This window comes from Schistocerca nitens, chromosome 7 (assembly GCF_023898315.1).
Source record: "Schistocerca nitens isolate TAMUIC-IGC-003100 chromosome 7, iqSchNite1.1, whole genome shotgun sequence".
In the NCBI taxonomy this organism is placed as follows: Eukaryota; Metazoa; Arthropoda; class Insecta; order Orthoptera; family Acrididae; genus Schistocerca; species Schistocerca nitens.
This window is the reverse complement of record NC_064620.1, coordinates 61,232,634-61,304,722: the sequence shown is the minus strand read 5'-3', so window position 1 is coordinate 61,304,722 and position 72,089 is coordinate 61,232,634. Positions and strand designations below refer to the sequence as shown.

Below are 72,089 nucleotides of genomic sequence, written 5' to 3'. Positions count from 1 at the left end.
AGTACCCTCCGCCACACACCGTCAGGTGGCTTGCGGAGTATGGATGTAGATGGTGATGTCGACACGTCATAAGCTCGAACGACCAACACTTACGTGCCGGCAGAGTCTGCTTTATCGCTGAAGACCACGGCGGGCTACTCCAACTTACAAGTTGACAGCACCAGTCGAGACGTGCACGTTGGAGGTGTGCGTGCCAGTATTCCCACCACCACTAACCGGATCACAAGAGATTCTGTTGACACATCTTGGCTCACAAGCTTTGGTACCGTGCTGTGGTAGTTGCACAACCTGCAACTGCTGCCCTTACACTCTGACGATCCTGGCAGGTCTTTTTCCTGGAGGTCCGGAACCTCGTCTATGGGTGTGAGCATGTTCACGTGACCACGGACACCAGCATTTTCGTACAAATGATGCAGCACATCCAAACTTTACAGGTACTGGCAGAAGTGAAGCTGTGAGGACGGGGCGTGAGTCGTGCTTGGTAGAGCACTTGCCCGCGAAAGGCAAAGGTCCCGAGTTCGAGTTTCGGTACGGCACACAGTTTTAATCTGTCAGGAAGTTTCATATCAGCGCACACTCCGCTGCAGAGTGAAAATCTCATTATGTGTCAGTTCTCCGAAAGGTCTATCCCACCACTCGGAAGGCCACAATTTACACAGTTTGACCTTTTTCAAACTCGATCAGTTAGCTTTAACGAACACCAGTGCGTCTCCGTGGCATGGCCCCCTGCTTGCTTCACACGTTTGCACCACGCTGAGCCTTCTGGCTGTGAGCATTCGCCATTAAAGGTAGACACAGTTGGCACTCTGGTAGCTATGTCACTATACTATCTGTTGGCGGCGACGTTGGTTCAAAACTCAAATGGCTCTGAGCACTATGGGACTTTACATCTGAGGTCATCAGTCCCCTAGAACTTAGAAGTACTTAAACCTAACTAACCTAACGACATCACACACATCCATGCCCGAGGCAGGATTCGAACCTGCGACCGTGACAGTCGCGCGGTTCCGGACTGAAGCGCCTAGAACCTCTCGGCCACCGCGGCCGACACGGACGACGTTGAAACCATTGTCAGCATATCTACTATCCCCTATGTGGCCTATGCCGTAACTGGAACAAAATAGACATCGTCTTTCCAAGTATACTAATTTTTTTTATAGGCGTGTATGATTTGGAGATTGAATGTGTCTACCTGATAAGGATTCGAACAGGAAATCTTGCCTTTCGTAATCTGCGTCTTACCATCTGAGCATCCATCCGTGACTTGCCTTTGCACCTTCACTTCTGCCAGTAGTTCTGTTCTATTTTCCAACCCTCACGGTACCTCTCTGGCGTAGTTTACGGGAGTCGCGCTTGTCTTGGTACGGTTTCAGAATACTGCTGCTATCTCTTGTCGAAGCGGGAAAAGATACCTCGATCCACTTCGAATAAATGATCTGAATGCTGTGAGGAACAGGGGGTGGGTCAGGGGTTGGGGGGATGAGGGGACGCGAGTGTAGTTTATTCTTGTGAATCAACACAGAGGTTGATACATGGGTACCCTAGACTGCGTATTTATTTAGTAGGAGACGATGCTGTTGCCACCGAGTAAATTATTTGCTTCGGCAAAACTGACAATATGTATGGAAACAATAAAGGCAAACGACGCCAGTCTAATGACTTTCTAGGAAACTGTCTCTAGTTTGGGCATCATATTGTATTTATGAATCAATAGGAATATTCAATAATTATACATACATTACTAATTCGCGCTATGATTTAGTGCAATATGTGCTTACTTTCACCAACTGGAAAGGCTAACCACAAGGAGGAGGAAATCAGCACACGCTACAGACTGCGCATACAGAGTTACAAGGGAAGGGGGGCTGGTAACCGAAGGCGATATTACCTCATGAAGATTGCGTCGGTAGGGCTTCGGTGGCCAAAGCATGGCGTGCACTTCCCGGAGCAGCGCCTGTCGGAGTACATCTGTCTTAAATCGGAAGCAATTCCTTCGTAATACAGGCGACCTTTTCTAGCTACATCTGCTAATTTGCAGTACCATTGGCTACTGACTAATATTTAACTTTTATCATTTAACAGAACCTTCTCTGTCTACCGTAATCTTCAGGAATGAAATCACGAACTACATCTTCCTTCGCATCTATACATCGCTAGTTGCATTGTGGAGTGTGGCGGAGGGTACTTTGTGTACCACTACTAATTCCTTCGTTTCCTGTTCCAGTCGCGAGTGGGAGAACAAGTGTTGTTAGTCCTTGGTGTGGCATCGAATCCCAATAACTTTACCTTCATCGTCTTTTCGCGACATATACGGAGGAAGTAGCAATGTATTGGTAAACCATACTTCGATACGCAATGGTTCTCTTTTAGTGTCTCCCAGTGGAGTTGAATGAGCACCTCCATGACGCTTACGCCTTTACTACGAGGGTCATTTCAAAAGTTCTGCACATGTAAGGTACAGTTGAAGAAATAATTTATTTTACAAAATACCTTTAGAAGTGTCCAATGTAAACTCCATTCTTTCTTATGACAGCTTCATAATGTTTGGCAACTTCTATATTCCGGATAGCGCAACTTCATTGTTGAGCTCTCACTAGAACCTTCACCAACTGTGTAAAAACTTTTCAATTGTGACGGCTGTGACTTTAGTTCTGGCTCAAAATATCGTATGAAGGCTTCATCAAGTGCAACGGTCCTTCTTAGAAACTACTTTCCTTCTATTCGATAACGTTGAAGTAATTACACTACTGGCCATTGAAATTGCTACACGAAGAAGAAATGCGGATGATAAACGGGTATTCATTGGACAAATATATTATACTAGAACTGACATGTGATTACATTTTCACCCAATTTGGGTGCATAGATCTGAGAAATCAGTATCCAGAACAACCACCTCTGGCCGTAATAACGACCTTGATACGCCTAGGGCAATGACTCAAACAGAGCCTGGATGGCGTGTACAGGTACAGCTGCCCATGCAGCTTCAACACGATACCACAGTACATCAAGAGTAGTGACAGGCGTATTGTGACGAGCCAGTTGCTCGGCCACCATTGACCAGACGTTTTGAATTAGTGAGAGATCTGGAGAATGTGCTGGCCAGGCCATCAGTCGAACATTGTCTGTATCCAGAAGGGCCCGTACAGGACCTGCAACATGCGGTCGTGCATTATCCTGCTGAAATGTAGGGTTTCGCAGGGACCGAATGAAGGGTAGAGCAACGGGTCGTAACAAATCTGAAATGTAACGTCCACTGTTCAAAGTGCCGTCAATGCGAACAAGAGGTGACCGAGACGTGTAAAAAATGGCAGCCCATACCATCACGACGGGTGATACGCCAGTATGGCGATGACGAATACACGCTTCCAATGTGCCTTCACTGCGATGTCGCCAAATACGGATGCGACCATCATGATGCTGTAAACAGAACCTGGATTCATCCGAAAAAATGACGTCTTGCCATTCGTGCACCCAGGTTCGTCGTTGAGTACACCATGGCAGGCGCTCCTGTCTTTGATGCAGCGTATAGGGTAACTGCAGCTATGGTCTCCGAGCTGATAGTCCATGCTGTTGCAAACGTCGTCGAACTGTTCGTGCAGATGGTTGTTGTCTTGCAAACGTCCCCATCTGTTGTCTCAGGGATCGAGACGTGGCTGCACGATCCGTTACAGCCATGCGGATAAGATGCCTGTCATCTCGACTGCTAGTGATACGCGGCCGTTGGGAACCAGCACGGCGTTCCGTATTACGTTCCTGAACCCACCGATTCCATATTCTGCTAACAGTCATTGCATCTAGACAAACGCTAGCAGCAATGTCGTGATACGATAAACCGCAATCGCTATAGGCTACAATCCGACCTTTATCAAAGTCGGAAACGTGATGGTACGCATTTCTCCTCCTTACACGAGGCATCACAACAACGTTTCACCAAGCAACGCCGATCAGCTGCTGTTTGTGTATGAGAAATCGGTTGGAAACTTTCCTAATGTCAGCACTTTGTAGGTGTCGCCACCGGCGCCAACCTTGTGTGAATGATCTGAAAAGCTAATCATTTAGATATCACGGCATCTTCTTCCTGTCGGTTAAATTTCACGTCTGTAGCACGTCATCTTCGTGGTGTAGCAATTTTAATGGCCAGTAGTGTATTCTGCGACCTGGTTTCTGTTTTTCACTCAGATCATGTGAAACCCATATGGCATCATTTTCTCATCTTTGACTTTGCAGATATGATTCTGTAAGCTGAAGTGGCAGACATTCTGGCCTCGTATGAATTTCCTCACGTTTGCCGTCGATCATCTCTCAAAATTTCATTAACAAAAACTTGAGAGGCGTAGTGTGTTGCATTTGTTGGCCTTCCACTTCTTGGGCTGCCCTCCGTGCTTACCCGACCTTCACGGAAACGAACAGACCACCGTCATACTGGGTTAGGATCGACCACACTATTCCCACTCACCCCTCTTGAAAGCGTTGCAAGTGTCTGTAGGGTTCTTTCCACATAGGGATTAGATTTTGATGTGGGAACGCTGGTCAGTACGTGTAATCCGACTTGACTCAGTTCCAGTTTCCATTTTAAAACTGAACTGCTCGTGACACGGCCACATGAAGTGGCAAACACATATACGACCATCACGTCTAAAGTCTCGCTCACAGCTGACATGAAAATTTCAACTTTATCACTCCACAGTAACGGTCGCGCATGTGCAGTGTGCAGGACTTTATAAGTGACCCTCGTAAACGAATCAGCGACGAGATGCGCTACTCATCTGTGGTTCAAATGGGTCCAAGCACTATGGGACTTAACATCTGAGGTCATCAGTCCCCTAGAACTTAGAACTACTTAAACCTAAGTAACCTCAGGACATCACACACATCCATGCCCAAGGCAGGATTCGAACCTCTGACCGTAGCGGTTGCGCAGTTCCAGACTGAAGCGCCTAGAACCGCTCGGCTTCTCACCTGTGGAGCTTCTCTGTGTACTGTGGCAGTTCTATCTGCTATGGATCCCAGACTGACAAGTAGTAGTAACATAGGGAAAACCGTCGTGTTGGGCGTACGGCTGTGGCGCATCACAACTGCGTCTGCAGCAAGAATTCGATCTGCATTTGGCACCACAGTGATACAACGAACTGTTACAGCTCCGAGTCAGATGCTTTTAGCGTTCAGTACACCACCTCCGCTAGGACCTTGCTTAGCGGCGGTGCGGGTCTCCCGCAGCGTCCCATACGCTCCTTGGAGCATGGGACCTCATCATCATCACACTGGTCGCAAACTACTGCTGTTTTCGACTTCAGTTGTGTCAAGTGAGAGCCCATTGGAGGGCAGGGTGGATCTGCTGTGTTTTCTGATGAAAGCCGGTCAGCCTTGGTGCCAGTGCTGACTGTGCGTTGATTAGGAAGCCAGTTGAACACCGGCAACCAACCAGTCTGCGGCCTAAACACGCTGAACCTATACTTGCAGTTGTAGCCTGGGGTGCGATTTCGTATGACAGCAGGAGCACTCTCGTGGCTATCCCAGGCACTATGACAACAAATTTGTACGTCAGTCTGGTGATTACACATGTTGTGAAGTTCATGAAAAGCATTCTTGGGGGTATTAATAATTTTTACTTATGGACCGTCTGACAGCAACTGAATAAAACACAATTTTAGTGCCATACGCGTTTCGCCTTTATTTTCTGCAAGGCATCATCAGTGGCCTGGAATATGTACATATGTTAGCTATTTTATTTACATTTTTGTCATTGTGCCTATAGGTTATAAACAGTTCTGGTGGTTGGTATTTCCTATTAAGTAGTAATGTTTTGAACTGTACTTACAGCTTGCGTGGACAGTTTCCTACATATTACGCTCCTGTTGCATTTTTGGTGTTGTTCTTCTTCTTTTGAACGCCAATATGCGGTTTTTTCCCCATTCCACAACACTATGCACTGAACGCTTGTTTTAAAGCAATGTTTTGGTTTCTGTTACCGACTGTCAATTGTTTTTGCCAAAGATCGAATGTTATTGCCAAACTTATGAGTGTAACTATTGACGTATCTGTGGTCTGTTCGTGTATGCATTTGTGTGTGCGTTTGTGTATGTGTGTGAGTGTTTTTTGGTGTGATATATATACGTTTCTAGCATTTGTAGACTTAGAGAAAGCTTTTGACAACGTTAACTGGAATACTCTCTTTCAAATTCTGAAGGTGGCAGGGGTAAAATACAGGGAGCGAAAGGCTATTTACAATTTGTACAGAAGCCAGATGGCAGTTATAAAAGTCGAGGGGCATGAAAGGGAAGCAGTGGTTGGGAAAGGAGTGAGACAGGGTTGTAGCCTCTCCCCAATGTTGTTCAATCTGTATATTGAGCAAGCAGTAAAGGAAACAAAAGAAAAATTCGGAGTAGGTATTAAAATTCATGAAGAAGACGTAAAAACTTTGAGGTTCGCCGATGACATTGTAATTCTGTCAGAGACAGCAAAGGACTTGGAAGAGCAGTTGAACGGAATGGACAGTGTCTTGAAAGGAGGATATAAGATCAACATCAACAAAAGCAAAACGAGGATAATGGAATGTAGTCAAATTAAAACGGGTGAGGCTGAGGGAATTAGATTAGGAAATGAGACACTTAAAGTAGTAAAGGAGTTTTGCTATTTAGGGAGTAAAATAACTGATGATGGTCGAAGTAGAGAGGATATAAAATGTAGACTGGCAATGGCAAGGAAATCGTTTCTCAAGAAGAGAAATTTGTTAACATCGAGTATAGATTTAAGTGTCAGGAAGTCGTTCCTGAAAGTATTTGTATGGAGTGTAGCCATGTATGGAAGTGAAACATGGACGATAAATAGTTTGGACAAGAAGAGAATAGAAGCTTTCGAAATGTGGTGCTACAGAAGAATGCTGAAGATAAGGTGGGTAGATCACGTAACTAATGAGGAGGTATTGAATAGGATTGGGGAGAAGAGAAGTTTGTGGCACAACTTGACTACAAGAAGGGATCGGTTGGTAGGACATGTTTTGAGGCATCACAAATTTAGCATTGGAGGGCAGCGTGGAGGGTAAAAATCGTAGAGGGAGACCAAGAGATGAATACACTAAGCAGATTCAGAAGGATGTAGGTTGCAGTAGGTACTGGGAGATGAAGAAGCTTGCACAGGATAGAGTAGCATGGAGAGCTGCATCAAACCAGTCTCAGGACTGAAGACCACAACAACAACAACATATATATGCTGTGTGAGTGTGTGTGTGTGTGTGTGTCTCCAGATGATGTGGGGAAGAGTTTTCTTTTTTTTTTTGTTTTATGTTATCATTTCCTTTACTAAGTGTAGTGGGGAGCCTGTGCTGATGTGTGTTTGTTCATTTATCACATGTTTTTTTCTGCTATGGCTTTCTGGATGTGGAAGTTTTCTTGCATTTGTATAAGATGTTTGTCATGGTTGCTTATTCTCATTATTTTCATTTCTTGTTCCATGTTTGTAGGATGATGGTTGTAGTGTTTTAAATGCTCTGCAAATGTGGAATGGTTTGTTTCATACTTCCAACATCTGATATGTTCTTTGTATCTTGTTTGAAAATTCCTGAATGTCATGCCTATGTATACTGCATCACAACTTTGACATTCAAGTTTATATATTCCTGATTGTTGGAATTTGTCTCTCTTGGTAGCTGGCTGGCTTAGGTGTGATTGAAGGGTTTGCCCAGGCTTATATGCTATTTTGAAGCCCTGTCTCTTTAGGATGTTTGCAACTATGTGTGTTAGTTTATGCGTGTAGGTCATGGTGTACCATCTGGTTCTTTTCTGTGTGGTGTTGTCATTGTGTGTGTTTGTTGAGTGTGTTTGTAAGTTTTCAGCTTGTGAGTTCTTTTGTATTGTGGAACTGTTGTGTTTGTTTTTTATTTGTGTTTTTATTTTTTGATTGAGCTTGTGTACCACATGTGTGTCATACCCGTTTTTCCTAGCTATTTGTATGATTGTACTCATTTCTTGTTCATAGTTTCTCTTGCTGAGTGGGATTCTGTTTAATCTACGTAACATGTGTCTTAGTGCTGCAAGTTTCTGGCTGTGGGGGTGGTTGGATGTGGAATGTATTATTGTGTCTGTGGCTGTTGGTTTTCTAAAGATGTTAAATGTATGTTTACCATTTTCTTTTTTAATTGTAATGTCAAGAAAATTTATTTGATTTTCTTTTTCTTTTTCAAGTGTGAATTTTATGTTCTGATGAGCTTTGTTTATTTCTGAATGGAGTTTGTCTATTTTTTCACTTGGCTCATCTACCAGACAAATAATGTCATCCACGTATCTGTACCAATATATGATTTTGAAACTTTCATTTGTGGTTATCTTATCAAATATCTGATTTTCTAGGTGACTGATGAAAATGTTTGCTAGTGTTCCTGATATTGGGGATCCCATGGGCGGTCCATCAGTTTGTAGATAATATTCTTTCTCAAACTGAAAGTAGTTTTGTTCAGTTGTCAGTCTGAGCATATCTGTTATTTCTTTTATTGCGTCTGTGGTGAGGTTGCTGTGGGATGTGAGATTTTGTTCTATGATTTCTATTGTTTCTGTGATAGGGATGCAGGTATACATATTTTCTATATCGAATGAAATCAGTGATGCTGTGTGTGGTACCTGTATGTTCTGTATGTTTTCTATTAGGCTTCCTGTGTTTATCACTGTTCTGTTGTTTTCTACTTCATAGTGTTTTGTAACTAACTTTTGGAGGTGTTTGGCAATGCGGTATGTTGGGGCTTTCTTGAAGTTGATAACAGCTCTCATTGGCATTCCGTCTTTATGTACTTTCGGTTGACTGCGGAGTGCTGGTGCTTGTGGGTTTTTCTGTGTTAAGTAGTATTTCTGTTTGTCTGTGAGTGTGTGTTCGATGTTTTTCAGTGTTCGTTTCACATTTGCCTGGAACCGTGTAGTTGGATCTGACTTCAGTTTTTGTATGGCGTTGGTGTTTATGTATTCCTTGGTTTTTGTGATGTATTGCTCTTTATCCATGAGTACTGTTACATTTCCCTTGTCTGCTCTTGTTATTAATACGTTATTGTCTGTTAACTTTTGTTTTAACCTTTTCATAGTAGCTGCTTCTGTTTGGTTGTTCTTATTGTGTGTCTGCTGTGTTTGTTTTATTATGCCTTTTGTTTCTTCTTTTACTAGTTCTCTTGTCAGTCCTATGTTTATTTCACAATTATTTTGTTGTTCTTCACGTGTAAGGATGTGTTCGGTTTCTATTATGAGATTTTCTATGTACTGATTGTTCACTTTGCTATTGGTGCAGTGTTTCAAACCTTTTTCCAAGAGCATTTTTTCGTTTTCGTGTAATTCTGTCTCTGTTAGGTTAACTAAGCGTGGATGGAATGTGTGTTGGTGTTCATGTGGTTTCACATTTAAAATGTAAATGTGTTTTTGCGTCTTTTTTACTGTTAGTTTCATTATCTACTGTTTATGTTTGGTTTGTAAATGTTTCGTTGCTGTATATGTGTTGTGTTCAGTTTTTTCTACTAGTGCCATGAAAACTGCGGCGTTTCCTACGTTTCTTGCCAATTCTTGGGGGTGTTTTCCAACAGGATAACGCTCAACCACATACTACAGTTGAAACCCAACGTGCTCTACAGTGTGCCCACATGTTGCCTCCACCAATAGAGCGCATAAGTGACATCATGGTACGACAAATCTAGGGTCATCCACAGTCAGCATTAACTGTCTCTGTGGTGATCGACTAGTTGCTACGGTGATGTAGCACCATCCCAGAAACACATTCGGCCCCTTTAAAACACAATGCAGGCACGTTTGCATGCTTGCATTCAACATTCTGGCGGTTACAGCGGTTATTAGCGTACCAGCAATACACATTTGCAATGGCTTTTCTCGCGCTTACATTAACCTATGAACTTGCAACTTTACTCACTTAAATATGTTACCTAGACAAATGTATTCCCGAGGTTACGTTACTCTACATTACTTATTTATTTGTGTTGGCATCTTTTTCTGTCAGTGTAATTCAATATGAGATGATAACTGTGCACAAAATGGGAAGTAGTTCGCCTGTTTTCAGGAATACAATGATTTGGCTAGCTGAATTGTAATTTTTTTACCAATTTAGTACGGTATTTTTCTTTCTCTTTATACAAGTTCTTAACTAAACAAATAATCATAATTTTGATATGAGTGACCTGTACTCCTTTCACTCCTCTGTCACTCCTTACGACTATTGTTATTCATTCATAAGAGTCTCCTCGATTCTCAAAGGAATGAAGCCTCAAATACACTGGAAGAAATGCACGCAGTTTTAATCTGTGAGGAAGTTTAAAAAATAGTTCAAATGGCTCTGAGCACTATGGGAATTAACATCTGAGGTCATCAGTCCCCTGGAACTTAAAACCACTTAAACCTAACTAACTTAAGTACATCACATACATCCATGCCCGATGCAGGATTCGAACCTGCGACCGTAGCGGTCACGCGGTTGGGGACTGAAGTGCCCAGGACCGCTCGGCCACAACGGCCGGCTGAGGAAGTTTGAAAACAGGGCACTTTTTCAGTGATATTCCTTCTCTCTGCAGTACTAGTCCCGCAAGGTATGCAGGAGAACTGGTGTGAACTTTCTCTAATTTTATACTAGTGATCATTGTGCGAGATGAAGCTAGACTGAGTAATATGTTACCTAACTGATATCTGAGTGTGCGTTCTCGTAATTCTGAGACGAGATAAATTATGTAGCTACTCATTGAGTGTTTCATCTCTTCCTCGGTTGATCTACGGTGTCAGAGTGACGAACAGTGTACAAGAAATGGTCGAAAGAGGTTTTTATCAGGAACCTTTTTCGTTGGTGAGTACATTTTTCTCAGTATTCGATAACAATTTTCGAATGATTTATATTTCCCTCTTTTCTATAGGTTATCTAGTAGTAGGAGGCTGCTCGTTTCATAATTTGGGAAATTTATCATTTTTAATTTTATGCATTTCTGTCACCTCAGTCGTGAGTTAACCATGGGGAGGGGAGTCATGAGTGCCGTCTGGCTGTGAATCCTGTAAACTTCGTTCTGTGTGTCAGCGTATTGTAGCTACTATATATCGTATTTTCTGAGGCACAGATTGGGGATTAGCCCAGCATTTACCTGAACGAGCGTGAGAAGAGAAAGGTCAGAGAAGAGACTCAAATCTTACAAGACTATGGCTGTGTCAGCATTGATGTATGGAAGCGAGACGTGCGTGAATGAGACAAATTATCGAAAGAAAAGAATGCGGTTCCTCAGAGCAGTAAAGAAAGACAAAAAACCTAGTGATGTGGTAAGGCAACAATTGAATAAATTAAATACACTAAAAAAAAACAAGAAAAAAAGGCACCATGAATGAATTATCCGGAAGGGACGGAAATCTGTACATGTATTGTTCATCTATTGACATACAAAAGGTTACAGTTTCAGAAAAATTGAGTGGTTTATGCAAGAGGACGAACTCCATAAACCAAGTAACTCAATAACGCGTTGGTCCACCTTTACCCTCTGGCAAGCAGTTTATTAGTCTTGGCATTGATTGATACAGTTGTTGGAAGTCCTCCTGAGGAATATCGTGACCGATTCTGTCCAATTGGAGTGTTGGATCGTCAGAATCCCGAGGTGGTTGGTGGGCCCTATCCGTAGTACTCCAAATGTTCTCTTCTGGGGACAGATCCGGCTATCTGACTGGCCAAGGTAGGGTTTTGCATTTAGTAGGTGGGCATTATCTTGCTTAAATGTAAGCCCAGGATGGCTTCCCAATACGGGTAACAAAAAGGGGCGTAGAATATCGCCGACATACCGATGTATTGTCAGGGTACTGCGGATGACAACCAAAGGTGTCCTGCTATGAAATGAAATGGCACCACAGACCATCACCCCTGGTTGTCGGATCGCATGGCAGGCGAATATCAGGTTGGTATCCAACCACTGTCTGAAGCGTTTCCAAATACGACTTCAATGGTTCAAAATGGTTCAAATGGCTCTGAGCACTATGGGACTTAACATCTGAGGTCATCAGTCCCCTAGAACTTAGAACTATTTAAACCTAACTAACCTAAGGACATCACACGCATCCATGCCCGAGGCAGGATTCGTACCTGCGACCGTAGCGGTTGCGCGGTTCCGGACTGAAGCGCCTAGAACAGCTCTCCCACAATGGCCGGCACTTCATTGGACATCAGGGCTCAGTAGGAAACGTGATTCATCACTGAAGACAAATCTACTCCAGTCAATGAGATTCCAGGCCGATGACGTGTCTGGAGATGCCCTGGACAGTGGTGGGATACCAACCTGACCGTAGTCCGCCATACAGCCCGGCAGTCAGCAATGATGATTTGCGGTGCCATTCCTTTTCATAGTAGAATCTACTTGGGTGTTATACGTGGAACCCCTACAGCACAGCTGAACGTCGACCCCGTTTCGTTGTCCTCCATGACAAGCCATCCTTGGCTTACATTTCAGCAAAATAATGTTCGTCCGCACGCGGCGAAAGTTTCTAGTGCTTGTCTTCGAGCTTTCCAAACTCTATCTTGGCTAGCAGTGTCGCCGGATGTCTCCTCAATTCAGAACGTTTGGAGCATTGTGGGCAGGGCCCTCCAGTCATCTCGGGATTTTGAAGATCTAACGCGCCAATTGGACAGAATTTGGGGTGACATGCCTCAGAAGGACATCAAGCAACTCTTTCAATCAGTGTCAAGCCGAATAACCGCTTGTATAAGGGCCAGACGTGACCCAACGTGTTATTGACTTCCTCAGTTTGTGAACCTCTTTCTCTTTGATAAATCATACAGTTTTCCTAAAATTGTAATCATTTGTTTATCTGTACATGTACGAGGTGTGGCTAGAAAAAAACCGGACTAGTACTGGTGAAACAATTAAACGAATGCAATAAGGCTGAAAGTCGCGTGGCCTGTCACGTGACTCTCGCTCCGCCTACTGCTCGAGTTTCATCTGCCTCCTGCACTCAGTCTGCCCGTGGCGTCTGTTTTAAGTAGTTGACGTTTTGTCTGTGCGTCGGAAAATGTTGAGTGTACAGAAAGAACAGCGTGTTAACATCAAATTCTGTTTCAAACTAGGAAAATCTGCAAGTGAAACGTTTGTAATGTTACAAGTGTACGGCGATGATTGTTTATCGCGAACACAAGTGTTTGAGTGGTTTAAACGATTTAAAGATGGCCGCGAAGACACCAGTGATGACACTCGCACTGGCAGACCATTGTCAGCAAAAACTGATGCAAACATTGAAAAAATCGGTAAACTTGTTCGACACTTTCCTTGTCAACTCCTGTTAACTCAGACACTGCTCTGATTGTTAAACGGCGATCTTGTGGAACAAGTTTACCGATTTTTTCAATGTTTGCATCAGTTTTTGCTGACAATGGTCTGCCAGTGCGAGTGTCATCACTGATGTCTTCGCGGCCATCTTTAAATCGTTTAAACCACTCAAACACTTGTGTTCGCGATAAACAATCATCGCCGTACACTTGTTGTAACATTACAAACGTTTCACTTGCAGATTTTCCTAGTTTGAAACAAAATTTGATGTTAACACGCTGTTCTTTCTGTGCACTCAACATTTTCCGACGCACAGACAAAACGTCAAGTACTTAAAACAGACGCCACGGGCAGACTGAGTGCAGGAGGCAGATGAAACTCGAGCAGTAGGCGGAGCGAGAGTCACGTGACAGGCCACGCGACTTTCAGCCTTATTGCATTCGTTTTATTGTTTCACCAGTACTAGTCCGGTTTTTTTCTAGCCACACCTCGTACATCACATCTACCGATTTCCGTTCCATTCTGATAATTCCCTCGTGGCGCGTCGACTTTTTTTCGCCTTAGGCTGAATATTCTAGTTGCACAACAAATTTCCCAAAACAAGAGAATTGAAAAAAATACATTTTTGGAATGGAGAACAATAGAATTGCAAAAGCCTGCTCTTACATATCAACCTGTCAGAAAGGAAAATCTTGGTCGTACCATGAAATGACGCCAGAAAAACTGAGGTCGGAACAGTCTAACAGCCTAATCCTGGAAGATGAAGTAGCTAAACAAGTAAGGGGGTTGAAAGCCTAAAAACCATATTATGGATAGACGGTGTGCCAGACCAACGGTCGTTAACCAGGCGCGCGTATCAGATCTGGGTTTGGTTCTCATGGTAGCTCTCCGGGTAGAAGTAGTAGCGGTTCCATTTTTCTGTAGGTACATTATACAAGGATATTGGACACTTCTGTGTATTATTATTTAAGAACAACAAAAGAAACAAAGTTATTGGCATATACAGAAATTTACAGAATTGCTGGTCTAGAATGACAAGAATGCGACAGGTAGTTGGCCGTGGCCTTTTGGTAGTAACCATCCCGACATTTGCCCGAAATAATTTAGGAAACCCACGGAAAATCCAGATGAGGATGGCTGGATGAAGACTGGAGCTCCACCCTCCAGAATACAAGGCCACTCTCTTTATAACAAGGCTGTCTCATTGTTTACCTCTAAGTACAATACTGTTTTATAAATAAGTTGTTTAATAATAATAATAAAAGGCTAATGTTACACTCTTCTTTCATTTCTCGCTCCCAGCCACTGCACATGCCAGTCGCTGCACACACTACCCACACCATAGACGTGTTGTTTCATACCACTATACACAGTATCAGCTGATGTCAGGACCTTTTTGTGCACCACAACTTCCCGTTTAATAGCCTGTAAAACTGCGTCAGCATAACGACTGAAATGGCGAGCTCAGAAAGAAGGTAAGGCATTAGTATTATGCACTGCATCGCTTTGCGGGTAAGTTTTTCCAGAAAAAGAAAAAAAAGAAGGAAAAAAACATTGTCTGAAAGTGTTATGTCAAATGACGGAGATTTTATAATGGTTATTATTATTTGCGTTATTTTCTTATCACATACCCACTGCAGCTTTACTGTATGATTAAATGATGATGGCATCCTCTTGGGTAAAATATTCCGGAGGTAAAATAGTCCCCCATTCGGATCTCCGGGCGGGGACTACGCAAGAGGATGTCGTTATCAGGAGAAAGAAAACTGGCGTTCTACGGATCGGAGCGTGGAATGTCAGATCCCTTAATCGGGCAGGTAGGTTAGAAAATTTAAAAAGGGAAATGGATAGGTTGAAGTTAGATATAGTGGGAATTAGTGAAGTTCGGTGGCAGGAGGAACAAGACTTCTGGTCAGGTGACTACAGGGTTATAAACACAAAATCAAATAGGGGTAATGCAGGAGTAGGTTTAATAATGATTAGGAAAATAGGAATGCGGGTAAGCTACTACAAACAGCATACTGAACGCATTATTGTGGCCAAGATAGATACGAAGCCCACACCTACTACAGTAGTACAAGTTTATATGCCGACTAGCTCTGCAGATGACGAAGAAATTGAAGAAATGTATGATGAAATAAAAGAAATTATTCAGATAGTGAAGGGAGACGAAAATTTAATAGTCATGGGTGACTGGAATTCGAGTGTAGAAAAAGGGAGAGAAGGAAACATAGTAGGTGAATATGGATTGGGGCAAAGAAATGAAAGAGGAAGCCGCCTGGTAGAATTTTGCACAGAGCACAACATAATATTAGCTAACACTTGCTTTAAGAATCATGAAAGAAGGTTGCATACATGGAAGAACCCTGGAGATACTAAAAGGTATCAGATAGATTATATAATGGTAAGACAGAGATTTAGGAACCAGGTTTTAAATTGTAAGACATTTCCAGGGGCACATGTGGACTCTGACCACAATCTATTGGTTATGACCTGTAGATTGAAACTGAAGAAACTGCCAAAAGGTGAGAACTTAAGGAGATGGGACCTGGATAAACTGAAAGAACCGGAGGTTGTACAGAGTTTCAGGGAGAGCATAAGGGAACAACTGACAGGAATGGGGGAAAGAAATACAGTAGAAGAAGAATGGGTAGCTTTGTGGGATGAAGTAGTGAAGGCAGCAGAGGATAAAGTAGGTAAAAAGACGAGGGCTAGTAGAAATCCTTCGGTAACAGAAGAAATATTGAATTTAATTGATGAAAGGAGAAAATATAAAAATGCAGTAAATGAAGCAGGCAAAAAGGAATACAAACGTCTCAAAAATGAGATCGACGGAAAGTGCAAAATGGCTAAGCAGGGATGGCTAGAGGACAAATGTAAGGATGTAGAGGCTTATCTCACTAGGGGTAAGATAGATAAAGCCTACAGGAAAATTAAAGAGACCTTTGGAGAGAAGAGAACCACTTGTATGAATATCAAGAGCTCAGATGGAAACCCAATTCTAAGCAAAGAAGGGAAAGCAGAAAGGTGGAAGGAATATATAGAGGGTCTATACAAGGGCGATGTACTTGAGAACAATATTATGGAAATGGAAAAGATGTAGATGAAGATGAAATGGGAGATACGATACTGCGTGAAGAGTTTGACAGAGCACTGAAAGACCTGAGTCGAAACAAGGCCCCCGGAGTAGACAACATTCCATTGGAACTACTGACGGCCTTGGGAGAGCCAGTCCTGACAAAACTCTACCATCTGGTGAGCAAGATGTATGAAATAGGCGAAATACCCTCAGACTTCAAGAAGAATATAATAATTCCAATACCCAAGAAAGCAGGTGTTGACAGATGTGAAAATTACCGAACTGTCAGTTTAATAAGTCACAGCTGCAAAATACTAACACGAATTCTTTACAGACGAATGGAAAAACTAGTAGAAGCCAACCTCGGGGAAGATCAGTTTGGATTCCGTAGAAATAATGGAAAACGTGAGGCAATACTGACCTTACGACTTATCTTAGAAGAAAGATTAAGGAAAGGCAAACCTACGTTTCTAGCATTTGTAGACTTAGAGAAAGCTTTTGACAATGTTGACTGGAATACTCTCTTTCAAATTCTAAAGGTGGCAGGGGTAAAATACAGGGAGCGAAAGGCTATTTACAATTTGTACAGAAACCAGATGGCAGTTATAAGAGTCGAGGGACATGAAAGGGAAGCAGTGGTTGGGAAGGGAGTAAGACAGGGTTGTAGCCTCTACCCGATGTTGTTCAATCTGTATATTGAGCAAGCAGTAAAGGAAACAAAAGAAAAATTCGGAGTAGGTATTAAAATCCATGGAGAAGAAATAAAAACTTTGAGGTTCGCCGATGACATTGTAATTCTGTCAGAGACAGCAAAGGACTTGGAAGAGCAGTTGAATGGAATGGACAGTGTGTTGAAAGGAGGATATAAGATGAACACCAACAAAAACAAAACGAGGATAATGGAATGTAGTCGAACTAAGTGGGGTGATGCTGAGGGAATCAGATTAGGAAATGAGACACTTAAAGTAGTAAAGGAGTTTTGCTATTTGGGGAGAAAAATAACTGATGATGGTCGAAGTAGAGAGGATATAAAATGTAGACTGGCAATGGCAAGGAAAGCGTTTCTGAAGAAGAGAAATTTGTTAACATCGAGTATAGATCTAAGTGTCAGGAAGTCATTTCTGAAAGTATTTGTATGGAGTGTAGCCATGTATGGAAGTGAAACATGGACGATAACCAGTTTAGACAAGAAGAGAATAGAAGCTTTCGAAATGTGGTGCTACAGAAGAATGCTGAAGATTAGATGGGTAGATCACATAACTAATGAGGAAGTACTGAATAGGATTGGGGAGAAAGAAGTTTGTTGCACAACTTGACAAGAAGACGGGATCGGTTGGTAGGACAAGTTCTGAGGCATCAAGGGATCACCAATTTAGTATTGGAGGGCAGCGTGGAGGGTAAAAATCGTAGAGGGAGACCAAGAGATGAATACACTAAGCAGATTCAGAAGGATGTAGGTTGCAGTAGGTACTGGGAGATGAAGAAGCTTGCACAGGATAGAGTAGCATGGAGAGCTGCATCAAACCAGTCTCAGGACTGAAGACCACAACAACAACAACCCACTGTGTGTTATCTAAGTAATCCTTCGACGTATAGAATATATATACTTTTTATCTGCCTTTTTAAAGAAGTTTGTTTTATCAGTTTCTTTAAGCTCCTTTGGTAACGTATTATACAGTCTTATTGTCTGGTAGAAAATGCTGTTTTGAGTCTTATGTTTATTCTTTGCTGGTACATATAAGTTCAGTCTATATCTTGTTTCATGGTTATGGACAGAGCTGTTTGTGTAGTAATTACCAACGTTGTTTTTGATGTGTATAAATATTCGGTAAATGTACTCACACAGTGCAGTTAAAATCCCCAGCGTTTTGAACATATAGTTACAATGAGCTCGACTACTATTTTCGATTATTATACTGATGGCCCTTTACTGCAGTTTGGAAACTGTGTTCAAAACCCCAGGAAAGAATTCCATAACAACTAACTGAGTGTATATATGAATACTATGTAACTAAAATACACTGGCTATGACACGCCGTGTAAGAGATTAATATTGCACCATTCGCTTCACAGACAATAATTGACGTACCTTTAGTGGGTTTCGAGCAGTCCTTTTTCTTGTAAGACAAATGAACATACAATCGAGTCCTTCAAACTCGTCTTTCTCTCTTCATATGTGTAGCATGTAAGATGTCTATTGTAGTAATCTTAAACTGAATGAAATACAGTATTAACATATTGTGAGTTTATCTTACTTAGGCATACCTGTCTTGTATCCTTGATTACTTCTATGAATGGATTTTATGTTTCAGCAGCTTATTATCGCTGTGATGGGTTGACGACGCGTCATCCGCGTATAATTACACGGGTCTTCATTTTGCTTATTTTAGAACAAGAAGTTTTATTTCCTCTTAAAAAGTGCGAAGATTTATTGCTGTAGATTAAGATGCACTTCGTCATATTGTACGGTAATATTGCACGCCCGCACATGACCCGACTTATAGCCGTCCAGCAGCGTACTCTATGACTGCATGTAATTCCTTGAACACAAAGAGTAACAAGAGAAAGCGCAGAGCCGTCTGTAGAGGGAGTCTGGTACAGACAAATAACTCAATTTTCTTTAGAAATTCCTTCATCGCTCATTTTTGCTCACTAACCAATTTCTGCAATATGCTCTGTAGTGAGCAAAGTACCGATTAATCTTAACATTCTAACTTATACAGACTATGTACTATATTACAACTGATGACAAGACTCTAAGGGCATAACATGCTGATGACATTCTGTTTGCAAGTATGTTTGTGTGTCAACATCACTTCAACTGAGAATCAATATTCATTCCTTGAAATTTTCCATTTGGCAACTGTCTATTGAGTTGCCATCTACATTTAATTTAGTATTGTCATTTTCTCTTTTCGGACTGAAATTCTTCGTATTTCTTTCTTTATGTTCAATGTCATTTTATTGCTTATTGACCAATTTTAAACTTCCTTGACGTTTTCATTTGTTTTCTCTAAAAATACTTCTCTTGTTTTCTCAGTGACTACTATATTGCTGAGACCTGAGTTTCTCCTGGCGTATACAACTTTCAAATAACTTCCGGGAATTGAGCCAGGTAACACTTTCAGCGACCGCCGATATTTCGACGGGAGAACACCCCGCCATTTTCAAGGCAAACTGTCTATTGGGCCTTGAAAATGGCGGGGTGTTCTCCCGCCGAAATATCGGCGGTCGCTGACAGTGTTACCTGGCTGAATTCTCGGAAGTTATTTGAAATATTATATTGCTGTCATCATCAAAGGAAATTTTTCCCCGATAGTCATGGGGTAAGTCGTTGATGTACGAGGGCAGTTCAATAAGTAATGCAACACATTTTTTTTTCTCGGCCAATTTTGGTTGAAAAAACCGGAAATTTCTTGTGGAATATTTTCAAACATTCCCGCATCGTCTCGTATAGTTTCATTGACTTCCGACGGGTGGCAGCGCTGTACGGAGCTGTTAAAATGGCGTCTGTAACGGATGTGCGTTGCAAACAACAGGCAGTGATCGAGTTTCTTTTGGCGGAAAACCAGGGCATCTCAGATATTCATAGGCGCTTGCAGAATGTCTACGGTGATCTGGCAGTGGACAAAAGCACGGTGAGTCGTTGGGCAAAGCGTGTGTCATCATCGCCGCAAGGTCAAGCAAGACTGTCCGATCTCCCGCGTGCGGGCCGGCCGTGCACAGCTGTGACTCCTGCAATGGCGGAGCGTGCGAACACACTCGTTCGAGATGATCGACGGATCACCATCAAACAACTCAGTGCTCAACTTGACATCTCTGTTGGTACTGCTGTCACAATTGTTCACCAGTTGGGATATTCAAAGGTTTGTTCCCGCTGGGTCCCTCGTTGTCTAACCGAACACCATAAAGATCAAAGGAGAACCATCTGTGCGGAATTGCTTGCTCGTCATGTGGCTGAGGGTGACAATTTCTTGTCAAATATTGTTACAGGCGATGAAACATGGGTTCATCACTTCGAACCGGAAACAAAACAGCAATCAATGGAGTGGCGCCACACCCACTCCCCTACCAAGAAAAAGTTTAAAGCCATACCCTCTGCCGGTAAAGTCATGGTTACAGTCTTCTGGGACGCTGAAGGGGTTATTCTGTTCGATGTCCTTCCCCATGGTCAAACGATCAACTCTGAAGTGTATTGTGCTACTCTTCAGAAATTGAAGAAACGACTTCAGCGTGTTCGTAGGCACAAAAATCTGAAGGAACTTCTCCTTCTTCATGACAACGCAAGACCACAAACAAGTCTTCGCACCCGAGAGGAGCTCACAAAACTTCAGTGGACTGTTCTTCCTCATGCACCCTACAGCCCCGATCTCGCGCCGTCGGATTTCCATATGTTTGGCCCAATGAAGGACGCAATCCGTGGGAGGCACTACGCGGATGATGAAGAAGTTATTGATGCAGTACGATGTTGGCTCCGACATCGACCAGTGGAATGGTACCATGCGGGCATATGGGCCCTCATTTCAAGGTGGCGTAAGGCCGTAGCATTGAATGGAGATTACGTTGAAAAATAGTGTTGTGTAGCTAAAAGATTGGGGAATAACCTGGTGTATTTCAATGCTGAATAAAACAACCCCTGTTTCAGAAGAAAAAAATGTGTTGCATTACTTACTGAACTGCCCTCGTATATCAGGAACGATACTTGTCTTAAAATGCTGCCGTGACGAATTCCCACACTGAAGAGCCAAAGAAACTGGTGCACCTGCCTAATATCGCGTACGGCCCCCGCGAGCACGCGGAATTGCCACAATGCGGCGTGGCATGGACTCGACAAATGTCTGAAGTAGTGCCGGAGGGAACTGACTCCATTAATCCTGCAGTACCGTCTGTTAATCGGTAAGAGTACAAGGAAGTGAAGATTTTTTATGGACAGCACGTTGCAAGATATCCCAGATATGCTCAATAATGTTCATGTCTGAGGAGTTTGGTGGCCAGTGGAAGTGTTTAATCTCAGGAGAGTGTTCCTGGAGCCACTCTGTAGCAATCCCGGACGTGTGGGGTGTCGCATTGTCCTGCTGGAATCGCCCAAGTCCGTCGGAAGGCATAATGGACATAAATGGATGCAAGTAATCAGACAGGATGCTTACGTACGTGTCACCTTTTACAGTCGTATCTAGACGTATCAGGTGTCCCAGATCCAAACTGCACACACCCCACACCATTACAGAGCTTCCATCAGCCTGAACAGGAACCGTCTCCTGCTGACATGCAGGGTCCATGGATTCCGAAGTAAGAGTGATTTCAGGTGTGCCGCAGGGAAGTGTCGTAGGACCGTTGCTATTCACAATGTACATAAATGACCTTGTGAATAAAATCGGAAGTTCACTGAGGCTTTCAGCGAATGATGCTGTGGTATATCGAGAGGTTGTAACAATGAAAAATTGTACTGAAATGCAGGAGGATCTGCAACGAATTGACGTATGGTGCAGGGAATGACAATTGAATCTCCATGTAGACAAGTGTGATGTGCTGCAAATACATAGAAAGAAAGATCCTTTATCATTTAGCTACAATATAGCAGGTCAACAACTGGAAGCAGTTAATTCCATAAATTATCTGGGAGTAGGCATTAGGAGTGATTTAAAATGGAATGATCATATAAAGTTGATCGTCGGTAAAGCAGATGCCAGAGTGAGATTCATTGGAAGAATCCTAAGGAAATGCAATCCGAAAACAAAGGAAGTAGGTTACGGTACACTTGTTCGCCCACTGCTTGAATATTGCTCACCAGTGTGGGATCCGTACAAGATAGGGTTGATAGAAGAGATAGAGAAGATCCAACGGAGAGCAGCGCGCTTCGTTACAGGATCATTTAGTAATGGCGAAAGAGTTACGGAGATGACAGATAAACTCCAGTGGAAGACTCTGCAGGAGAGACGCTCAGTAGCTCGGTACGTGCTTTTGTTGAAGTTTCGAGAACATACCTTCACCGAGAAGTCAAGCAGTATATTGCTCCCTCATACGTATAATTAGCGAAGGGACCGTGGAGATAAAATCAGAGAGATTAGAACCCACACAGAGGCATACCGACAAGCTTTCTTTCCACGAACAATACGAGACTGGAATAGAAGGTTCAAATGGTTCACATGGCTCTGAGCACTATGGGACTTAACATCTGAGGTCATCAGTCCCCTAGAACTTAGAACTACTTAAACCTAACTAACCTAAGGACATCACACACATCCATGCCCGAGGCAGGATTCGAACCTGCGACCGTAGCGGTCACGCGGTTCCAGACTGAAGCGCCTAGTACCGCTCGGTCACTTCGGCCGGCGGAATAGAAGGGACAACCGATAGAGGTACTCAAAAGTATCTTCCGCCACACAACGGCAGGTGGCTTGCGGAGTATGGATGTAGATGTAGATGTAGATTCATGAGGTTGTCTCCATACCCGTACACGTCCATCCGCTCGATACAATTTGAAACGAGACTCGTTCGTATGGGCAACGTGTTTCAAGTCATCAACAGTCCAATGTCGATGTTCACAGGCCCAGGCGAAGCTTAAAGTTTTGCGTCGTGCAGTCGTCAAGGGTACACGAGTGGGTCTTCGGCTTCGAAAGCCCATATGGAAGTGTTTCGTTGAATGGTTCGCTTACTGACACTTGTTGATGGCCCAGTAAAGAAATCTGCAGCAGTTTGCGGAAGGGTGGCACTTGCAGTACGTTGAACGATTCTCTTCAGTTGTCGTCGGTCCCGTTCTTGCAGGATCTTTTCAGGCCTCAGCGATGTCGGAGATTTTATGTTTTACCAGATTCCTAATATTCTCGGTACACTCGTAAAATGGTCGTACGGGAAAATCCCCACTTTATCGCCTTGGAGATGCTGTGTGCCATCGCTCGTGCACCGACTATAACACCACGTTCAAACTCACTTAAATCTTGGTAGCCTGCCATGTTGTTGTTGTTGTGGTCTTCAGTCTGGTTTGATGCAGCTCTCCATGCTACTCTACCCTGTGCAAGCTTCTTCATCTCCCAGTACCCACTGCAACGTACATCCTTCTGAATCTGCTTAGTGTATTCATCTCTTGGTCTCCCTCTACGATTTTTGCCCTCCACGCTGCCCTCCAATACTAAATTGGTGACCCCTTGATGCCTCAACACATGTCCTACCAACCGATCCCTTCTTCTAGTCAAGTTGTGCCACAAACTCCTCTTCTCCCCAATTCTATTCAATACCTCCTCATTAGTTATGTGATCTACCCATCTTATCTTCAGCATTCTTCTGTAGCACCACATTTCGAAAGCTTCTATTCTCTTCTTGTCCAAACTATTTATCGTCCATGTTTCACTTCCATACATGGCTACACTCCATACAAATACTTTCAGAAATGACTTCCTGACACTTAAATCTATACTCGATGTTAACAAATTTCTCTTCTTCAGAAACGCTTTCCTTGCCATTGCCAGTCTACATTTTATATCCTCTCTACTTCGACCATCATCAGTTATTTTTCTCCCCAAATAGCAAAATTCCTTTACTACTTTAAGTGTCTCTTTTCCTAATCTAATTCCCTCAGCATCACCCGACTTAATTAGACTACATTCCATTATCCTCGTTTTGCTTTTGTTGATGTTCATCTTATACCCTCCTTTCAAGACACTGTCCATTCCATTCAACTGCTCTTCCCAGCCCTTTACTGTCTCTGACAGAATTACAATGTCATCGGCGAACCTCAAAGTTTTTATTTCTTCTCCATGGATTTTAATGCCTACTCCGAACTTTTCTTTTGATTCCTTTACTGCTTGCTCAATATACAGATTGAATAACATCGGGGACAGGCTACAACCCTGTCTCACTCCCTTCCCAACCACTGCTTCCCTTTCATACCCATCGACTCTTATAACTGCCTTCGGGTTTCTGTACAAATTGTAAATAGCCTTTCGCTCCCTGTATTTTACCCATGCCACCATCAGAATTTGAAAGAGGGTATTCCAGTCAACATTGTCAAAAGCTTTCTCTAAGTCTACAAATGCTAGAAATGTAGGTTAGCCTTTCCTTAATTTAGCTTCTAAGATAAGTCGTAGGGTCAGTATTGCCTCACGTGTCCCAACATTTCTACGGAATCCAAACTGATCTTCCCCGAGGTCGGCTTCCATTCGTCTGTAAAGAATCCGCGTTAGTATTTTGCAGCTGTGACTTATTAAACTGACAGTTCGGTAATTTTCACATCTGTCAACACCTGCTTTCTTGGGTATTGGAATTATTATATTCTTCTTGAAGTCTGAGGGTATTTCGCCTGTTTCATACATCTTTTCTCACCAGATGGTAGAGTTTCGTCAGGACTGGCTCTCCCAAGGCTGTCAGTAGTTGTAATGGAATGTTGTCTACTCCCGGGGCCTTGTTTCGACTCAGGTCTGCTCTGTCAAACTCTTCACGCAGTATCGTATCTCCCATTTCATCTTCATCTACATCCTCTTCCATTTCCATAATATTGTCCTCAAGTACATCGCCCTTGTATAGACCCTCTATATACTCCTTCCACCTTTCTGCTTTCCCTTTTTTGCTTAGAACTGGGTTTCCATTTGAGCTTTTGATATTCATACAAGTGGTTCTCTTTCCTCTGAAGGTCTCTTTAATTTTCCTGTAGGCAGTATCTATCTTACCCCTGGTGAGACAAGCCTTTACATCCTTACATTTGATCTCTAGCCATCCCTGCTTAGCCATTTTGCACTTCCTGTAGATCTCATTTTTGAGACGTTTGTATTCCTTTTTGCCTGCTTCATTTACTGCATTTTTATATTTTCTCCTTTCATCAATTAAATTCAATATTTCTTCTGTTACCCAAGGATTTGTAGCAGCCCTCGTCTTTTTACCTACTTTATCCCCACTACTTCATCCCTCAAAGCTACCCATTCTTCTTCTACTGTATTTCTTTCCCCCATTCCTGTCAATTGTTGCCTTATGCTCTCCCTGAAACTCCGTACAACCTCTGGTTCTTTCAGTTTATCCAGGTTCCATCTCCTTAAATTCCCACCTTTTTGCAGTTTCTTCAGTTTCAATCTGCAGTTCATAACCAATAGATCGTGGTCAGAATCCACATCTGCCCCTGGAAATGTCTTACAATTTAAAACCTGGTTCCTAAATCTCTGTCTTACCATTATATAATCTATCTGATATCTTTTAGTATCTGCAGGGTTCTTCCATGTATACAACCTTCTTTTATGCCATATAGCAGCAGTAAACGAGCTAACAACTGTGTCAGACACTCGTTCTCTTATATAGTCGTTGCCAACAGCAACGCCGTATTCTATCCGTTTACATATCTCTGTGTTTGAATACTCATACATCTACATCTACATTTATACTCCGCAATCCACCCAATGGTGTGTGGCGGAGGGCACTTTACGTGCCACTGTCATTACCTCCCTTTCCTGTTCCAGTCGCGTACGGTTCGCGGGAAGAACGACTGCCGGAAAGCCTCCGTGCGCGCTCGAATCTCTCTAATTTTACATTCGTGATCTCCTCGGGAGGTATAAGTAGGGGGAAGCAATATATTCGATACCTCATCCAGAAACGCACCCTCTCGAAACCTGGCGAGCAAGCTACACCGCGATGCAGAGTGCCTCTCTCGCAGAGTCTGCCGCTTGAGTTTGCTAAACATCTCCGTAACGCCATGACGCTTACCAAATAACCTTGTGACGAAACGCGCCGCTCTTCTTTGAATCTTCTCTATCTCCTCTGTCAACCCAACCTGGTACGGATCCCACACTGATGAGCACTACTCAAGTATAGGTCGAACGAGTGTTTTGTAAGCCACCTCCTTTGTTGATGGACTACATTTTCTAAGGACTCTCCCAATGAATCTCAACTTGGCACCCGCCTTACCAACAATTAATTTTATATGATCATTCCAATTCAAATGGTTCCGCACGCATACTCCCAGATATTTTACACAAGTAACTGCTAGCAGAGTTTGTTCCGCTATCATATAATCATACAATAAAGGATCCTTCTTTCTATGTATTCGCAATACATTACATTTGTCTATGTTAGGGGTCAGTTACCACTCCCTGCACCAAGTGCCTATCCGCTGCAGATCTTCCTACATTTCGCTGCAATTTTCTAATGCTGCAACATCTCTGTATACTACAGCATCATCCGCGGAAAGCCACATGGAACTTCCGATACTATCTACTAGGTCATTTATATATGTTGTGAAAAGCAATGGTCCCATAACACTCCTCTGTGGCACGCCAGAGGTCACTTTAACGTCTGTAGACGTCTCTCCATTGAGAACAACATGCTGTGTTCTGTTTGCTAAAAACTTCTTCAATCCAGTCACACAGCTGGTCTGATATTCCGTAGGCTCTTATTTTGTTTATCAGGCGACAGTGCGGAAGTGTATCGAACGCCTTCCGGAAGTCAAGGAAAATGGCATCTACCTGTACCAGTTTCTTTGGTGCTTCAGTGTAAATTAATGTACGCGTTAAGGTATACGAGCAAGTCAAGTCATTGCCCATTTCCGTAATTAGGGAATGGAGTAACTAAGTGAATGCACACACTGGCAGCTTCAGAATCTCGCACCGTCCAGCATGTTTGGCGGGGAGCCGTCACGAGAGAGCGCTGTGGTTTGGCGGGAGGCGCCCCAGTCTGCCTGCCGCTTCCGCGGCCGTGACGCCAGGGGGGACCAGCCAGCTCTGCGGGTGAGCGACTGGGAATTCCGCGCCGCCGCGGGTTATTCATGGGCGCAGAGCGCGGCCCGCTGTAGGAGGACCTTCCTTCCGACTGACGCAAGCTTCCCTCCTCTCCGGCGATGATAAGCACCCACTGTCTCAAGACGACCGCTGTGTTACCAGGTTAACAGGCCAGTCTCGTGAGAAGGGGACGCAAAAGCAATGGAGATCCACAAGTACTCTCTTGCTTTCATCAGCTGTCATCTGACTTGTTCGTCGCTACGCGTCAACATTTCCCTTCCTGCGCCAACTTTACGAAGAAGAACCAGTGTTTTAAAATAACAGCTGATAAATACGAGGTATTTCTAAAGGATTCACCGGATTTCATCACACTTTATCTTCTATGTGAGTGAAGAATTTTAACGTACTAAAACTAAAAAGTTTTTTTATTTTCAAAAGAATCAAACGACTTCACGTGGATGTAGCTTTTACATCCATTCACATGCAACCTTTGGGTACTTTATACACCTACCTTTAGGAACAGAGTTTTCTTTTACCTTCTCATATTTTCAATATGTCCTCCACCGGGTGCACGACTTACATCATGACGATATATCCATAGTTCGAAGACCACGTCTGTGTAAAAATTAAAATTTTCCCGGCGAATAAACTGTTCAAAAAGATTTCGGGCTTGCAGCCGGTCATCAAAGCTTCATTACACGATATTTCGGCTGGACAACTGCCAGTCATCTTCAGATGAGCCGAACGAGGACTGACGAAGACGTTCTCTGCTCCGTCTTATATAGAGCACAGTCGTCCAGCCGAAATATCGTGTAATGAAGTTTACGACGACCGGCTGCAAGCCGGAAATGTTTTTGAACACCGACCATGTCTGTACTTACTGTATTCGCTGTTGCTGCTCTGCAGTGCCACAGTTCACACAAAGCTGTTGGGAAGTGACGCATATAGATGCATTTTTTTGACAACATTACCTTCCCACAAACCAAAATTTATACACCGAAAGATCAGGTGACCTTGAAGCCCATAGGTGCATTGCGGCGTCCGTAAGCCCCATACACTGTAATGTGCTGCTGTGCTGTCAATGGAAGTCTTGTGGTACAGCTGTAAGTGCACTCCACCTGTTGAAATAAAAAGGGAACTGGGAAACGAACGAGTCTGTGAGCGAACTAGCTGCAGCAGGGAGGCACCACTCACAACCACGTGAGTCGCAAGCTACAACTTCCTCCGAAGTAAACTTTTACTTTCGTTACGTACTTTAAAATTTACACCAATTTTCTGTCTTCGCCGTGCAGAGGACATAAACAATCAGTCTTCTGAAATAGGGTGAATCTTTTTGATAAGCCGGCCGATGTGGCCGAGCGGTTCTAGGCGCTTCAGTCCGGAACAGCGCGACTGCTACGGCCCAGGTTCGAATCCTGCCTCGGGCATGGATGTGCGTGGTGTCCTTAGGTCAGTTAGGTTTAAGTAGTTCTAGGGGACTGATGACCTCAGATGTTAAGTCCCATAGCGCTCAGAGCCATTTGAACTTTTTGATAAACGCTCTGTTTTTATACACACATGAAGATGAAGTGTCATGGTGAGTAAAGCCACACTAACTCTAAAGTCATTTACGAAAGCACGATACTCCGGTAACACACATGTTAGTCTTTTAGCCGCTAGAAACAGAACAGCACCCTCATTTTCCGAGTACTTCCAGTTGCCCTTTGCGTGACGTCGCCTCCGACTGCATCAAAAGGTGCTTGCGCTAGCCCTCTAAAACTCAAAGTACACCTATAATGAAGCTGATAAATATACCGTTCATATTTACAAGAAGATTGTGCGACATATTAACAATGCAACTTGATCTAACATGTAAGGTGTCAGGCAAATCCAACACCTTCCATGAAAACCATCACATGATAAGCAAATCTAGTAGTATGTCACATAGCTCCGAATAAATCGTGACATTAAATTAACCAAAGTAATACGAGTAACGAGTGAGCAAATGGAATACCACAGACTAACACAAGAATGCCTAAATGCATGTCATACCTTCTCACCATGAGACAGACGCAGCTCCGAGGAGAGAAACGAGAACAGAAGCCGAGAGCAGAACCGTGTTAAGCGAGAAGGCCCTACGATAAGGGACGGATGGACACCCACGTCGCCAGCTAACTGCTAGGACTACACCACCCGCAAGTTTTAGCGTGAGACTATTTCGCGTCTCTGTTACATTAGGACCACCCCCCAGCCCATGTTAAAAGATAGAGCCCTTCAAAAGAACAGTGTAGATGTTACGATAACGCTAAAAGGACCACACCAGCTGCAAGTTTTAGCGTGAGACTTTTTCGTGTCTCTGTTATGTTGCAACCTCTAAAACACATTGCCCCACCACGTAGAGTATAGCGTTTCTCATTGGATAGACAGAATTTTTGTAGGCGGAGCTTAAGGTTAACATTGAGACCCTGATTAGTCAGATGAAAACACAGCCAGATAGTTTTTTTTTTAAACCAAATTCGGTAAATTATAGTAATGAGAAGTTAGGAGAGAGTTGCTTGAGAGTTGCTTCCGAGACGGCGAGGTGAGCGGAGCTGCGCCGGCCGCCACCCCCTGATGAACACCGACAAGGTAATGAACGCACGCGATGCCGCAATTTTGAGGGCATAAGGCTTCACTCAGAACTGCAGAAGTCTCATCTGTTTCATCCCCTTTTTACGTATACTAGTGTCGATCGTCAATTGAAGCTCATGGTGTTCACATTTGCCACTAGAAGTAAAAATCTGAAATGCGATGATTTTTCTGTTATACAGTTATTGAGAAGCCACATCAGCCACTGTAATTTACGACAAGTTAGATAAGTAATTAAAGATAATTGAGGGTCACTGTAGACCATTTTGATAGTTTTCTCTTTTGTGAAACTTAATTTAAACCTAGATTATAGATGTGATATGGCATAGGTCATCTTTCGATCCATTGTAGAACTTGGAAACCCATTCAGGGAATATTCGTTCACATTTTTGTTGAACGCAGTTGGTTTTTACCATCCGGTATTAAAACATTTCCTTTTATCAATAGTGCAATTTATAAACGATGTTTTGTGAGTAGAGTAAAATTTCCAATGGTAAACTTAACTGCTTTTTCGACGTTATTTTACCAGCTAACTAAAAATAGGAAAGCCTTGAACCCCTTCCACTAAATTTAGTTAGTATTAAGATTCTTTTACAGGGAGTGCAGTGGAGCTGACGCTGAAATCATTAAGTATTTGGTTATATCATCGCTAGTCTCACTGAACTCTTCTGAATTCTACATGTCATGTGTGGTCTGGCGTCTCCTTACCAGCAACAGGTCCCAGGTTCAAACTAGTCAATTCCCTAAAAAAAACACGCTCAGAGCGTCGTTGCGCGAAAGTGGTAGGGAGACACGATATAGAACAAACAGACACCACGCAGAATGTTTAGAAAGAGTAGCTCTTACATTCTGCGCCCTCATTTACTCGCTATTCATATTCTAATGCACGTGCCCCGCTGTAATTGCCATCTTATACAGCTCCCTGTAGAACCACTCAAGATATTTCCCTGATATCTGTCCACGCTGTTCCTTCTTCTGGTTACTGTTTTCTACACATCCCTTCCCTCACCAATAACAGATGGAGGTAGGTCAGTGGTCAAGATACTGGTCTCGCGTTAGGGACGCTGGCGGTTCTTCAGCTCCCATTCTGATCATCTAGATTCTTTTTGGCTTCTCGAAATCGCTTAAGGAAGTAATGCAATGGTTCCCTTGATGAAGGCGAGTGATTTGCTTCCACATCTCTTCCCAATCTCTACACGTTCAGATGTGTGTGAATTCCTTAAGGACCAGACTGCTGAGGTCATCGGTCCCTAGACTCACACACTACTTAAACTAACTTATGCTAAGAACAACAACACACACACCCATGCTCGAGGGAGGACTCTAACCTCCGGCCGGAGGGGCCGCGGAATCCGTGACAAGGCGCCTCAAACCGCACGGCTACTCCCCAATCTCTAATGACATCGTTGCTGACGCGACGTTAAGCCCAACCATCTTTCTTTACCTATCTCTTCATCGCTTTTCTCGTCAGTCCAATTAGTTTACAACATAACACTGCATCTCAGACACGTCTATTCTTCCCTTGTTCAGTTTCCCCACAGTCCGTGATTCATTTCCATACAGTGCTCCATACGTGCATTCCCAATTCATTATTTTTCGATTTAAAGCCTACATTGATACTAGAATATTTGCTTTTGGCAAGGAATAATCTATTTCACTGTGCTAGTCTTATTCCTACCTTCTCCTTGCTTCGTCTGCTATGCTTTATTTTTCTTCCAAGGTAACATAATCTCTTTACTTTGTCTTCTACGTGGACTCCTAATTTGATGCAAATTTGTCACTAATATTCTTTCTAAAAATCTTCATTTAATTTACCCTTACAAAGCATATTCTACTTGCGTATGTAGACCTGTTATAACTGCGATTAGAACATTTTTGAGCGTATGTTTATTCTAGTAATGAGAGCGGAATATTTAATCTTTCCTAAGAGGTTCAGATTATTCGTCGCTCTTCCTAATTCCCTCCAGGTTGTACACATACTCTACCCCTATGCTACCGCACCAGAGTATCCAGGCAGTGTACATAATGAGTTTTTCTTTCTACCTTGAGACAACGAAATATCTAAAAAACTACGCATCGGGTTAAAAAACGGGGAAATCATTGTTCAGTATTTTTAAAAATGCTATCCGATGTTACCAATCTGATTCACCTGTCCCACTCCAGGTACAGGGCTGGAGGTAACTTCGAAACCTTAAATAGGAACGTCACATTTTTATTACAGATTCGGATTTTATGGGAAACAATACGTAACCTTTGTATGTAACACTTTTATCGTGGTGCTATAGAAGGAGCTATAATCGACAAATAACAAAACTGAGTTCCAAAACGGTATTATCTAGAGATAAACGCATTGAATCAAAACCATAAAGAAAGGCGTGTGTGTGGCAAATGACTCAGTATTTTGCTGTTTCCTCCGTCCAGCTGTTTGGAAACATTCATTCACTGATTAATTCATTCATTATATGACCTGACCTCACTCTGAGCACGTTATTTAAAGTATCACCAATGCATATCAGCAGATTACACCGGAAACACTTCTCAGTTGTCTCTAATCATTCCACATGCGGATAATTAAGTGCATCGAGGTGGGCGGCGACATTTTTGAGCACTTACCCTGAAATAATTCTTGGAAACAAGAGCCCGTTGGTGAAAGGTGAGAGCACATACTTTAAACAAGCTTTTTGCACAGTTAGTTAACATGTCTGGTTTTACTTTCTGATTCAAATATATTTCTAGAGATAATACCATTTTGGAACTCAATTGTGCTATTTTAGGGTTACATCGCCATCAATCGAACAACGACAAAAGTGTTGCATACAGAATTCACTTATTTTTCCCCGTAGAATTAGAATATACAACAGAAATGGGATGTTCCTATTTAATATTTCACATGTGTCCCCCACCTCACCCTCTGAAATTAGACAGGTGGGTCAACACTGGTATTACCGGACAGCATTTTTTAAAATACTGAAAACGTACTTTCCTGTTTTTTCTTCTTTTTTCCTATTTCTTTTTTTTTTAATCAGATGTGTAGTTTTTGAGACATCTCGTTGTCCCAAGATAAAAAATTCACCATGTATGGATGGTGTTGCAAGCCTATGCAGTCAAAATTATACAGCTGGTAGAGGATTCTAAGCTCAGTACCTTGAGATCAATGATTCATTGTCAAACTCATTGTAAACTATCGCTCAAGGACTAATAGCGGATTCTGAAAGTACACAAAGAAAGGCAGCATAGCAGCTCGAATAGTCACAGGTTTGTTTGATTTACAGGAGAACGTCACGTAAATTCTAAAAACTCTGAAACCCTGTGAAAAACTATGGAGAAGCTCAAAGGACCAGTATTAAGTGAGGAAGCAATACTTTAGCCCACAAAGTATCGCTCCCACAGTGAGCACTAAGACAAGATTAGGCACAGACATTCAAGCGATCGTTCTTCCCGCGCTCTAAACGCAAGTAGAATGGGAAAAAAATCTTAATATGTGCTACAGTGGGAAGTACCTCGACCGCAGAGTTAACAGTTGTTAGCAGATTACGAATCACACCCTACGGAAGCAAAGTAAGGTCACAGCAACAACAGAACGGCACATAAGAATTTCCCACACTGTCTGAAACATCAAGTTGTGTGTTATACCCTGACAACCGGGTTCTCTTCACTTTTTTCAGGGGATTCATATGCCAAAAACTTTATGTAGCCCCATGCGAAATAAGCAATAGGAGTGACATTGGACAATTCTGTTGGCCACGGAAAGCGACCTTCCATTTCAGTCCTATTACTGATGTATTCCCATTACCCCTACTGGTTAAACCACAAGATCGTATGATTGCGTACCTAAGGATCTAGGAAGCAAGGCTATCGTTTCGGATTACTGCAGTATCAAAATGGGGAAAAATGACAACTCACTGCCGAAAATGACAATGACAACTCATTCAAGTACGACAATACTTTTTATATGGAATTATTAACGAATAAAAGGATTAAAGTTGGTACTGGTCTTTTACGTAGACAAAAATTTATATTGAATAAATGACTGAGTTACTAGAAATTAACTTGCAATAATACGGTCGGCATTCCAGGTGGACAAATTTAGTTGCAAAATCAGTTAATCAGAGCAACGGCGTACGTAATCTATAATTGTGCGTACAACTCAGCTACATAATTCTGTACCCTGCTGGTGCAAATATTCCCAGTGTTTCTTAAATTTAACATGGCTGAATCACTCTGATCAACAATTTTGACAGAACACTCTTAATAGGATAAAACGTTGAAATGTCCCCTTTGGAAAATTATTAATGACTGTGCTGATAAAACCTCTTACGCTATTTGATTTTCAAACAGCTGAGCAAAACTGAACGTACTCAGACATTTCTCTCTTTACTTATTCTGATCAACACTAAACTGATACCAATATTTTTAGCGCAACGCAATCTGACTTTCAATAATCCCCACAAAAGAATGGCCCTGACTAACAATAATCTATACCTTTCATGTATCACTTACCTCACAAAAATCTTCGTTACTCGAACTACTGCAATACAGTGAGCGTCAATACTGCCGACTAAATAAAAGATTCTAACTACTGAAGGCACTAACTACTGATAGGCATAGTTAGCAAATGAAAGATTTTGGTAGAGAACAAACTATGTATTTACCTTAATAGTGTTCAAAAGTGATGAATATATATACACTCCTGGAAATGGAAAAAAGAACACATTGACACCGGTGTGTCAGACCCACCATACTTGCTCCGGACACTGCGAGAGGACTGTACAAGCAATGATCACACGCACGGCACAGCGGACACACCAGGAACCGCGGTGTTGGTCGTCGAATGGCGCTAGCTGCGCAGCATTTGTGCACCGCCGCCATCAGTGTCAGCCAGTTTGCCGTGGCATACGGAGCTCCATTGTAGTCTTTAACACTGGTAGCATGCCGCGACAGCGTGGACGTGAACCGTATGTGCAGTTGACGGACTTTGAGCGAGGGCGTATAGTGGGCATGCGGGAGGCCGGGTGGACGTACCGCCGACTTGCTCAACACGTGGGGCGTGAGGTCTCCACAGTACACCGATGCTGTCGCCAGTGGTCGGCGGAAGGTGCACGTGCCCGTCGACCTGGGACCGGACCGCAGCGACGCACGGATGCACGCCAAGACCGTAGGATCCTACGCAGTGCCGTAGGGGACCGCACCGCCACTTCCCAGAAAATTAGGGACACTGTTGCTCCTAGGGTATCGGCGAGGACCATTCGCAACCGTCTCCATGAAGCTGGGCTACGGTCCCGCACACCGTTAGGCCGTCTTCCGCTCACGCCCCAACATCGTGCAGCCCGCCTCCAGTGGTGTCGCGACAGGCGTGAATGGAGGGACGAATGGAGACGTGTCGTCTTCAGCGATGAGAGTCGCTTCTGCCTTGGTGCCAATGATGGTCGTATGCGTGTTTGGCGCCGTGCAGGTGAGCGCCACAATCAGGACTGCATACGACCGAGGCACACAGGGCCAACACCCGGCATCATGGTGTGGGGAGCGATCTCCTACACTGGCCGTACACCACTGGTGATCGTCGAGGGGACACTGAATAGTGCACGGTACATCCAAACCGTCATCGAACCCATCGTTCTACCATTCCTAGACCGGCAAGGGAACTTGCTGTTCCAACAGGACAATGCACGTCCGCATGTATCCCGTGCCACCCAACGTGCTCTAGAAGGTGTAAGTCAACTACCCTGGCCAGCAAGATCTCCGGATCTGTCCCCCATTGAGCATGTTTGGGACTGGATGAAGCGTCGTCTCACGCGGTCTGCACGTCCAGCACGAACGCTGGTCCAACTGAGGCGCCAGGTGGAAATGGCATGGCAAGCCGTTCCACAGGACTACATCCAACATCTCTACGATCGTCTCCATGGGAGAATAGCAGCCTGCATTGCTGCGAAAGGTGGATATACACTGTACTAGTGCCGACATTGTGCATGCTCTGTTGCCTGTGTCTATGTGCCTGTGGTTCTGTCAGTGTGATCATGTGATGTATCTGACCCCAGGAATGTGTCAATAAAGTTTCCCCTTCCTGGGACAATGAATTCACGGTGTTCTTATTTCAATTTCCAGGAGTGTATATCAGTTCGTGACATCCAGTCTTACAAATTTCGTTTTCTGATGGACACACGTCCAGATCGTCCGCTCTCAAAACTCTGCCATCTCTCTCCCCACATCCATGACTGCTGGCGGCTCACCTCCAACTGCCCAATACTACAATAGCAAATATTCCAACAATGCCAACCAGCCACAGATTGCACACAGCACAGTCCGTGATTTTCATACAGAGCACTACGTCGCGTTACCAACATAAAAACCTAAACAGCCTACTTACAACGTATTGTGATCACTGTAACACTGAAACCATCTTGACCACGACAATATAGAAACGTCACTGCACACTTACACTTATCTTCACGAATTCATGTTCAGATGAATTAAGCAGAATAAAAAAGTAAGACTTTAAACTACCGAAATTCACTATGAAGCGAACTGCACCCGTGGAACGAGGCGATATTCGACGAATGGTGTAACTTCACCGTTTGTCCGACTTTAATCCCATCTAGTGTGCGTTGAGAGACGTACTGCGGCACGCCCACAAGCACCAACAGTTGTCAACGGCGCTGGATGGGGAACGGAACGCCCTGCCGCAAGAACTCATCAACTCCTTACCGGCCTTGTGGCCACCACTGGAAACATTGTGCAGCGTACATTGCCGTCCGTGGTGATCACACGTGCTACCACGTCCCTCCTTTTGTAGTGTCCAGCGAACCGTCATGAAGCGTGACGACTTCAGTTTAATTATGTACTTGAATGGAAGTGTCATTTAGGTTCGTCTCAGTGTGTACTGTACTGTAGCCGTTCTCTCTGTGTATGGTCCAAGTTTCGTCGATCTGTGTCACCTCGCAGTGACGCAGCATACGACTGATACTTTCGCCTTTAAGTTTTGCACAGGAGCTTAGTTAAAAGGATAACTATAACTTCTAAATAATAAAGTTCCATCACTTTTAGCTTCTGTATGTTTAAACACATAAGCAACTGGTCCCCGATGATCATTTAACTTCCGAGGTAGTGTAATTTCCATCTGCTCACACGCACCTCAGAGTTCCAACTACTCCCTTCGATTGCCCAAATAGGTCTGACATTACATCGTCTCTTCCCGCCAAGTGAGAGACATCATTTACATTGCTAGCGACAAAACTAGTTAAAGTGATTTTACATAAAATTTGTCCGCTGCTCGTGGTCTCGCGATAGCGTTCTCGCTTTCCGACCACAGTGTCCCGGGTTCGATACACGGCAGGGTCAGGGATTTTCATCTGCCTCGAGATGACTGGGTGTTGTTGTGTCGTCTTCATCATGATCATTCATCCCCATTTCGGTCGGAGGAAGGCAACAGCAAACCACCTCCGATAGGACCTTACCTAATACAGCGGTGCGGGTATCCCGCATCGTCCCCTACGTTCTGTCAAGGAATATCGGACCTCATCACATAAAATTTTTACATAACTGAAACAAAAGTTAGTGAAACTATTTTTGTAAATGACTATAAAATTCACATATTTATAAAGAGTGTTCGGAAATTCCCGTTACAAACTTCTAGGATTGGTTTGGCAAGTGACTACATGATATTATGAATAGAAACCCATCTCCGAAAACGTACCGTTTCCGTTCTACGACGGTCTCAGTTCTGATGTGTAACGTGTCGACGTCTGCTCAGGGAAAGAGACAAGGCCCCCGAGTTACTTGTCCTGGTATGCAGTAGGGTAGACACGATGACGTGAACTACGTCACACACTCACCTAATGCTGCTTAACACCTGCCTTGTTGCGAGACTGCCGGCCGGTGTGGCCGAGCGGTTCTAGGCGCTTCAGTCCGGAACCGCGCTGCTGCTACTGTCGCAGCTTCGAATCCTGCCTCGGGCATGGATGTGTGTGGTGTCCTTAGGTTAGTTAGGTTTACGTAGTTCTACGTCTAGGGGACTGATGACCTCCGATGTTAAGTCCCATAGTGCTCAGAGCCATTTGAGCCATTTGCTACGAGACTCCTGTAGTGACAGAAGATCTGCCTGCACGAGGCCTGGACGCTGCGCCAGAAACCGAAGAGACACCAGCCGGGGTAGAGAGTGTGTACCAGAACGTGCTTCGTAGGTACAATGTCGGTAACAAAGTTAGTAGTCGCCACATCGAGCCACTGTTGTAATGCATCACTATAGCTCCGTACGTACATTATGCTGGGTTCTCTTTTGTTTTGAAATAATGTAAACACATAACGTTTAAATGTCTCTTGTCGAATTGTTACCTAATAATTGTACTGCGTCACGATTAATTCAGTTCGTGAAGCAGAAGTGGTGAGCTAAACATCTTAATTGAAACCGTCGTAGAACGGAAACAGTTCGTTTCTGGACAAAGGTTTCTGTGTTATGTACTCACTCCCCACTAGTAGTCCTTGAAGTACGTTACTGGCCATTAAAATTTCTACACCACGAAAATGACGTGCTACAGACACGAAATTTAACCGACAGGAAGAAGATGCTGTGATATGCAAATGATTAGCTTTTCAGAGCATTCACACAAGGTTGGCGACGGTAGCGACACCTCCAACGTGCTGACATGAGAAATGTTTGCAAGCAATTTCTCATACACAAACAGCTTTTGACCGGCGTTGCCTGGTGAAACGTTGTTGTGATGCCTCTGGTAAGGAGGAGAAATGCGTACCATCATATTTCCGACTTTGATAAAGGTCGGATTGTAGCCTATCGCGATTGCGATTTATCATATCGCGACGTTGCTACTCGCGTTGGTCGAGATCCACTGACTGTTAACAGAATATGGAATCGGTGGGTTCAGGAGGGTAATACGGAACGCCGTGCTGGATCCCAACGGCCTCGTATCACTAGCAGTCGAGATGACAGGTATCTTATCCGCCTGGCTGTAACGGATCGTGCAGCCACGTCTCGATCCCTGAGTCAACAGATGGGCACGTTTGCAAGACAACAGAAATCTGCACGAACAGTTCGACGACGTTTGCAGCAGCATGGACTGTCAGTTCGGAGACCATGGCTTCGGATACCCTTGATGCTGCATCACAGACAGGAACGCCTGCGATGGTGTACTCAACGATGTACCAGAGTGCACGAATGGCAAAACGTCATTTTTTCGGATGAATCCACGTTCTGTTTACAGCATCATGATGGTCGTATCCGTGTTTGGCGACATCGCGGTGAACGCACATTGGAAGTGTGTATTCGTCATCGCCATACTGGCGTATCACCCGGCGTGATGGTACGGGGTGCCATTGGTTACACGTCTCGGTCACCTGTTGTTCGCACTGACGGCACTTTGATTAGTGGACGTTACATTTCGCATGTGTTACGACCCGTGGCTCTACCCTTCATTTGATCCCTGCGAAACCCTACATTTCAGCAGCATATTGCACGACCGCATGTTGTAGGTCCTGTACGGGCCTTTCTGGATACAGAAAATGTTCGAATACTGCCACGGCGGCCGGCCGCTTGTGGCCGAGCGGTTCTGGCGCTACAGTCTGCAACCGCGCGACCGCTACGATCGCAGGTTCGAATCCTGCCTCGGGCATGGATGTGTGTGTTGTCCTTAGGTTAGTCAGGTTTATGTAGTTCTAAGTTCTAGGGGACTTATGACCTCAGCAGTTGAGTCCCATAGTGCTCAGAGCCATTTAAACATTTTGAACTGCCGTGGCCAGCACATTGTCCAGGTCTCTCACCAACTATAAACGCCTGGTCAATGTTGGCCGAGCAACTGTGTCGTCACAATATGCCAGTTACTACTCTTGATGAACTGTGGTATCGTGTTGAAGCTGCATGGGCAGCTGTACCTGTGCACGCCATCCAAGCTCTGTTTGACTCAATGCCCAGGCGTATCAAGGCCGTTATTACGGCCAGAGGTGGTTGTTCTGGGCACTGATTTCTCAGAATCTATGCACCCAAATTGCGTGAAAATGTAATCACATGTCAGTTCTAGCATAATATATTTGTCCAATGAATACCCTTTTATCATCTGCATTTCTTCTTGGTGTAGGAATTTTAATGGCCAGTAGGGTATGTGACAGGAGTTTCTGAACACCGTGCATTTCTTGTTAATTAGGTTAAAAATTATTTTACCCATTTCGAATTAAAGCAGTAGTTCACAAAGAATATTTACATATAAATCGAGCCACATGAAGTTAATATTTTTACAAATGAAATGATTGATAGGTTTCGGTACTAGGCTTAGTTACATCACGCTCTCCATCCAAGATGACATATTAGTTACATAGAGGAGGAAATATTAGTACAAAATAGCAAAAGATGAAGGTCAGCATCAAACTACTGGGAAGAGTATTGACTAAAACAAACAGTGCAGTCGTGCAGTGGTCAGAGTTGCCTTTAACTGGCAGTTCACGCGTTTGCACGTGGTAGGGAGCTACCAGTTAGCGTCGGCCGGATGTGTGGCAGCTGGAACCGGCGGCGGAGCAGGAGGCAACGGCCGGGACGCGGGCGTATCGCGGCTGTGCCTGCCTGGCTCGTGGGTAGCGAGTGGGTACCAGCATATCGCGACCCGCCCGATAAGCCGGCAGGGGACGCCAGATAACGACGCAGGACCACAGCTGCTCCCTACACACCGCATCTGGGGCTAAACGACTAGGGAACGACGCGTCACTCCGGTGCGTCAGAGGGCGCCTACTTGTGTGCTTTGCCTTTTAAACCTAACTGTGTTCTATGTGTTTCAGAATGAAACGAGGAGCTGACTTCTGTTTTTTTTTTTTTTTTTTTTTTTTTTTAATCCCGTCTGGAAAGCGTCGCGTGGGTCTACTCCTGTAAACTGAAGGGTTGGCCGAATGTAGGAAGTGAGCAGGTGCAGGAAAAGTTAAAACACGTCGGTACTGGAATGAGGTTTTCACTCTGCAGCGGAGTGTGCGCTGATATGAAACTTCCTGACAGATTAAAACTGTGTGCCGGACCGAGACTCGAACTCGGGACCTTTGCCTTTCGCGGGCAAGTGCTCTACCATCTGAGCTACCAAAGCACGACTCACGCCCCGCCCTCACAGCTTCACTCCTGCCAGTATCTCGTCTCCTACCTTCCAAACTTTACAGAAGCTGTCCTGCTAACCTTGCAGAACTAGCACTCCTGAAAGAAAGGATGTTGCGGAGGAGACATGGCTTAGCTTTGGAAGGTAGGAGACGAGATACTGGCAGAAGTGAAGCTGTGAGGAAGGGGCGTGAGTCGTGCTTGGGCAGCTCAGATTGTAGAGCACTTGCCCGCGAAAGGCAAAGGTCCCGAGTTCGAGTCTCGGTCCGGCACACAGTTTTAATCTGCCAGGAAGTTTCACGTCGGTACTGCGTGTCAAATTATAGATGTTCAAAATAGGTAAAAACAAGTTAATAAATGGTTACACAACTTTGCAATGATGAGCAAGCCTTAGACCCGTCGTAAGTAGTACGAAGTCTAAATAGCAAGCCAACACCCTCTGAAGCTGAAGTGATGTTTCTAGGCCGTCTGCTCTTGATCAAATGCGCAGAATCCAGAGCGACGCTCGTAGAGCTCCACAGCAACGGCTAGAGGGCGCTGTCATCGGTGTCTCGTAGTGCCAACTTATGAACTGGCACCTACGCCGTGGCATCGTTGCTATCTGTGGTGTGCGTACTGTAAGACCTTCAGTACACACACCATCATATTATTTGACTTGTCGCTCTAACGAAGTAGGCGAGTGTAGCAATATGTCTCGTGGTCTTATCGTGGCGTGTTTATCTTCTGCCGTTAGATCCGACGATAGAAATGGCACTTTCACGCTTAGAGTAGCAGATTGACAGTGGCCAACTTTAAACAGAACTTGATTAATTTTCACACACATTTATTAAAATAATAAAAATTACTTAACATGGTACTGGATGCTATTTACAATTGACAATCTGATGTTCCTTTGGTATTGGCATGTTAATCTTATCCTCACATACATCGCTGATACTTGACAAAAGTGTCTATACATTTATCTTCATGGTTATGTACAGGAATATGATAATGTTATTAGGCGCAGAATTAAACTTGACTATAGACTGGTACAGACAAATGTAGAACTCGTACACATTAATGCAGACTAATGCAGACTGGTGATCGGAGGTCTGTACACTCGTTATAATACCTCGCGCGTTCAGGTATCACTGCGCAAGTGTGATCCGCGAGGAGAAAAGGTTCTACGTTAGCAGCAATCTCATTGGCTGCGTTACATATTAATACCCGGATCGACGGAAACAGAATTTGGTCCGTCTCTATGGCAGGACCATCCTGTAGTGCGGAGACGGACGAGCACTGCGCCTGCGCTGTTGTGCTTAGCTGGGCGCGCTCTAGTGGGAAAGGTGTGTACGCGCTAACTACACGGAACTATGTACACAACACTATCGATACCACTCGTTTATTCCCTCAGAACAAAGACCAGTGGTAAAGTGCTCCTATCGGAGCACAAAAAAATCGAATATCTTCCTGTTTATTTAAGACTCTGACTCAAAACTGGGGTAACAGCTGCCTCAACACTTTCCACAGATACTACTACAACGCCGCGCCAACGCAAGGTTGGCAGCCCGTCGTCTACCGAGCACAGCGCACTCTAGCGGACTGTGCAGCTCGACGGAACTGGAGTGTGCCTCGTTCACTTCTTAGCTAGATTTCAACCTAGGCAGACGCACTTTCATAATCGGCCCTCAGCCAGTTCTGTTTGCATTAATTCTCTGAGGAGGGTCCATCAGGCTTAGTTCCTGAGAATATGCTGTATTAGTTATAGCCGTAGCCGCAGTCCTACAAACTACTGAAGGTAAGTAATTTTCATTGTACTATGTGTTTCTTGAATAATAATCCTTCCCTCTAACAGTGTGCCGTACCGCATATTATTGCAACCTGGACTCCTTCAGCTCTTATCAACTCGGCCTCCTACTTATCTGCATTTAGTAACGAGCTGAAAACACCCACGGGTTTTGTGCCTCTAAACAGTCAGACACAATACGAACATATTCGCGCTCTTTCATGCAGAGAGAGAAAAAGGAAAGGAAGGAAGACTTGGATTAACGTCCCGTCGAGATCGAGGTCATTAGAGGCGGACCTCAAGCTCGGCTTGTATCAAGGATGGGGAAGGAACTCGGCCGTGCCCTTTCAAAGGAACCGTCCAGGAATTTTCCCGGAACGATTTAGGAAAATCGTGGAAAATCTAAATCCGGATGAGCGGACGAGGATTAGATCCGTCGTCCTCCCGAATGTGAGTTCACTGTCAGACAGTGGCAGTTGCAAGAAGACGGAAAATTAATGTATAGGGTAAGGTGGGGTAAATCCGACCGAGTAATTTCTTGTAGCTATAAAATGCGTATCGGAGGTCCGATCTTAATGTTATATACGTTAAATTATAGGTAATATAATAGAGAAACTGTTTGTAAAATATTTTCGTTATACCATCAATATTTTGTAACGTTGTTACTTTAATTTGTTATGAAAGCGGTGCTGATAGACAATAAAAGCGGATTAAAAGCTGTGAGCTGTCTGGGGAAGTTAACCTTGCATTACTGCGCAACTGTTTCACCAGGTATCCAGTCTAGCTTACCAAATTCCCAACCAGACTAACATTAATTAATATCTTTTAATAGTTATACGACAACCGGTGATATATATATATATATATATATATATATATATATATATATATATATATATATATATATATATATAAAAGAGAATTTAAATAAAAAGAAATAAATCAGTTTATATTTGGAAATTTATTTTAACATTGATCATTGAAATTTCAGCATATTAAACTTGATTCATAACTAAACTGGTGCCTTATTTAGGATTGTGAAAATGTGAGATTGTAATCTTACAGAACACATAAAATATGGAGCCAAGATTGGGAGACTGCATACAACACTGCATTCATAAAATAACACACGAAGAACGTCGAAACATATGCAAGAGGAAATTAACCACAACCAACCGATTCAATTTTCACCCAAAGAAGTTATGGTCGTAGCACAATCCTGTCTGTCATGTAATTACCACACACTGGTATACTAAATTCATACAACTCTCTGTGAAATCTTCCCGAAAAGAATAGCTGAGGGCTACTTTGATGATTACACCACATGCTTCACGTGGTCAACTTGGTTTACACAAAGAGTGTAACTCCACAATAATTTTGATAATTAAAATAAATTAGATCGAAAAGCAATTTACAGAAGAAAAACCTCGAACTGGTTACTATCGTCTTACTATTAACCTGATGGGTCAAACAATTGTATAAGCACGTGGTACTGGTTTCACAAAGTACACCACACGTGGGTTGGACATAAAGAAAAGTTGCTATATTGAAAATTATTGTCAAGACGAGACGTTATAAACTCACGCACATTCGCATTTAAGATTGATGAACTTAGAGTTACTGATCAACACGTGGTTCCACTTTACTCACAAAGTAGTGACAAAGGAACTACCGGAATATATTCTGAACTTCACACTCGAATTACACTGCATTGCAATTAAAGATAACATTAGATACTTTAGAGCTAAACCTGAAATAAAGGCGATTAAATTTTCAGTTAGGCTGATCTTAAGAAATCCATTGTCCTACGGACTTGGCAGACACGCGCTTAGCCGGAGATCTTACCACTTCAGACGCTCGCCGCGGACAGACTGCCCTGGCCTGCTACCGAGCGTGCTTAACCGATACAAATGGAATTGACCAGAGAGGCAGCTTCCTATACCAACATGACAAGGGACGGACAGGACCATTCTAAGAATAGAAACCTCTCTGCTTTTAGAAAGCGTAGCTACCTGTTCCGACATTGGTCCTACTGTTCTCTAGCAGACAGGCTTGTCTGCTACCCTCTGGCATGCAAGTGGAAATACATTTGCTCATTCATCCTCTCACACAGAAGGGAAGGGGGATGACAGTATCTTATCATATACAGTATATAAAAGAAAGCGGATGTGGGTTCCGTATGAGACTGTGTGACATGAATTACACATAAGAATTACATATAAACTGTGCTTTAAAGTGTAGTAGTGTGACAGATCGTTCTTGTTTATGTGTAAAAGTAACACGTTCCACTGCTCCGTCTCCTCCCAGATAGTCAGAAACACCACAGTGAATTTAGAAGTGGGATGTATGCCGTAAATGACAACAGTTTTAAAAAATTAACGTGAAAGGAATCCAACAGAGACCTTTCAACATCTGGGATGTCATTGAACGTGCCGTTCGAACTCGTCGCCCTTCTCCCCTGAATTTACAGGAAGTAGGTGGCTTGTGTGCAGACGTGGTGCCAACGTCCTCCAGCGTCCTATCAAGGCCTAATTGCTTCCATACCACGACGCATTGCCACTGTTATCAGTGCCAAAGATGGACATTCCGTTTTTAGATAGTTGGTCTTAATGCACTGGCTGATCAGTGTAAGATATTTTTGATGACACTTACGACCAGTGAAAAACCCACTTATGTTATGATTGACTAAGACCTAAGTTGGATCGAGACCTGAAAGCAAATGTTATCACGCAAAAGTAGGACACTTCAAGAGCCCTGCAGAACGCAGATATCTATGTATCCGTCTACGGCCGTCTACGCAATAGGTGCACATCTACCTACATAGTGTACACTTAGAACAACTTCCTACTGTATCGTCAGAGGGCGCACAGATAATCAAACATGCGAACACGAGCAATGTCATAAACAGTAGAATGGTGTAATGTATGCATTTGGTTCTTTGATCTGGAAGCCATTCTTTTCTACCCCACTTGGATGTTTTTACTATGTGATTCAATTTGTCCAAATAAATTATACATTTTTATTGTATGTTTGTACCTTACTCTATGAAGGGTGAGTCACTAACTATTTCCACCAAGAATGTGAGGTGAAAAGTTTGTGGGGCAAAAATTGCGTGGGATAAGGGCGGCAAAAATATGACGTTGGTTTGTTGTTGCTGGGCGGGGTCGCTTCAGAGATGTGAAGGTCAACTTTTTTTTTTTTTTTTAAAGGGATACTATAGTATGGCATTTACACAAATGGCCATTAAAATTGCTACACCACGAAGATGACGTGCTACAGATGCGAAATTTAACCGACAGGAAAAAGGTGCTGTGATATGCAAATGATTAGCTTTTCAGAGCATTCACACAAGGTTGGCGCCGGTGGAGACACCTACAACGTGCTGACACGAGGAAAGTTTCCAACCGATTTCTCATACACAAACAGCAGTTGACCGCCTTTGCCTGGTGAAACGTTGTTGTGTTACCTCGTGTAAGGAGGAGAACTGCGTACCATCACGTTTCCGACTTTGATAAAGGTCGGATTGTAGCCTATCGCGATTACGGTTTATCGTATCGCGACATTGCTGCTCGCGTTGGTCGAGATCCAATGGCTGTTAGCAGAGTATGGAATCGGTGGGTTCAGGAGGGTAATACGGAACGCCGTGCTGGATCCCAACGGCCTCGTATCACTAGAGTCGAGATGACAGGCATCTTATCCGCATGGCTGTAACGGATCGTGCAGCCACGTCTCGATCCCTGAGTCAACAGATGGGCACGTTTGCAAGACAACAACCATCTGCACGAACAGTTCGACGACGTTTGCAGCAGCACGGACTATCAGCTCAGAGACCATGGCTGCGGTTACCCTTGACGCTGCATCACAGACAGGAACGCCTGCGATGGTGTACTCAACGACGTACCTGGGTGCACAAATGGCAAAATGTCATTTTTTCGGATGAATCCAGGTTCTGTTTACAGCATCATGATGGTCGCATCCGTGTTTGGCGACTTCGCGGTGAACGCACATTGGAAGCATGTATTCGTCATCGACATACTGGCGAATCACCCGGCCTGATGGTATGGGGTGCCATTGGTTACACGTCTCGGTCACCTCTTGTTCGCATTGATGGCACTGTGAACAGTGGACGTTACATTTCAGATGTGTTACGATCCGTGGCTCTACCCTTCATTCGATCCCTGCGAAACCCTACATTTCAGCATGATAATGCACGACCGCATGTATAGGTCCTGTACGGGCCTTTCTGGATACGGAAAACGTTCGACTGCTGCCCTGGCCAGTACATTCTCCAGATGTCTCACCAATTGAAAACGTTTTGTCAATGGTGGCCGAGTAACTGGCTCGTCACAATACGCCTCTCACTACTCTTGATGAACTGTGGTATCGTGTTGAAACTGCATGGGCAGCTGTACCTGTCCACGCCATCCAAGCTCTGTTTGACTCAATGCCCAGGCGTATGAAGGCCTTTATTACGGTTAGAGGTGATTGTTCTGGGTACTGATTTCTCAGGATCTATTCACCCATTTGCGTGAAAATGTAATCACATTTCAGTTCTAGTATAATATATTTGTCCAATGAATACCCATTTATCATCTGCATTTCTTCTTGGTGTAGCGATTGTAATGGCCAGTAGTGTATTTTCTGATAGCGGCTATCGAGACAAATCCAATGATGTGCGACAGTAAGGTCTTTGAAGGTCAACGAAGGTCACAATGGTGGCATAAACGACCGTTTACAAAAGGTGTTCAAAGCGATGACCATTGGTATCAATGCAGTGCTGCAATCTTCTTATCATGGATTGAGTGTTATTCCTTATGACATCGGCACTTATCGAAGCACAACTCGTAAATTACCGAAATAATCCAGCACAAAGCGTATAGACGAGCAATCTACTGATAGACAATGCATACAAACACGCTCACAACGCTTAAACACCCGAAAATAATGCAGTGTTGGCCTGTGGCGGGAATGATTCACGTTTCCTACTAACAGCAGGAATGCCATCCAAATGGAGAGATCTGTTGCAATGCAGGCATGTAGTCGACTTAAGTATGTAGTCCTCTAGATAGCCGAATATCGAACTAATACTTAGTATGTGTTGGTCAGCCTCTGTGATCAAGTGGAAATTTGAGAAGATTGAATATGGACATATGTTTGTGCTGGGCCATTATTCCACCCTATGTAAATTGTTTGGTCGAGTGCTTCTTCACATTTTACGTCTTTATTTAGTTGAGAGAACATCGATTGTGATGTGTGCAGGTAACAGGTGGGAGACACGTTTGCTGGTTCTCTAGACACAAGAAGTACCTTATTTGACTTTGTAAATTATAAGGCTGATGTGGAATCTGTTACATAACCGACATCGGTATTCGGAAGTGGAAATATCGGTTTCCACTACTTTCTTTTTTCGAGTTTCCACGTAAAGGTCTTCGCAGACGGGTAAGTTTCTCTCTGCTGATCTTTAGTGATTGGTGGCAGTACCCTTCGCTGGACATCACAAAATAATGAGGTGCGAGTGAAGTCGAACATAAAAAACTACACTGATTTTGCTCATAAAACTATATGAAAGTGCACTTTGTCTGTTTTCGTGGAAAGAGAAGATTTATTATCGTGGTGAATGTTTCTTTTTAATAGTTGCTTTATTATAGGAGTCGAGTTGATGTTAAATAATCGAACACGGAATACTGGGCGAGTTCCCTACGAGAGCGCGGTTCTACCCCGGGCACTGCTGGAGCGTCCTACATGACGTGAAACAAAAGTGTTTTCCATCCCAGAATGAGAGGCGTTGGGGACCTGTCTAGTCTGTGACAGCAGCACCTCCTAACCATTAGGGGCGGCTACGCCACTATGGTTTAGACGACCAAGATGCATTTGGGAAAGCCGCCCTTTTATCTCCTAGTTAACTATACCCGCTTTTGTGTTTTCGAAGGGCGAGTGTATCAAGGCAGGTGGTGGCCAGCACATGTCACCAGGCTGCTGGTGTAGTAGCTCCATGGGTCCTTCCATCCCGTAGGTAGATTTCTGGCAGTGTGTGATTGTACATTGAAGACAACGCAAGTTCAACTGCAATCTTTCAGGATGACGATTTTCCCCAGTCCATGTGTTCTATTATGACCAACTCAATATCAGTATTGCTTTTTTATGATAATTTCGAGGTGTAATTAGAACTGCGACGTATTTTTTCGAGCAGCTATGATAGCGTGCATTGGCTTCTGTTAGCTGGGCTGTTGGGTAATTTTTAGTGGGCGCCTGTAGCAAAATCTGTCGTCAAACAGCGATAAATGCTGTATGCTTGCAGCTGATAAAATTTTTTGAACTCCTCTCTGTCCAACACCAGCATCTAGTCAGTTGAACAATTGTACCTTTAACCCCAGCCTTTTCCCCCCTAGCTTGTAGGTGTAGGGTAGAGTTTGAATGTTTCTGTCACTGGTTTCGACGGGTATTCCGAGATTTTTTTCCCAGCAGGATAACACCAGTTGTATGGTATCGTCAGTTTTTGTCCTATTTTGCGATCTTAGGCCATTCTTATGCAGCGCTATGCATATAGTTGTGCAATTAGGACAGATCTTCGTGATTAATTACGTATTTAGGATCGATATTTACGTCAGTTGCGAATGGTACTGGGAGTTTTTTTCCTAGCAGGCTAAGAGCATTTGTATGGTATCGTTAATTTTTGAGATTTTAAGTCGGTCTTGTGCAGCGCTATGCATATAATTGTGTAATTAGGACCTATCTTTCTGATTAATTACGTAATTAGGATGGATATTTGCGGAGTTGCACGAGCAAAATAAATAACGTATACTAACCTAACCTTCCTCTCCCACCTCTGGACATTTTACATGTGTTAGGGGGTGCACTTAGGTTTTCTATCCAGTAGAATCAGGGTTAGAGACTGTGATAAGTTGCGTTTTTTACTTGCACTGGGTGTCTGTGCCGTGCATTATTTTCAGGTGCTTAAAACGTTGTGAGCATGTTTGTTTGTATGCATTATTTCGGTGATCTACGAGTAGATTGCACACCTGTATGCTGTGTACTGGATTATTTTGGTAATGTAGGAATTGTTTGTGTCTCTGCACACCAGTGTGCTGCATTATTTACGAGTAGTTTCCAGGTCTGTAAACTGTATATTGTTCTCCCAAGCATGTCAGGGTGAGTGTTTTGTATCAGCGTGATAAATAAATTGTTCAAAAAATAAAGTACACTCATTCCTCTCTCCAGCAGGCCAGAACAGGCTGATTCCTTTTCCCACCAACTTCTCCCTCCAGACTGCCAGGGGGTGATGAGAAGGCTGGGGCACACGTGCAGCTGAGAACAACATGTGACATAATCATGATGCTGTGCTCCTACGGACTGAAGTCCATGATGACATGACCTATCGTGGTGCCGTCTAGCAGTGAACTCAAGAACTAGGTTCAAAAGGGCTCTGATCACTATAGGACTTAACATCTATGGTCATCAGTCCCCTAGAACTTAGAACTACTTAAACCTAACTAACCTAAGGACATCACACAACACCCAGTCATCACGAGGGAGAGAAAATCCCTGACCCCGCCGGGAATCGAACCCGGGAACCCGGGAGCAACTAGGTCAGTTCTTTGGTCTGGTGGTACAGAGGCAGTTGTCTGTTGTGTGGTGGGAGCTGAGTCAGATGTTTTCATTCGTTGTGTTATTCAAAGCATTTATTTGCAGGACCATATTCTTCCTCTTCATATGTTCAAGCATTAATGCTCGCTTCCAATCTTCATGCAGTGAGCTGTGGATGCACTCCTCAGCTGATTTAGTGCATGTAATACAGCTATTAAAACTCCCCCTGTCTGGCACCAACATTTCCTCATGCTCCTTCCACATTGACAACTGATATCTAAGACCTTGTGGTGGTAACACAAAACTAAGCCAATAATGCATTAGGTAGATAATAAATTTAAACAAATTTAAACAAATTTTACAATTTAAACAAATTTATACAAATTTAAATAAATTATATTCGAATTGAATGACATCGTGAGCAGCTTCTGGTGGGGACAACATCATACTAACTCCCCATAGCTGCAGGAGTAAGCTCTTAGAGAAAAATTCCCTCCAAAATTCGAAATTCCTGCCCATTTTCCAAGAGGATGCACCATAATGCAAAAAAGTCGAAAAAGGGAACAATGAACCCATAGAAGCACATAATTCAATTTCCCACCAAAATTCAAACTTCCCACCATGGGAGTGTGGCACTTTCCCGCCAAAAGCCGCCATCTTGGATAACAGTACTCGCGTCATCAGCTGACGTCACGACCGCTATTTTGGGGCAATGGTACTCGCGCCATCAGCTGATGTCACGACCGCCATCTTAGATGACGTCAGTGAGGTGACACCTGCCTTGTTATACTACTGCTAAAATGTGTTCGTTTCATAATATGTGGTCACTATTGACACTATGGTGTTGTATTTCTTGGGTACTTGATGCTAATGCTGTATTTTCTGTATCCATGGGCCTAATGACAACAGAGTGGGCGACCAAAGGCTGTTGCAATGAAATAAATACCAAATACAGACACAGGCGATGGTGCTCTTTACTGAGTCACATGTATTTCTCAGCTACTGCCTCATTATCCGTTTGAAGGTAAATGTTCAAAAATTAGCTTTATAAGACTAGGCTGTATAGAGCAGGCATAGAAATACAGAAAAACAAAAATTACTTGAACAGAAAATAAGGTGGACTGAAATTAGACAAATTGTAGGGCATTCACCTAAAACAAAGAGTGCCAACTCTTCCGCATTTTACTGCTCGTTGAACGTTGGTGCAAGCCTGCGATCTTAGTGACTGGTAGCATGACATCGCAGCCAGACTTTTACGTGATTAATCAGTTTTTCTTGCTGAGCATGCTAAAGTTTGAAAATACCGAATCGTTAGAGCCTCTGAAGATGACCACATCATAAGGCTGTGAAACCCTAGGTACAGAAACATGACCAAGACCACGGTATAATGTTCACATATTAAACGTCGTCACAAGTGTCTCTGTTGAATTCTTGTCACCTGAGGGAAATTATATCTGGCTCAACAGCAGTTTGCGACACCAGTTGTCGGCATTGGCCAGTGACGCAACGATAATGGCTTCTATGTCGACACTTGTTTGCACGTATATTGAACTGAATTTCGTTACAGCACTAGTGGTTGTATTATATTTTTAATATCTGGTGTGTATGAAAAACCAAATATTCTCTTCTCTGCATCAATGGAGTTACAACTTTTAGTCGTTTTTTTCCCTTGCAACAACTATATTTTAACAAATTGCTTCATTTCTGTCTATGATTGAGAGATTGCAGGGCACTCTCACTTCTGATTCGGTGTAGGGAATACGATCTGCAGCGATTTGACTTCATACATTGTGATGAAATGGTGGGCAGCAGTTTATGGTCTTGTTTGCATGCTCTAGGGAAAGAAATACGGTAAGCTTTACCTGCGTTCAAAGCAACAGGGTGGCGACTTAAATGACTGCAGTAAAAGCACGGCGTCGGTGGGGCGACAAAGTGCGTTTTTTTCTGGGGAACGATGAAGAGACATTTCCAGACGGCTGTGTGCAGCAGTCGCATTGTGCAAAACACATTAGCTTTGGCGCCAGACGTCCAGGTATTCGTCCTAGCGCCGAAAAGTCGCCGACAGAGCATTGTAGGCCTTGTTAGCGAACAAGCCACCAAAAGAAATTTAAACGTTCTGCAAATGTCCATGGGACAGGGAAACTGGGGCCCAGACGTCTAGACTCTGTTTCAAAACATGTTCTGTCAATGCGAGTTTATGGCCGTTCTTTGCAAACTTTGAAATGGACACAACAGGGGAGATAACAAGCTGTTTATGGAAGGTTATGCTTTCACCCTGTATTGTGTTAGCAAAAGACACGGCAAATATGTGGGAAAGAGGCTGCAAAGCTGAATTTTTTTCCATTTTCTACCAATTGACTTTAAGTCTCTGATTGGTCAAATCGGTTTGCAGTGCAAAGACCATTCACCGTGCTTAGAATGCCGGGCTCCAGCTCATGATTGGCTTGTGTGAAAATGGGGGGGAAGTCAAAAAAGAGAAATGTGCTTTTGGAACCGAGCTGATGAGGAAACGGGGAGAAAGGGAGATCGGCACTCTTGTACAAGTCTCTTGTACTGACGCTTCGCTAGTAAAGAACTGCAGGTCTCTACCTAAATGGTGAGACTTGTGTCCTTTGCTAGGGTGCGGCTTAGAGCCTGTGCCAGTCACCTCCTGAACCATCGGAGGTACTGCTTATATCATCACGGTCACAACGAGTGACGCGTGGGTGTACTCATTTGTCTTGAGTCGGCCGTCTAAACATTTGACGTATTCCGACACGCACAGTCGTGGCACGGAGTCAAATTGGTTTGGCAGACCAGCAAACGGGCCCACCTGCACACTGGAATCCGTCCGGGTTTCAGAGGCTCTTAGGGAAGTACCTGCGTTCTGAATTAACCGAACGGGATACCGCGTACTTGCATTTTTTGGGAACGCGCATTTAGTAACAGATTTCCGCCGTCCATGACTTCAGTCGCCGAACGCATCGTAGAGTGCCGCCTTGACCATTAGGATGGTAAAGTATTCGTTGCTGCGACGTAGGGCTATAATATCTATTCTCAGCGCCCTGTTCTTTCGAACCATATTTTTCCTTTATTTTTTGTATGGTAGAATATAGATGCTTGGTGGTGGCGTAGTTTGATGCCATAACCTGGATTCAAATGTATGAAGTGAGATAGAGCGAGTAGTGTTCTGGTTAGTGTCGTGTGTCGATCCCCAGCAGATCACTTTATCCACCATAGATCCCATTTTAGTAAGGCTTTTGTTAAATAAATATTTTTGTATAATGTTTCTTCAATAATTTTGTTGTCTTGTCTTGTTTAAGATCAATAAATCGATTGTGAATTAGACTACAACTTCTCCCTGAGTTCTGATTAACAGTTCCTTCGCAATTTTATGGCAGTCTAGATCAGAAACGTAAGGAGTAGCTTTTTCATTTGGTGTCCACTGCGTGGATCTTTTACTTCATTAACTGTAATCATCTTTCATGATCATAAAAAGTTGGTGTCCGCTACAGCTGTAGCACTCTTTTATGATACTCGCTTTGTTTTATTTGCGATAAATAGTTTATGATCTTATTGTGATTACCGTTTCGATTTAGTTCTAGCAATTGCGTACTGTAAATTCGCAGCTGGGTGTTGCAATCTCCACTTGAGCTATTTAGCGTTAATTTATACTACTAGTTTTAATTTCTTAACGATAAATACGCTTTTCTACGTTCATCCAGTGTGTTGTGATATCCATTACAGCTGTAGTAATTATTTTGCAAAACCTCTATTCAATTCATATATTTCTGTGATAAATGTTTCGCTTAATAATCTGTAATCTGTATTTGTGTCACAAAATATTGCTTTCCGCAGCTGCAGTAATTTCTCGTAATCGAAACTGATTGTCTTATTCACGTTTCAAAATATGATTAAGGAATAGGGTTAAGGACTGACTTTACACTCGCCGTGTTGTTTACATCATCCGACGCACGTTCATTACGTCAGTGATGAAAGCCGACAGTTATATCGCACTTTAAACTTTATTCTGGTGTACTTACTTTACCTTCCGTGTGCGGGCAAGAATATCTAAATTCTTTTCCTGCAAAACTCTGCAACTTTGATGGTGTTGTCCTTGTACAAAAGTAGAGCTTCCGCTGTGCCAACGAACTCCATCTGTGGCCACAAGAGCAAATGTTCAGCCGTCTGCGTTTTTCCACATACACAGTGATTGTCTTCAGAGTAGCCCCACTCAATCAAGTTTACTTTGAAATTTGCGACTCCTGTTCTTAATCTATTCAGTGCTCTCCTTGTACAACACTGTAGTTGCTGCCCTTGTGTGATTTTCTTTTTCAGATGTAGCTTTGCGTTTTGCAGTGTGTCCAACCATAAAGTTAGGCTGCGGGTCTCAGATCGGTCTTGTAGCTGTACTTTCCGTTGGATAGAGCTCTGCCTTTACTTACGACAGGGCTTCACAACATACGTGCTCGCGGAGCAAGCTGTGAGCAGCAAGGCGCGAGCACCGAGGTGCGCGAGCACGCTACCCCTACTACCAGACCAGAGCGGAGAGTGGGGAGAGTCACGTGGGGTACACAAAAGCTGCCGCCAGTCAATGTAAATCCGCGGCCACCTGCAGGGATATCACTCACGAATTATTACTGCGACAAATGAAACAAATAAAGGAGAATGTACACGTGCCACATAATTTTATTAGCTTAGTGTATGCCTCTACCATCTGTAGACACTGAAACTAAAGAATTCCACGACAATCCTATATTTTCAACACTTTCTTCAACACTACTTAAAATATCACCTCCGGTTGTAGTGTTCTTCATGGCTACTACATCGAGGAGCTCCTCCCTCACCTGAAGATCTCTGTTAACACCTCTAATAAATATGGCAAGCTGCGCTGTTCCAGTGATATCAACACTTTCGTCCAGAGCTAGAGAATACGCCATAAAATCTTAACAGATATTTGCAAGCTGGCTCTGGACGTCGTCTGCCATGTCCTGTATGCGACGCATAATAGTCATGTTACATAATGGCACAATCCGAAACTGTTCAACTTGAGATGGACACAAATGTTCCGCTGCAACTACCAAACATTCTTTTATTAAATCGCCATCAGTTAAGGGGCGCAGGGATTTTGCTAAAAGCAAAGCAATTTTGTAACCCACTCTGAGAGCTGCCTCAGTTGATTTTTCTTCGTCGTCCAGATCTTCTTCGGATAGCTTCCTTTTAAGTTTAATAACTTCCTGTGCACGATCTGGTCAATCACATTTTCCACGTCCGTAGTCTTTCGCGTGGTACGACATATAATGTCGCTGCAAATTAAATTTCGTAAAAGAATTCAGCGTTTTGTGACATACTAAACATTTTGCAACACCATCTTTTTCAGTAAACAGATACAATTCCTCCCAATGGGGGTTGAACTGCGAAAGCATGGTTGGGGTTACACAACGGCGACTTCACATGATTCTTAACCAGCGAAGTGACTGTTAAGAGCTGATCGCAGTACTTTAAACGTTACACAGTCGGCGCGAATTCAATAGGCACGCTGCGGCCCTATTCAAACGTGCGCGCGCATTTCCCCTCCCTCCCCTCCCACCGTACTCCTCGACCTTGCAGCTGCTCGCGAGCACGTCCCTGAGCAGACGCGAGTACTCGCGCTCAAATCCGGCCAGTTGTTAAGCCCTGACTTACGATGAGTTGGAACTGTTTGGTGGTCATACATTAAGTGCCGCGAGTCGGTTAGCTGCTTTTTCCTCTCTGGCTACTTTGCGTCTGATATTTGGTGGTGCTGTGACCTCTAGCGAGTAAATTTTATGTTGTGCGTTGGCCTCAGCCTTCCGGTGACAATCCTGACAGTCTCATCTCAGGCGATGCCTGCTTGTTTGGAGTGACTAGACGCCGCCTATCCTCCTGCTACAAAACACAATCCCGTTGTAAGTGATTGAAGAACTTCAGGTTGTGCTCCCGATGTTGAACCAGGCAGTTTACCTATAAGATTGTTTCTTTCACGTATTTTTCCTTTTAGATGAGTGCAGGTATTTTAAATGTCTACCGTCTAGGGTTGCTCGCGAATACTTTAATTTGGTGCTGTGTTGTAGTCTAATCCCTCTCCATTTTATTCCCCACTGTCTCGAGGATTCTTTATTACGCAAATGGAATGTCTATACTAACATTTTTTACGGATTGTGTGGCAGTTGATATTCTTCATAGTAGTTCCTCGAGGTGTGCAAAACCTCCGCCAGTTTTCTGTCAACCTCTTCAAATGTTCTTCCTTGAGCAGTAATGAGTGTCGTCTGCATACGAGGGGCGTTTGAAAAGTCCGTGCAAAAATAAAAACTACTTACGTGTTTGGGGTGAACCTTTTTCTTCGACATAATCTCCTTTTAGACTTATACACTTCGTCCAACTCTGTTCTAATTTGTTGATCCCTTCCGAATAATAGGAATTGTCCAAGTCTGCAAAATAGTTATTAGTTGCTGCAATCACCTCCTCGTTTCAATAAAATCTTCGTCCCGCCAGCCATTTCTTCAAATTGCGGAACAAACAGTAGTCCAAGGGAGCCAAGTCTGGACAATAGCGGGGATGTGAAACGAGTTGGAGTCCTGTTTCCATTAATTTTGTGACTACAACTGTTGAGGTGTGTGCTGGTGCATTGTCGTGATGGAAAAGGACTTTTTTGTGGTCCAATCGCCGGCGTTTTTCTTGCAGCTCGGTTTTCAAACGGTCCAATAACGATGAATAATATGCACCTGTAATAGTTTTACCCTTTTCCAGATAGTCGATGAGTATTATTTCTTGCGAATCCCAAAAGGTACTCGCCATAACCTTTCCGGCCGAAGGAATGGTCTTCGCCTTTTTTGGTGCAAATTCTCCCTTGGTAACCCATTGTTTAGATTATTGTTTGGTCTCAGGAGTATAGTAATGTATCCATGTTTCATCCACAGTGACGAAACGACGCTTAAAGTCCTGCGGGTTCTTCCTGAACAGCTATAAACCATCCTTGCAACACCTCACACGATTCCGTTTTTGGTCAAGCGTAAGCAATCGTGAAACCGATCTTGCGGATAGCTTTCTCATGTCCAAATGTTTATGCAAAATATTATGTACCCGTTCATTCGAGATGCCCACACCACTATCAATCTCACGCACCTTAACTCTTCCGTCATCCATCACCATATCATGGATTTTATCAATTACTTCTGGAGTCGTAAACTTCACAGGGCGTCCAGAACGTTCAGCCACTCCGAAAATTTTGAAACCACTTGTAAACTGTTCGAATCGAAGGTTCAGAGTCACCGTAATGTGTATCAAGCTTCTCTTTAGTCTCCTGAGGCGTTTTGCCTTTCATAAAGTAATGTTTAATCACCACACAAAATTATTTTTCGTTGATTTTTTGACAAGCACTCGACTTCCTTCATTCACACGAATGCCAAACACAAAGAAATAGACTAATATTACAATGAAATGGACACCTTTAGCTGCTTACAGGCGTTGACATACGTCAACAGGGACAGATGAAAATGTGTGCCCCGACCGGGACTCGAAACCGGGATCTCCTGCTTACAAAGCAGATGCTCTATCGACCTTTTTTTATGCTTTTAAATAGCGTGCACCTGACAGGCAAGCACGATACTTTTTTTTTTTAGTAGCGCCTAGACCGCTTTTTTATGATTATTTATTTGCTTTATATGAAGCAAGGTAGGAGAAACAGAAACCTTCATTTTATTCACAAAATAATCATAGTACGTCCTGACACATGATAACTGTCCTGGAAGGAACCTCGCTGCCGTCCTACCATGCAGCATGAAATAACAACAAAAAGCAAAGTGGGGCCACCTCCGGCACCCTAAAGAAAAGTATTTATGGGTATGAAAACAAAATTTGAAGTACATACCGTTGCTAACTGTTCAAGCGTTAAGGTCTCACACTCGCACAGTGTCCTTTGTCGATCACATTACTTGGTCGGTTTCACAACGACAGCACCGCCGCTCACCTTTACGCACCCGGCACACCCCAAGTATATGGCGGGTCCGCAAAAACCGTTAGCAGGAAATTGGCATACCAATCCTTGTACTTTTGTAGCCGTAATAGTTTTGTGTGTCCATCTTGCAAGTATTGCCAGTCATCCAGGACGTTCAGTTCGTTCGTACGTGTGTCGCTATAGATGTAATGGACCGTCATACCTGTGATCCACGCCACTGCGTTCGTCTTATGACGCGGAAAATACGTTTCCTCTGGAAAAAATACTATGTCAGAACAGACTGCTGTATAGATAGATAGTGCGCCGCATGCACGCTATTATCTTTCTTGCGAGAGTCCAGACAGCCAATGCCTCGCCGCAGACCAGCCGATGGTCGTCCGTATCCAGCACGCCGCATTGCTGACACAAGGGCGAATCCGCCAAATGTATTGCGTACTTTTTATCATTCGTAGGGTATTTACGGTTCACGACAATGTACCATGTTGATCTGACTGATATTGGTAGGTGGGGGTGGTGGACCGTGCGCTGGATGTTTGCGTTCCACCCTATTCCGGGCGATCTGTCGAAGAAGCAGATGGTACACGTCCTTCGATGTCGACTGTCGGATCGTCGGTAAACGCTCTCGAACGTAACTGTGTTCCACGATGGACGTGCGCACATACGTTAAAGGGGGCGATATATGGCCGACACCGACTGGAGGAAGATGCGATGTTGGTACGAGTTCTTCGATGATCGTCCCCGTAAGCGAGTGATTCCTGTTGCGCCACCGTTTGAGCATAGTATTAATATACGTGGCACGCGCCTTCTCGTGCACGTTCACTAAACCAACGCCCCCCTCTCGCGCTGGGAGGGTAAGCGTGTTGTACTGTACCTTAAAGAGTTGTCCCAGGCACACATAGTACCCAAAAGCCGCCTGAATCCTCATAGCCATCGTGCGCGTTAAGGGGAGAAGGTGTGTCAGGTGGCACGTCATGGGCGCAAGATAAAGGTTGACGAGTAACACTCGCTGCAGCATATCCATCGACCGTAGGGCGTTTAGTCGTACTGCCGTGCGGACTCTGAGTAACAGTCTTCGGTAGTTGTCCGCAGCCGTTCTCGCTGTCTCTTTATGAAAGGTGATACCCGAATAGCGGAGGGTTTCCACCGCAGGTAAGGGTCCTTCCACGCCCCACATGCATGAATTGTGATTTTCGGTAGTTGACCACACTTCCAGCTGCCATCCCATACGGCTGTAGCCAATCCAGTGCTGTTTGAGTCTCCCTCTCATTCCGTAAGAGGAACACAATATCATCCGCGTATGCTCTGCATTTGAATGATAAATGCCGTAGGGAGATCCCGGTAAGACGGCGGCGAAGGCCTGCGAGACACGGTTCTAAGGCGATCGCATAAAGGAGGATCGACGAGGGGCAACCCTGTCTCACTGATCTTAAGATCTTAAAATACTCAGTTCTCCCTCCGTTGACCACCATCGCTGATCTGGCGCCGTGCGCCTGAGCCACCGAGGACACAGAGGAGAGCGCGACTGCAGGGATTTATCTCTGGCACGTATTGTCCCGCACTACATTCGTAGTGCCTCCGCCCATTATACTCATTACTCGCGGCGCGTTGTCGATTCCCGTAAGAGTTCGGACATGTCCGAAGAACAGATACCACCTTAGTAAATATATAGTTAAGGCTCACCGGCCACTTGACCATTTTCTTCTTCTGTGCGAATGCACAAACAGCGCCCGAACTCTTACGGGAATCGGCAACGCGCCGCGAGTAATGAGTATAATGGGCGGGGCACTACGAATGTAGTGCGGGACAATTCGTTGAGAATGTGGGTTTCGCGTGAGGCGTGCCAGAGATAAATCCCTGCAGTCGCGCTCTCCTCTGTGTCCTCGGTGGCTCAGGAGCACGGCGCCAGATCAGCGATGGTGGTCAACGGAGGGAGAACTGAGTATTTTAAGATCTTAAGATCAGTGAGACAGGGTTGCCCCTCGTCGATCCTCCTTTATGCGATCGCCTTAGAACCGTGCCTCGCAGGCCTTCGCCGCCGTCTTACCGGGATCTCCCCACGGCATTTATCATTCAAATGCAGAGCATACGCGGATGATATTGTGTTCCTCTTACGGAATGAGAGGGAGACTCAAACAGCACTGGATTGGCTACAGCCGTATGGGATGGCAGCTGGAAGTGTGGTCAACTACCGAAAATCACAATTCATGCATGTGGGGCGTGGAAGGACCCTTACCTGCGGTGGAAACCCTCCGCTATTCGGGTATCACCTTTCATAAAGAGACAGCGAGAACGGCTGCGGACAACTACCGAAGACTGTTACTCAGAGTCCGCACGGCAGTACGACTAAACGCCCTACGGTCGATGGATATGCTGCAGCGAGTGTTACTCGTCAACCTTTATCTTGCGCCCATGACGTGCCACCTGACACACCTTCTCCCCTTAACGCGCACGATGGCTATGAGGATTCAGGCGGCTTTTGGGTACTATGTGTGCCTGGGACAACTCTTTAAGGTACAGTACAACACGCTTACCCTCCCAGCGCGAGAGGGGGGCGTTGGTTTAGTGAACGTGCACGAGAAGGCGCGTGCCACGTATATTAATACTATGCTCAAACGGTGGCGCAACAGGAATCACTCGCTTACGGGGACGATCATCGAAGAACTCGTACCAACATCGCATCTTCCTCCAGTCGGTGTCGGCCATATATCGCCCCCTTTAACGTATGTGCGCACGTCCATCGTGGAACACAGTTACGTTCGAGAGCGTTTACCGACGATCCGACAGTCGACATCGAAGGACGTGTACCATCTGCTTCTTCGACAGATCGCCCGGAATAGGGTGGAACGCAAACATCCAGCGCACGGTCCACCACCCCCACCTACCAATATCAGTCAGATCAACATGGTACATTGTCGTGAACCGTAAATACCCTACGAATGGTAAAAAGTACGCAATACATTTTGCGGATTCGCCCTTGTGTCAGCAATGCGGCGTGCTGGATACGGACGACCATCGGCTGGTCTGCGGCGAGGCATTGGCTGTCTGGACTCTCGCAAGAAAGATAATAGCGTTCATGCGGCGCACTATCTATCTATACAGCAGTCTGTTCTGACATAGTATTTTTTCCAGAGGAAACGTATTTTCCGCGTCATAAGACGAACGCAGTGGCGTGGATCACAGGTATGACGGTCCATTACATCTATAGTGACACACGTACGAACGTACTGAACGTCCTGGATTACTGGCAATACTTGCAAGATGGACACACAAAACTACTACGGCTGCAAAAGTACAAGGATTGGTATGCCAATTTCCTGCTAACGGTTTTTGCGGACCCGCCATATACTTGGGGTGTGCCGGGTGCGTAAAGGTGAGCGGCGGTGCTGTCGTTGTGAAACCGACCAAGTAATGTGATCGACAAAGGACACTGTGCGAGTATGAGACCTTAACACTTGAACAGTTAGCAACGGGATGTACTTCAAATTTTGTTTTCATACCCATAAATACTTTTCTTTAGGGTGCCGGAGGTGGCCCCACTTTGCTTTTTGTTGTTATTTCATGCTGCATGGTAGGACGGCAGCGAGGTTCCTTCCAGGACAGTTATCATGTGGCAGGACGTACTATGTTTATTTTGTGAATAATAAAGAAAATCCAACTTCTGCAGACATTGAAAAGATTCTCAGTTCTGTCGGTATCGAAGCTGATAGTGAGAGACTGACGAAAGTTATCAGTGAATTGAATGGGAAGAACATTGAAAGTCTGATAGCAGCAGGTCGTGAGAAGTTAGCATCAATGCCAGTTGGTGGTGCTGCTGCTCTTGCTGCTGCAGCTGCGGCTGGAGGTGGCGGTGCTGCTGCAGCTGCTGCTCCAGAGAAGGAGGAGAAGAAACCTGAAAAGAAAGAAGAGTCTTCTGAATCTGATGATGATGACATGGGCTTTGGATTATTTGACTAAGTTCGGAAACTGAACAGGGAAAGAGAAGAAACAGGAAGAATGTGAATTGGAATGGACTTAAGTCTTTGACTAAGTTTGTAATTTTATGCATACCTGAATGTATAATTACTATTTAAAGTTGAATTGATAATAAATATTTTACATAAAATAGATGGATAGAGCGTCTGCCATGTAAGCAGGAGATACCGGTTTCGAGTCCCGGTCGGTGCACACATTTTTTTTTTCCTTTATTGTGATTTTTATCACCTTACACAAGGCGGGCTGTCAGCAGCTGAGTACGCCGCTCTTCAGCCTTGAGATTTACAATAAGTAATAAATAGAGGGGACACAGAGAATACAATCAAAATGGCAGGCAAAACAATGTAGACACCAAAAAACAAAAAACACGGAGCCGTTCACGCCTGACGAGAAAACATCACTGACACTAGTTGACACGGCGCACAAAACATGGATGATGGCGATGGTACACGTGAACAGTGGCGGCGTTTCGGCGAACAAACACTAAACACAAACGAAGGCACACACACGAGACACTGATGGTGATGACCTCCGGCGCGCGAATGTTGACTGTGCGTGTGCGAGTCCGGGGACCTGCCAAGAGAGGAGGAGGAGGAAGGGGAGTGGGAGAGCGAGAGGGGAGAGCAGAGATGCCACGGGCAGGGGAGATAGGGGGAGGGAGGAAGGGGGAGGGGAAGCCCGGGGGAAGAGGGGTGGAGGGAGGGGACGGGGGAAAAGGAAAGAGAAGGGAAGGGAAGAGAAGGGAGGGAGGGTGCCGAAAGGAAAGGACACCAGAAGTGGGGGAGTGCAGGGTCAAAGTTGATAGGAGGGGTAGATGGAGGGGAGGAGGACATCATCAGGGAGGGGGAGCTGGTGGAAGCCACCTCGGGAGAGGGTAAGGAGGGTGGAGAGATGGAGACCGGGTGGGACGTGGGAATACAGGCGCGGCAGCGGGCGGGGGTGGGAGAGGATCGGGGAGACGAGCGGGTGAGGAGGATCGAGTTTACGTGAGGTGTACAGGATCCGTATCCTTTCAAGGAAAAGGAGGAGGTGGGGGAAGGGGATGAGATCGTACAGGATCCGCGTGGGGGAGGGGAGACGGATGCGATAGGCGAGGCGGAGAGCATGGCGTTCAAGGATTTGGAGGGATTTATAAAAGGTAGGGGGTGCAGAGATCCAAGCCGGATGGGAATAACAAAGGATAGGGCGGATGAGGGATTTATAGGTGTGGAGGATGGTGGAGGGGTCCAGACCCCACGTACAGCCGGAGAGGAGCTTGAGGAGACGGAGTCGGGATCGTGTCTTGGCTTGGATTGTCCGGAGGTGGGGAGTCCAGGAGAGGCGACGGTCGAGGGTGACGCCAAGGTACTTAAGGGTGGGAGTGAGGGCGATAGGACGGCCATAGATGGTGAGATAGAAATCAAGGAGGCGGAAGGAAGGGGTGGTTTTGCCTACAATGAGCACCTGGGTTTTGGAGGGATTGACCTTGAGCAACCACTGGTTGCACCAAGCGGTGAACCGGTCAACACACATTTTCATCTGTCCCCTTTGACGTATGTCAACGCCTGTAAGCAGCTAAGGGTGTTCATTTCATTGTAATTTCATTCTAACGAGTTGCTTGGTCACCGTGGTACGTCCGAAATAACAGATACCACCTTAGTAAATAAATAGACCAATATGGCTGAAACTTGGTGTGCGTTCTTTTCAATGATGCTACTAACTAAACATGACATCGATACCCGCCGGTGGTGCCATCTCTCAGACTGCACGGACTTTTCAAAAGCCCCTCGTATATAAATCTTTATATTTGCGGCTGGCATGTCTGATCGTTTGTGTACATATTGTAAAAAATAGGACAAAGAACACTCCCTTGTGATATTTCATTTTTCCTGGTGTTTAATCAGTGTAACAAAGAAATAACCAAAGAAACACACTGGATACCCGGAATACATGCAGAGACGTCGCGGTACAAAGGGGAAACGTACGACAGCGTCCGCTTAGTAGAGACAAGTCAGGCTGGAGGACACAGAAGTGAGTCGCGCGGCCAGCAGCGGGCGCGTGGCGTGTTGCGAAGGCGTGCCGGTGATTCAGAGGTTCGGTGAATAAGCAGCGGCGGCGGGTCGGGAGCAGGCGAGAGGTATGTCAGGGACGTTCTGGGGACTCCTCGGCGCGCCTCACCACACCTCACCTCGGGGCCCGTCCTTAGGATGCCCGGGGACTCTCCAGCACGGCTGACTAACTCCGCTGGTGCCGGAAATCAGAAGCCACCAACACCAGTCACGCTGCCTGTCACTACTAGCAACACGTACTTGCTGCACTGCGTGACAAATAAATTTTGAAACAACCGGAAGGGAAGGAGGAACCTAAATGAAACTCCACAGGTTGGGAGGGTATATGATTCACTGATTGCAAAATCGAGTGCGATATACAAAGAAACTTGCAGTATGAGCCCATTTATGGGGATAAGGTGGCACCGTCTCTGGCCTGCTTGCATGCATCGATCCAGATGGAAAGGTATCACGAAGCCGTTGCCACCTCTCAACGGTGTAGTGCTAAAGTTCATGCTAGCTAGGGGCAGACTGCCACATACCTCTTTACGAAGTTGCTGGACACCGTGAAGACCAAGCGCCGCAGGATGCTGTCCAAGGGGACAAGGGGGAGTTTTTGTTCCACGAATAGACTCCAGCTAATTCTGCACTGGACACAGTGACATATGCTGCTTCTTTGCATTGAGTGACGGGCATGTGTAACGTTTTCTGTACAGCCAAAATGCAGACTTCTGTAGTCGAGTTCGGCGTCAAGTCTTCCATCGTTGGCAATAATGTATCGCATAGAAGAGCTGCTATTTACAGAACCTCCAAGACCTAGTTACCTGGTGGCACCTTGATTTAACCAAGCTGATAACCGAAAGTTTATGAATAAGCTTCCTAATACACTTTCGATTACGTGTTCATTACAGATGCTCGAATCTGAAAGGGATGAAAAAAGGAATTTGACCGTGTTCGTTCAAAAGGGACCATCCCGCCCATTTCGCAGGGCAAATGATACTCATATGGTTCCATATATGACGGTAGTATCTGTCCCCGAAAGAACAGTTACCGTGGATGACCATGCAGCTTTGCTAGAAATGAAATGATAATTAAATGGACACCCTAGCTGCAAACAGGTGTTGATGTACTTAATTGGGGACATGTTGAAAATGTGTGCCCCGACCGGGACTCGAACTCGGGATCTCCTGCTAGAGCGTCTGCCATGTAAGCAGGAGATCCCGGGTTCGAGTCCCGGTCGGGGCACACATTTTTCAATATGTCCCCAATGAAGTACATCAACGCCTGTTTGCAGCTAGGGTGTCCATTTAATTATCATATGGTTCCCTCTCTTCTTTCTCCTCTTAAACAGCACCAACACAAACCTACACTGTACAAATACTCAGCACAGTCGTACTCACGACACTTCACGATGGGTCGGAGGAAGGTAACTCCATTTGGACCTCCCCCAGAACAGAAATGTGGGATTTCTGCATCTGTCCCCACTCGTTTTCCTTAATATGAGACTGGACTTGGCTTTGTAAGAGTCGCAACTGATCCCATTCTCTTGTCACAATTGTTTCGTAGCTGAAAATCGTAATACGGATCCTGCTTTCAGTCATCTCACGAACGCCTTAATGGTAGATATTGAGATAAGCGATCGCAGAATAGAAAATCATGAAAACTGCTCAACAGTGGAAGGGAGCGAATGAGACATCTGTGAGACTCTACGGAGACGATGCGAAAGAATTTTCTCCCCTTCTAGCAGTTCAAATGGCTCTGAGCACTATGGGACTTAACCTCTGCGGTCATGAGTCCCCTAGAACTTAGAACTACTTAAACGTAACTAACCTAAGGACAACACACACATCCATGCCCGAGGCAGGATTCGAACTTGCGACCGTAGCGGTCACACGGTTCCAGACTGTAGCGCCTAGAACCGCACGCCCACTCCGGCCGGCCCTTCTAGCAGTAGATATGGGCATATTCTAAACTTTAAAGTGGATTCGCACTGTTTACAATACAGGGTGATTCAAAAAGAATACCACAACTTTAGGAATTTAAAACTCTGCAACGACAAAAGGCAGAGCTAAGCACTGTCTGTCGGAGAATTAAGGGAGCTATAAAGTTTCATTTAGTTGTACATTTGTTCACTTGAGGCGCTGTTGACTAGGCGTCAGCGTCAGTTGATGCTAAGATGGCGACCGCTCAACTGAAAGCTTTTTATGTTATTGAGTACGGCAGAAGTGAATCGACGACAGTTGTTCAGCGTGTATTTCGAACGAAGTATGGTGTTAAACCTCCTGATAGGTGGTGTATTAAACGTTGGTATAAACAGTTTACAGAGAATGGGTGTTTGTGCAAAGGGAAAAGTTCTGGACGGCCGAGAACGAGTGATGAAAATGTAGCACGCATCCAGCAAGCATTTGTTCGCAGCCCAGGAAAATCGACTCGCAGAGCTAGCAGAGAGCTGCAAATTCCACAATCAACTGTATGGAGAGTCCTACGAAATAGGTTAGTTATGAAACCTTATCGTCTGAAATTGATTCAAGCACTGTCTGCAGCTGATAAGATTAAAAGAATCGATTTCTGTGATTTTATCCTTGCTCAAATGGAAACAGATGAATCTTTCGTTTGTGTTTAGTGATGAAGCAACTTTCCACACTAACGGGAAAGTCAACCGTCACAATGTCTGTATATGGGGCACTGAGAATCCGCGGGAAACAACTCAGTATGAACGTGACTCGCCTAAGGTGAACGTTTTCTGTGCCATTTCAGCCAATAAAGTTTTTGGTCCCTTTTTCTTCGAAGGTGCTACTGTAACTGGACTACAGTATCTGGAGATGTTAGAGAATTGGCTGTTCCCTCAGCTCGAACAAGAAGCACAACAATTCATATTTCAGCAGGATGGAGCGCCACCACATTGGCAGTTATCTGTCCGTAACTACCTGAACGTCAACTACCCGAGGCGATGGATCGGCCGCCAGGCAGCCCGTGACAGAGCACTTCATCACTGGCCTCCAAGAAGCCCTGATCTTACCCCCTGCGATTTTTTCTTATGGGGGTATGTTAAGGATATGGTGTTTCGGCCACCTCTCCCAGCCACCATTGATGATTTGAAACGAGAAATAACAGCAGCTATCCAAACTGTTACGCCTGATATGCTACAGAGAGTGTGGAACGAGTTGGAGTATCGGGTTGATATTGCTCGTATGTCTGTAGGGGACCATATTGAACATCTCTGAACCTGTTTTTGAGTGAAAAAAACCTTTTTAAATACTCTTTGTAATTATGTATAACAGAAGGTTATATTATGTTTCTTTCATTAAATACACATTTTTAAAGTTGTGGTATTCTTTTGAATCACCCTGTATGTCAAACTCATGTAAACAGTTGTGCTATTGTGCACCGTGTTTGTATAATGCAACAAGCAGCTGTGAGAAATGTGTACGTGGACACACCCTCTTACACAAGTTGCTTTATGTTTTAAATATTTTAGCGATGCCAAACATTTCATAATGTGCTATTTTTATCCACTTGGCATCTTGTGCGTTAGGTCAGCGTAAAATGAACATGTTTTCCAACAAAAGATTTTTGGACCTAAAGATTACGGTATAGTCTATTGAGACTGGTTATCTTAAATGAAGAAATAGTTTATGCGATCTTGGTTGTTGATTTTCTTTTTAAAGATTATCGTAGGTCGCTGAAGCAACAAACGGTGCCTGGCGTTTGAAAAAGCAATGATCGTTCAAGGATCGGACTGATACTGACGGCTGCAGGCCGGCAACGCTGGCGTGTGTCTGTTTTAGAATTACTGAACGTATTTAAAGCTCAGGTATTATGTCAGTTTTCTTGCACAGTAATCTTTTCTCGTCGAGAAAGGTGGCTCAGTGGTTAGCACAACGTACTCGCATTCAGGGGATGGCGGTTCAAATTCCCGTCTGGGTATCCAGATTTAGATTTCCCGTGATCTCCCTAAGTCGCTCCAGGCAAATGCCAGGGTGGTTCCACTAAATAGAGCGCGGCCGATTTCCTTCCCCACCCCTCCGAAATCCGAACTTGTGATCTTGCTGTCAACGGTACATTGAGTTCTTATGTTTCCTTCCTCCCATCCTTAATGTTCTCCATAAAACTCGACATGGATTCCTCAATAGAGATCTTGAGAAACTCCAGTGGCTCTCTTCATCCACGAGATCCACAGCGGCATAGAAAACCGTGCGCACGATGATGCCCCAGTACTTGATTCCCAGAAGACATCCGAGACAGTCCCGCACTGCCGTTTAGTGAACAAAATACCAGCTTACCGAATTTCGGACCAGATTTGCGGTTGGATTCAGCTCTTCTTTGTATCCAACACGTCATTCTTATCGGAACAAAATAGACAAATGTAAAAGTAATTCCGGGAGAACACGGAGGCCGAGTCATTGTGCCGTTCCTGTTTACAACTTGAATTACTGATCCAGTGGGTTTAAAAAGAGATGAGGTCCATCCACGCCCGCACGAACGTGGTGACCAAACCAAAAGTTCTACTGTCACCTCCGTAAACATGTTAGTTATCTAGTAAGTGGATCACAGGATGCTGGGCTGTGATGTTGTCCGTGCGTCTGGGTAAGGCTACGCATTAACACGGTCCATCAGGTGATAGATAGTGGACGAAACGCGAGTGAGGGTAGCGATTTGAAGAGCAGAAGGAAAAAAGTGCCATGGCTCGTGCCGTGGGAAAAAAACCTCTGCGACAGTGGGATGGGTAGTAAGAGCAGTAGTGGCTTACTAGCTGCGATAGCTCATGCAAGGTTGGATTTGTTAGTATGGGTATCATGCATCATTACCGTGACAAGCGATGGCGATGTGTCCCAGTTGCTGCAGCTGCTACATTCCTGGAACAATCAAGATCGTTATACAGTAGTGGGAGATCGGCCATAGATCATCTCACTGTGTGGGGGATGTGTGGAGCTTGTTTGCATGCAGTGTACGGTACGGCTTCCCTGTGTGGTGCCAGTTATTCGGCAGTGTATTTCAGCTGGAAATCCAGTAAATGCGTCTGATTAACAGGGGCTCGCCTGTGCCGTTATGTTTGCGTATGCTTGGCCATAGATGTTATGTCCTTGCAAGTATGTCTTTTGGTCTTTTATGTTTCCATCTATGGTTGTGGTCGTAGTTCCCCAGATTCAGAATAAACGGGTTCTGCGAGTGTCTGGAGTTTCTGTATAGTCTTGTGGCGGGTTTGTGGATTACCTCCGTGAGAGTCTCAAGTCGGTATTCCCGGTGAAGGTCCGCGATGCGTGTGTATCGTGGAGCATTGCTTATGATTTTGAGTACTTTGTTTTGTATGAGCTGCAGACGGCGCAGGCGTGTAGGCGCAGCGTATCCCCAGACGGGAGCTGCGTACGTCATCAGGGGTCGGATAAGTGTCATGTACATGGACCTCGACACCCTTCTGTTCAGTGTGCTACGCCTGTTGAGCATAGGATAGAGCTGTTTGAGCCTCGCGCTAGCTCGGTTGGTCATTGTATGTGGTCCCCCCAGAGTAATTTCCTGTCCAGCCAGACACCGAGGTATTTGACTTTCTCGCGGAAACGTATTGGACGTGCATGTAGAGTTATTGGTCTGCAGTAGCGGTGTTTGCGCAGTTGCTTCGGTCTTTTAGTGAACAGAACGGCTTCGCACTTGTCGACGTTTACTCTAACAAAGTCGGAGTCTCCGCGAGGCTATACGCGGACGATGCTGTTGTCTGTAGGAAGGTTGCAAGGCCAAAAGTTTGTAGCGAAAAATAGACGACTGACGCAGGGACTGGCAGTTGACCTTGAACGTAAATAAATCTTACGTATTGCGCATAAATTGGAAGAAATACGGTTCTATTGGATTACGTTATTGGCGAAAAATCACTGCAGACGGAAACTATTGTAAAATACCTTAAAGTAACCATAGTGTGTGAGAAAAGCAATGAGACTGAGAGCACTGCGAGCGATTTGGCAACCCTGTGCTGTTCTCCTCGTGTAGACCGGCGGGTCGATCCCTTCCAGCCGCTCAGTCCGAGTTTCAGCTCCGTACAGCCATCACGTAATTTTTGGAAGCAACATCAGTCAAGTTGTGGTCTTGTTGTTTCTAACGAAAATGGAACAGAGTAGCGTTATGCCATCAAGATTCTGTTAAACTTGGGGAATACGCGGGTGTGACCTTTGAAAAATTTAAACAGGCCCATGAGGAACATTCCTTATCAAGAACACAAAATTTTTTGGCTGGCGGAAATCATTTTTGGAAATCCGAGAACATTTTGAAGATGAACCTCGCCTGGGGAGACCTTCGTTTTCCCAAAACGAGGAAAACGTCGAATGTGTGCGTGATCTTGTGAGTTAAGACCGACGTTTAACGATAACGGTGATGGGTGACCTTTTAAACTTAAGCACTTTCCCTCTGAATCAGAGGCTCAGGCGGTTCTGTGACCATGTAGGCTGCAGATTCCTTGATTTGGGTCATCGAGTGGTGGGTTTCCCGGTTCCGCTTAATAGGTCAGGAGTCCACTACACACATGAGGCGGCTACACGGGTAGCGGGGGCTGTGTGGAAGGGACTGGGCGGTTTTTTAGGTTAGAGTGTCTCAGGGAATCACAGAAAGGGCGTCTGTCTAAAAGAGGGCAGGTAGAACATAGTAAGGTAGTTGTAGAAACGCAAATTGTCGTAGTTGTGTTGGGAAAGAACCAGAGCTCCAAGCCCTAATAGAAAGCACTGAAGCTCAAGTAGTTATAGGTACAGAAAGCTGGCTAAAGCCGGAAATAAATTCAGCCGAAATTTTTTCAAACGATCTAACAATGTTCAGAAAGGATAGATTAAATACAGTTGGTGGTGGAGTATTTATTGTTGTCAGAAATTGTTTGCCTTGTAGCGAAATTGAAGTAGATAGTTCCTGCGAAATAGTATGGGTAGAGGTTATACCTGACAATCGGACCAAACTATTAACTGGATAGTTTGCCGACCCCCGACTCAGAAGATACAGTTGCTGAACAGTTCAAAGAGAACTTGAGTTTCATTTCAAATAGGTACCCCACTCTCTAATTGGTGGTGACTTCAATCTGTTCTCGATATGCTAGAAAAATTATACGTTTAAAGCCGGCGGCAGGCATAAAACGTCATCCGAAATTGTACTGAATGCTTTCTCAGAAAATTATCTTGAACAGTTAGTTCATGAGCCCACTCGAAGCGTAAATGGTTGCGAAAGCGCACTTGAAGTAGGAGTAATCCGCTGAATTACAGGCCCATACCACTAACGATTTGCAGTAGGATTTTGGAACATATACTGTATTCGAACGTTATGAAGTACCTCAAAAAAAAAAAAAAAAAAAAAAACGATCTATTGGCACATAATCAGCACGGATTGAGAGAATATCAAAAATGTGTGTGAAATCTTTATGGGACTTAACTGCTAAGGTCATCAGTCCCTAAGCTTATACACTACTTAACCTAAATTATCCTAACGACAGATACACACACACACACACACACACACACACACATGCCCAAGGGAGGAGTCGAACCTCCGCCGGGACTAGCCGCACAGTCCATGACTGCATCCCCTTGGACCGCTCTGCTAATCCCGCACGGCGAGAAAATATCGTTCTTGCGAAACACAAGTAGCTCTTTACACTCATGAGTAATGAGTGCTATCGACAGGGGATGTCAAATTGATTCCATATTTTTCAGATTTGCAGATGGCTTTTGACACCGTTCCTGACAAACGTGTTCTAACCAAACTGCATGCCTATGGAATATCGCCTCAGTTGTACGACAGGATTCGTGATTTGGTGTCAGAAATGTCACAGTTCGTAGTAATAGACGGAAAGTCATCGAGTAAAACAGAAGTAATATCCCTAGTTCCCCAAGGAAGTGTTATAGGCCCTTTATTGTTCCTGATATATATTAACGACATAGGAGACAATCTGAGTAGCCGTCGTAGATTGTTTGCAGATGATACTGTCATTTAGCGTCTTGTAAAGTCATCAGATGACCAAAACGAATTGCAAAAGATTTAGATAAGATATCTGTATGGGGCTAAAAGTGGCAATTGACCCTGAATAAAGAAATGTTTTTCACCTG

General features: G+C 44.4%; 1 protein-coding gene across 1 annotated transcript; it reads left to right on the top strand.

The window, feature by feature from the left end:
• Positions 1-26,935: 26,935 nt before the first annotated feature.
• LOC126195471 (60S acidic ribosomal protein P2-like) lies at positions 26,936-62,123 on the top strand. The gene is made up of 2 exons (XM_049934099.1): positions 26,936-27,107; positions 61,650-62,123. Exons 1-2 carry the CDS (start codon positions 26,936-26,938, stop codon positions 61,973-61,975), a joined length of 498 nt encoding a protein of 165 aa, XP_049790056.1. The 3' UTR covers positions 61,976-62,123.
• The last annotated feature ends 9,966 nt before the right edge of the window (positions 62,124-72,089 follow it).

What these genes read in the sequence shown, in the direction of transcription:
- LOC126195471 (XM_049934099.1), top strand. Translation starts at nt 26,936, where the DNA reads ATGTTTGGCGGGGAGCCGTCACGAGAGAGCGCTGTGGTTTGGCGGGAG. An exon ending in GGCGCAGAGCGCGGCCCGCT is followed by an intron (nt 27,108 to 61,649) that starts GTAGGAGGACCT and finishes CGTACTATGTTT; the next exon opens with ATTTTGTGAATAATAAAGAA.